Raw genomic sequence first — 72,089 nt, forward strand, 5'->3', positions numbered from 1 at the left:
AAAACATCCGTTCGCCTGATGGACGACTGCCCACAAAGTAGTCATACAGGAGAACCTGATGAGCTTCACGCACAATGCGGACCCTTAGAAGCAGCTTAATGTGGTCTTTTGTCATCTCCCCATGAGATGGCGACCGACCACCTTAAGGAGGGAGTGGTGGCCATGGGCTACCTAGTCCGTTCGGTGACCCTAATGAAGTCACCAAGAACCATGCGTGCCATGCCACTATTCCTGGCAGTCCTCACAGGCAACCTGGACAACAGGAATATCTTCCAGATCGAGAGTGTTGCCCCAGTAATGGTGGCTGTCGAGCCACTAAGAGCAAAGCGTAGAAGGGCCCAGTGCTACTCCAGTCAGGGCCTGGACCACGTTGCCTATTACTGCAGCATGCCATCTCATTGCGTGAAGTGCGCCGGCCAGTACCAGAGCCAGGACTGCGAGAAAAAGAGAGAGGAAGTCCCGCAGTGCTGCAACCATGGAGAGTCCCACATGGCGAGCTGCAGGGGCTGCACTGTATTCAAGCACCTAACCAGGCGCCAAGGCAAGATGCATCCCACATGCAAGGCGCAGCTGGGCTAAAACTATGCTGCCGCTGCCAAGGAGACCACTGCCTCTTCCTGACGCCAGCAAGCCCCGCAGTCTCTGCCCCAGCATCAAGCTGTGGAGACCACCGCACCCTCAGCTCCCACTGATTCAGGAACACCGGTCATCTCCCTGACCAATAACACAGGGTGTGAACACCTCCCGGTGCGCCCCGCCCCACCACTCCACTGCAGCGTGCGGAACGCATCACATGGCGACTGGTACCGACGACACAGCCGCAAACTGTTACTGCCACCGCAGCACCCACCGCTCCAGACGCCACCCCTCAGGACCTGACGCAACCGGCTTGGGTGAGCTACTTCGTTCACTCAACTCGCTACTGACTCAACTGCCAGTACTTGTTATGGCAATAACGAAGGCCCTTCAGGCCATTACAATTCCCCCAGTGACACACCATGGATAGACAGCTGATCCATGGCCTCTGTCTGTACAATTCGAGTGCCTTGAAGATGCAAACAGCAGGGTGAGCTTCGCCAATTCATACAGGACGAAGCAATCGACCTGCACCTAGTGTGCGAGACTCACCTTAAACCAGGAGTCAACGTAAAGGTAGCGAAATATATTTGCTACCACTATGACGGCGACCGCTGGAGGAGGAACTGCCATTTACATCACGTCCTCCCTTTGGCACCACCATGTTCCCCTGCCAGACCTGGCTATCCTAGAAGCCGCAGGGGTCAGTTTATCCTCCATGGTGGGACAGGTCACCTTCGTGGCGGCCTACAGGCCACTATGCGGTGATCTCCTGAAGGCAGACTTTGACACGTTCCTGGCGATTGAGGGACAGGTTGTCCTGTAGGCGACTTCAGTGCCAAGCACATGGAGTGAAATTCCCATCTCACTGATGTCATCGGCCGGCGACTCCTCCGTGCCACCCTTCGCAATGGCGCCATCATTCTTCAACCTCATGACCACACCATCTTCCCACACCGAGGGAAGTCGGCTGTTTATCCCGTAGTCTCCTGTTGCATATACTGGAGGCTATTCGGGAGAAGAACAGAATATTTCGCGAGTGGCAACTCAAGAGACAACCCACTACTAAACACCTCCTTTAGAATGAGGAGGGAAATCAAAGTGGCGGTTGAAGAACACAGAAACTGTGAGTGGGCTGACCTGGTCGCCATCCTCGACCCACAGGACGGTGATGCTTGGTGAATCGTCAAGTCCTTCCTAAGCCAGCAACAGCGAGTCACCCTGTGGCAGGCTGGTCAGATGGTCGCTGCAGTGCAGACGGTAAAGGAAGTGTGCTGGCCGACCACTTTTACCCAGTGGATGACGATCTCTAGGTGGCCCACATAAACATAGTGGAGAAAGATCTTCCTGTAGCGAGTGAGGAAAGAGACAGGATCGACCCCATTTCCAAGGAGGAAGTGGCAGTGCAAATACAGACGCTTAACACCAAAAGGATGGGAGACGCCGACAGTGTCGACAATCACCTGCTCAAAAACCTGTCAGAGTGGGCCTATCAGCTCCTGACGGCATTTTTAATAAGGTCCTCCGCTCTGGGACCTACCCCTCCGAGTGGAAACACGCTGAGGTGGTGTCCATACCCCAAGGCAAACAAGAACACCCGACAGGCCAATCAGCCTTCTTTCGTCACTCTCTAAGGTGTTTGAGCGTCTGTACGCCAAGCAGCTTCTCTGGCATGTGATGGTCGAGGGCATCATCCTGGGTGAGCAGCTCGGATTCAGGAGCGGACATTCCACCACTCACCAGCTTCTGCAGCTGGTGGAAGAGGCCATGCACACTATGGAGACTAGGGAATACCTTGGAGCGGTGTCCCTTGATGTCTCCAGTGCCTTCGACTCCTTGTGGCATGATGGCCTCATGCACAAACTATTTGTGCACATCTGACTAGAAGATGGCACCTCGGCCCACAGACTGATATGAGCAGGAGTGCCACAGGGTTCGGTCCTTGGCCCTTTGGTGTACTCCATTTTCACTTCAGATGGCCCACGAGTAGCGCCAGTGAAGTTAGCACTCTAAGTCGACAACACTGCGTTATTCGTGCGGAGCATTAACGCAAGGAAAATGAGACGCCTCCTCCAGAATGGCTGTGACACCCTGGGCGCGTGGTCGACTAAGTGGCGGTTCAAGCAGAACGCTGCAGAGCCAGGCAGTAGTCTTCACCAGAAGTCTGCTGCCTCCCGATCTGCCGTCGGTTATTGCCATGGGAAGCCCTATTCCGTGGAATAAAACTGGCAAATACCTTGGGGGTCACACTCGACCAGAGGCTAACATGGAGACCAGATGTCCAGGACGTACGGATCAGGGCTATAGGGTGACTACACAATCTGTACCCTCTGATTAACCCCATGTCGACACTAGCCCCCCAACACGGCATGACCCTGCACCTAGCACTGCTTTTTCCAGTGCTGGAGAATGCAGCTGTGGTGTGGGGAATGGCGACCGATACACATATCGGCACACTGCAGAGGGTGCAGAACTGAGCACTGAAGCTCGCACTGCGCCATCCGAGAAGATATCATCCACTCTGTTACATGAGCAGACCAGCATCTTGCGGCTGTGGGACCGCTTCAAACAGTCTGTGCGACTGTTTTACACTAAGGCAGAAGGGTCAACAAATCGATCCAGGATCTGGGTCACACGATACAGCACAGGCCAACCACTCGTTGGCCTGACCTTCTGAGGGAATAACACCCCTCATCAGGAAGGATGCAACTGCATCCCGACAGGCCAAATCGCAAAGTGAGGCTCTATCTTAAACACTCACAGGTATAGCAGGAATAACAAAATGTTGTTCACCCTGCACCCACACAAGCAAAGGACAGCTCGTAAGGAACTAGTGTAACCAGCCCTGCCACTTCAAAAGACAACAAATCCTGCCTAATTTCCAGTTTGGTTTCTGGCGCACACACTCTGTGCCGCAGCAAATAATGTGGGTCATTGAAGCAGCAACCGAGAGCTTTGGTCGAAAAAGCTACTGGGGGATAGTGCTACTTGATGTAGCCGCCGCCTTTGACTCTATCTGGCATCCTGGGCTTCTCTACAAGCTATTCTCATAAGGTTTCCCAGGACCGATAGTCAAGCTACTTGCGAGCTATCTCTCCAAAAGGACTTTCTTTGTTAGTATCAAGCAGTCACTCTCCACAAAGCGTAGCATCAGGGCCGATGTGCCCCAGGGTTCGGTACCAGGCCTTGTGCTGCACAAACTGTACACCGCCGACCTCCTGATCGTACCAATGGTGCACACTGCCCAGTAAGCGGACGACATAGCATTCTTCACACGCAACCCGAACAGAGACAGGGTTATGTGAAGACTACAAACGGTGCTAGATGAGACAGGCCGCTGGGCAAAAAAGTGGCACGTCACCCTCAACGAATGCAAAATGCAAGCGATTATGTTCACTCGCTGCCTAGGTAAACGGGCTCCTGGTAGACAGCCGCTCCTACTCGAGCTGAATGGCTGAGAATTACCACGGTGACGAATTGCCAAATACTGAGCGGTCACCCTAGGCACCAGGCTCACCTGGAGGGCACACATTGAGGACCGGCGCCGTAAAGCCAGTGGCAGGATGCACATGCTGTACCCGATCCTTAACACTCACAGTGCCCTATCAGCAGAAATAGGAGTCATATCCTACTGCTCCCTAATCTGACCCCTAATGGAATATGCTTGTCCTGTCTGGGGATAGGCGGCGCAATGGCACATTCGCACTCCAGTCAGTTCAAAGCAGAGCTCTAAAAATGACATTACACGTACACCTATGGCTGATCTACATGAAGCAGCCGACATACCGATGCTCAACGATCGATTCAAAGAACTGGCCAAACGTTTCTATGTGAACACAGCCAGATCAGATAACTAGCTCATCAAAAACCTTGGACAATACGACACTACATATGATACACATAAGAGACCCGAAAGGATCCTTATTAATTAAATCAGCCTACATGGCCACAGAGAAATAACAACAACACTGCACCAAAAAAACATGACATAACCACAAGCAGAGACAAAACACTCCTACGACATTGAGGAGGAAATGTCCGCTAGGACAACACCCTCCACCACATATGCTCTCCTCCACAGAGAGGAAAGCACAAATGCAGTAGTTGGCCGGCCCGTCAGTCGCACGGTGACAGTCGTACTGTGCGGATTGCGTGTGGAGCTGAGGGAGTAAGAAAGATACTGCCTTGAGCCATAGGGACCTGCTTGCAGGTTACATCTCGAGGGTGTGCAAAGCTTTTGAACTTTGTCATACCAAGGACGCAGGAGCGACCAACTGCGTTTTTATTAAAACACAGTTTGGTGCTCAGGAAGATCACCTGAGGGCAATTCACCCTTAGGAAATATTAGAGAAGTGTTGTGTTTTTGCCGCTGCGGGATGTCTTGCGCTAGAGGTACCGTAGGGTCGCAGCGGACTATCGCTGTCGACAGAAGGTGCATCTTCTTGTTGTTTTGGACCGTGTCGCCAGCCATTTCGGTCACCCTAGTTGCCACAGAGCCAGGCTCTGGTCCCCACAAGGCTACGAAAATTGTGGGCCAAGACCTGGAAACCGGCTGTGGAACCAACAAGAAGGTTTCCACCATCCAGACCTCCACATCCACCAGTGTAATAGGGTCAGCAATGCAGCCAGGTAACCTAACGGTGACAACGATGGCTGTGACTGGCACTCCCCTGGCAGCAGCCTCCTTTTCTCCTCCGGACATTGCGACAAACAAATCAAATGCAGTATTACACAAAATACCAACAGCATTGTATGTAGTCAGTACTTGCGATCCCACCCCTCCTCCCCTTGTCCTAAGTCCATTCCTGCTTGCTTTCCAATGCTACTAACAACCTCCCAAGCTACATAGCGTCCGTGAATGAAAGCAAGCAGTTGACCCATCAGCCAACTGAAATCCTCCCCAAACCCACCGCCTCGACCCAGGCCCCACCCGATCCAAATTCCTAAAATCTCCCCCATACAAGTTCTCTTCATGTCTGGCGTGCAGAGAAGGACCACAAGGACATGCATCCCAAGAGCAAGAAATGGTCCACCACCACTACCCCAACTACTCCTTCGCCCTCTGAGGCACCTGCGCCCCCAACAGCACCTGTAGTCGCCCTGGGAGGTAATTAGGAAACCATCGCCTTGGAAGGGAACCACGTAACTGGGCAGGGTTCGGATGGTTTCATCTTGGCGAAGAAAACCTTTTGCCATCCGAAGCTCACGGCAGCCCGGGGGCTGGAACCCACCCCAAACAGGTTTCAGGCAGTAGCTGATGAGCCAGAGACACACCACCATGCGACCACACACACACACACACACACACACACACACACGCGCGCATCGTCGCGGAATTTCCTCATAACTATGAGGAACTCTACAACTTAATAAAAACCGCTATTAAAGTGACAACTTTAAAGCCAAGCCAGCCAGAGGAGACAAGATTAAAATAACACTAAACACTATTGAGCACTACAACACCATTGAGGGACTTCTCGCAAACAGACATACGTCACTACACATTCCACACCACAAAAACCAGAACCAGAAACAAAAACAAAGCCGTCAGTGACCTCCCGAGATGGCTGTCCCCACAGGCAATCAAAACAGACTTTAATGGCTTTGACAACATACCCTTGGGTAGTTAACAGATGGGCAAACTTGGGGCGGAAAGCAAGTGGCCATTGTATCAGGTGACACTCCCTGATATACGCCAGAGCAAAAGGGAAATCAAAGAGTTTATGGCCGTTCCTGTCACCACAGAGCCCCTGCGCCACAGAAATAAGACGGTGCAGTGCTTCAGGTGTCATGGAATAATCCATATAGCCGCAGACTGCAATATGGCGGTGCGATGCAGAAAGTGCGCCGAGCCCCACGGCACCAGAGTATGCACAATCAAACTTACGGACCCACAAATAAGGTTCGCGCAGTGTGGCAAAAACCAAACAGCGGATTACCAAAGATGCGAGGTCCACAAAAGACACTCACAGTAGGCAAAGGGCACAAAGGTCGCCCCCCTCCCCCCACACGCAAACAAGACACCACCACCCCATCTAGTCACACAAAGAAACACAACACGTCAACACACACAGACAAGGCTTGGGTAAAACCAAGACCAGACACTCCAAGGGCAACATACGTGGAAGTGGTTTCTCCTTCGAAAAGCCATGAAAACGTAGCCCTGTCACCACAACACGAAACACAATCACAAGTAGATCTCTGCATTTCGATGAAAACAACCGCTGGAGCATTTCCCATTTCGTGCCGCTGCGATACGGCTGTGGCCGTCTAATGCACCATGTGGCCGGTTGTCCTCCACCTCTGGGTTATTGGTGTGACTGACGAGCACTGCCGGGCGCTCGAGCGTACTCACAATCTCGGCCGGTGACAGTACAACCGCCGCACGCTCTACAGTCCCGAATCGCATTAGAAACCGTGTGTAAACGCAGTTGATGACCTGGCTTTGGCCGGCCGAAGTGGCCGTGCCGTTCTAGGCGCTGCAGTCTGGAACCGCGAGACCGCTACGGTCGCAGGTTCGAATCCTGCCTCGGGCATGGATGTGTGTGATGTCCTTAGGTTACTTAGGTTTAATTAGTTCTAAGTTCTAGAGGACTAATGACCTCAGAAGTTGAGTCCGATAGTGCTCAGAGCCATTTTTTTGAACCTGGCTTTGAGCAGCGCAGACAGCGTTATGGATAAACCGAATATAGGTCGTAAACGTTCCATTCATGAAACGAAGTATTATGGAGAGAATTAGGAGCGGCTCGTTAGTCGTGAAGAAGAAAGACATGTCGGAAGAGGAGGCGAAAAGTGAAGCTTGGAAAACGTTTGCACTTGTAGTGGATCCTGCCACGCAGGCTTCTGCTGGTTTCGTGCAATGTACCACATGTGATACCATACTTTCGTACCAGTCAAGCACAACAGGTATGATTCGGCACTGCAAAAGTAAATGCGGAGCAGAAGTCCACGGGCCACTTGCAGTACCAAGTAGCATAAAGAAAGTTGTTGTTGATAGGTTGGTCGATATGAGTGGAATAGCTTTGCTACCTTTAAATACTTGTAGTAAGATTGGCTTCAAGAATTATTCGCAGGAGCTCATCAATGTTGGCGCCACTTACGGCAAAGTCAGTATAGAAGATGTTCTTCTGCACCCTACCAATGTATCGCGGCATATTAAAGAAAAGGCAGACAAAATACGGGTGACAATGGTGCCCAAGCAAATATGTGCCTTAAAGAACAAAATGTGCGCCTTAGACGCTGATCTGTGGTCTGATAACTACCAGAAGAGAAATTTTTTGACTGTGACGTCGCATTAGGTGAATGATGAGTGGCAGATAGAAACGCTTGTCTTGATAACAACCGAGTTTCCGGACGTACCTAAGACAGGAGAGAACATACGGCACGAAATTGAAGAGCGGATGCTTGAGTTAGGAATTAACAAGAATGATCTTACGAAATGTTACTTTGTCACCGACCAAGGAGCTAAAATGAAGGCACTTGAATCTTACGACCGTTTGCCTTGCTTTGATCACTTCTTGATGACTGCGCTTCGTCACACATTTCAACAGACGTTTTTATAAGACGAAGCCCCTGAAATTCTGTCGTGTCTACTATCAGCAAGAGCTATAGTATGCTATTTGAAGAGGTCGGGTCACTCGGGGTGTCTACGGCACTCTGTGAAACAAGAAGCTGTAACTCGGTGGAACAGTATACTGTTAATGCTCAATTCCATCACAAGTAAAATCGACGATATTCGAGATCTACTAGAATCCCGGGGGCTATCGACACTCTTAGAAACCTTCCAAGAGACGTTGTCGCTTTTTTGACCCCCTTTAAAGAAGCTTGTTTGGATTTGGAAACTGCAAAGATAACAACGCTGGAACGTGTGCGACCGTGGTACAAGAGTCTGTTACATCATTGAGTACCAATAGACAATGACAACGAGGTAAGAACACTTTCTATAGGTTACGATCCTTTATACAACTGTTGAATTATCAGAGTGCAGTTATGTATATTGGGTTTCCTTTTCAGCTCATGGCGAAAATAAAAAGGAGAGCAGCATACTTCATCACAGAGAAGTGCAAAATTGAGGCTATCCATTACGTTGCCACTGTTCTATGGCCAGCACGGTGTCATTTGAAGAAACTCACAGCAGACGAAAAGCAAGCCGCGTATGCGGAAGTTCGACGATTGTACTCGGAACTGCCCGTAAATGGTAAGATTCATTCACTGAAACCAATTAGTAAACGAATGTTTGTCTAATCTGCCCTCTTTCGTTAGATCAACATTTATTACGTCTACAATGCGATATTTGGGAAAGGTTTCGCAGCTTAAACATGCCACAATGCGTTTTGATGTAATTTGTGCGATATATATATATAAAATGTCACCGTAAATATAGTCGTTTAGTAACCAGTAATTCTAACTACGGTGTATACATATTTGAAGGTGACAGGAATATCTTACGGATGTTTTCATTCATGTTTAGAGTCCATTCAAGCAAACAGTGACCAAGTTCTTCCCATGAAAAAGTCCAGGATGGACTGGAGTTCGGATGAGGACGACGAAGATGGACACACAGTTACTACCAATGAACTCGACAGGTACCTTTCGCTCTCCAAATCCGACTGTAGCTGTGCCGAAGGACAAATTTTGCAGTGGTGAAAAATGCACACGGGGTTATTTCCGTGGCTGTCGGTAGTACCCAGAAGAGTTCTCTGTATTCCTGCCATTAATGCTGCCAGCGAGAGAAATTTTAGCCAGGCCGGTCACCTGCTGCCCAGCAGCCTGGTATCAGACAATGTGGATGATCTCTTATTGATCTATCACAATTACGTAAGTATTCACAACGTACCACGTAATCACATGGAAGCAAACAGTCCTCAAACTCTATAAATGTATGATTCCACTTTCATGGACTTCGCAGGAAGAAGTTCAAACCGCCAGCTGTAGTAATAGCTCCAGGAACACAAATGACACCTGTGTATCGGGGAGCACCAATGACGATAAATGAATTGTATAGTCATGATTCACTTGTAACGTTGTTTACAGGTCATAATTTGTTCAGAAATTAACGTTTGTGCAACAAAATTTCGTGAGTATTACTTTTAACTCCGTCATTCCTTCCCAATCCTGCATTCAATATTAGTACAACGTATACGTGGCCGAGTTTGGAGATAGGCTACACATAGTCCATGATTAGACAGACTATTGTGTTCCCGTTTGTCTACCGAACGGAACAAAATACTAAATACAGACATTACAGTTTTTAATGTTACAATTACTGGAATACATGATAACCTCAAAGGCGAAACTCCAATAGTCTGCAACATATTAACAGACATCATATTTAGGTCATAGAACTGGTAGTAAACAACGAAAGACATTTGTAAAAGAAATAAGTGAATGGTTAATGTGAAGCGGTGGCCTCTGATCTCAAGGACTGTAACGAAGCGCCGCTCGCTGGCACTGAGTCCACCGTTTACTGGCGGTCGGCAGAGCATTTGGCGCACTCGGCCGAGCGCTGGCGATCGGCTGCCCACAGCCGGCGGAAGAGGATGCTCGGCCGCATACTCCCGAGAGCCGGTAAAAATCGGAGATAATGCAGACCTCTAATCACAAGAACAACACCAGGAAAGACTCAAAATCGACCAGGTCCACTAAGACAGAGGAAGCTCCAGGGAACTCCACACACAGTCCACCCCCTCAGATCAGATGTTAGGCATTATGGTCCAGACCATGAACCTCATCATGGAAATGATGAAGGAATTCATGGAGGCCCAGAAGCAAAACACTCGGATCCTCGTTGCCCTTGAGGCAGCAGTCCAGCAGTCGCTCCCTTCTGTGACTTCCTCAGTACTTTCAAAACCCCATCGTGGATAGACGACCAAATATCCAAGGCCTGACAATATGCATCTTGAACGCAGATGGCATTGTTAATCAAGAGGTCGAGTTCAGAAAATTCATGAAGAAGTTCTCCATCGATATATGCATGATGGGGGAAACCCACCTAAAACCAGAAATAACTATGTTAGCTACCATAAAGACAGGCCAACCCAAAAGCGGAAGAGTGGCCATATACATAAAAAGAGGGATCTCCATCACCAGGTATTCTTACCAGCTACCAATAAAATCGGAGCAGTGACAGTGGAAGTAACCACTGCCACCGGTCCCCTAACAATTGTTGGAGTCTACTGACCCCCACAAGACAAGGGAGACATAGCTGCTCTAGGGCAAATTGAAGGCATACTCATAATAGGAGGCGACTTCAATGCCAAGCAACCCGACTGGAACTCTAGAGTAACCTCCGGAGCAGCCGCCAAACTGCAACAATTAGCGCGCAACCACCACTTCGAAACGTGGGGTCTGGTCGAGCCCACACATTTTCCAAAAAATGGAGGTAGGCCCGACATGTTAGACATAGCACTCACTAGGAGGATCACGGGGTTTGTGGCCGTAAGGACAATCAACAGAATGTCCTCCAACCACAACCCAGTGATTCTAGAGGTCAATGTGTGAGTATGGGTAGCACTCCCACGATAGTGGGAGCAATACAGAGAAACTGTCGCCTCTGATACGGCTCGCGCTCCGCCACCTACTGCCGAAACAGTAGAACAAGCGCTACATGACCTAACAGGTACCATCTTGCAGGCAGTGGAAGAGGCCAACCTCCCCCCCCCCTCAAAGGGACGTTCCGCCCCCGCAAAATAGTTCCCAGAACACTTGCTAGCTCAAATTCGACATAAGAACAGAGTACCAAACGATTGGAAGATCACCAGAAATCAGGCCACCAGGAGGCTGCTCAATTGTCTACAGAGAGAGCTGAAGGTAGCGCTCAACGAGCACAGAAACCAGTAATGACAAATCCGCCTCACAGCTCTCAAAATAGACGATCACACTCTATGGCAAGCAACCAAGCAATTCACAAAAAGACATGCTAGGATGCCGCCACTGCACAGCGAGCGGGGACTGGCTTACAGCCATGCTGAAAAGCCCAACGCCCTCGCTGACTCTTTCAAGAAGCAGTTTCAAGCGGAACCCCGCGATGAAGAACATGAAGATGTAATCCGTCGTCAACTGGCTGTCTTCCTCAACGCTGAGAAAGACCCAGAGGAGGGACCCACAGGATGGACCCACACGTTTCCGCCCCAAAGACATTGCAAAAGTAATTAGGTCCCTCCCCACAAAAAAGGCGCCAGGACATGACAGTCTCACCAATCAGTTAGTTAAAAACCTCCCACCCTCGGCGATCACACACATTGTGAACGTCTTCAACGAGATTACTCGTTCCACAAGTTCCCAGCTTGCTGGAAGGGGTCGCGATACACAAATCAGGGAAAGACCGTTTATTCCCGCAGCACTACAGGCCGATTAGGCTCTTGCCAACTTTCAGCAAGATCCATGGGCGCCTCCTGCTAATACCCATACCATTATCAGAGAGCAACTTCTGCCGGATTTCCAATTCGGATTTCAGCAGAACCACTCTGCCCTACAACAGATCATGAGAGTGGTTGAAACAGTTCAGAGGGCTTCAACTACAGAGTCTACTTCAGGATAGTGCTACTAGATATAGCCAAAGCCTTCGATTCAGTATGACATAGAGGGCTACTCTACAAGTTGTGCACACATGGGGTTCCCGGCAGCATAGTTAAGCAGATCAAAAGCTGAAACTTCCTGGCAGATTAAAACTGTGTGCCGGACTGAGACTCGAACTCAGGACCTTTGCCTTTCGCGGGCAAGTGCTCTACCAACTGCGCTACCCAAGCACAACTCACGCCCCGTCCTCAGTTGGTAGAACCTGCGAAAGGCAAAGGTTCTGAGTTCGAGTCTTGGTCCAGCACACAGTTTTAATCTGCCAGGAAGTTTCATATCAGCGCACACTCCGCTGCAGAGTGAAAATCTCATTCTGGAGATCAAAAGCTATCTCATGGATAGTACTTTATCTGTCAAAGTAGAAACCGCCACCTCCACCAAAAGTCGTATTCGTTCTGGGGTGCAACAGGGATCGGTCCTGGGGCCCGTTTTGTACGGTCTGTACTGTGAGGACACACCAGCGGTTCCCCTGGTGCACACCAACAGTGCGCAGATGACAGACATAGCCTTCTACACACGAAATGTGAACAAGGTCCTGGTCATCCATAGGCTACAAATGGTATTAAATGACACAGAAACTTGCACCCATCGGTGGCGCATTACCATCAACTCTGAAAAGACACAGGCTATGCTGATCACCCGGAGGCTCGGACCCCCTCAAGGCCCCTCCCCACCACCTTTGCCTCAACAGAACCCAATTCCCCTGGCGCAGAATCGCCAAGTACCTTGGCATGTGGAAACCACACATAGACGAGGTCCACAGGAAGGTCTGTGCCAGAATGTCCATCCTATACCCAGTCCTCAACTCAACCAGCTCCCTTCCCTACTCTGTGGGTGTGAATGTATATCAGGCCCTGATACGGCCAGTAATACAATATAAATGCCCTGTCTGGGGATACGCGGCTAAGCAGCACCTGGACAAACCCCAGTGGCTACAGAACAATGCCCTCAGGAGGGCACTGTGTCTACCCCTCAGATTCCATACCGATGATCTGCACGCCGCAGCTGAAATCCCACTCCTAAAGACCGTTTCCAAGATCTGGCAAGGGCCTTCTGTGAAAGCTCTCCATATCAGGAAACATCCTCATCCACTCCCTAGGTCGGTATGACATGTCCAGCGAAAAGCACAAACGCCCAACGACGATCGTCGACGACTACGTCGAAAGCAAATCCCTATATCCAATTCCTAATCCTCCACCCTCCCTCGTAATATCAATCATCTCGCCAACCTCAGGCAAGCACCAGACACACACAGAATAATCATCACATCATGCAGACACCCAAAAATCACAGAAATAACCATACCCACAAGTACACAGTCTGCCACAAAACTGCAAACTCCCCCACACACTTCCCCAAAGAGGGGAAAGTATTACATGAGAGAGAGAGAGAGAGAGAGAGTGTGTGTGTGTGTGTGTGTGTGTGTGTGTGTGTGTGTGTGTGTGTGTGTGCGCGCGCTGATGGAGGATGTCATTGACCCTGACCATGTCCGACATGTGGAGGAGAAACTGCCTATTTTTCTGGCGGCCAGGGCCGAGTACGACATCATCGACCCCTTTTCAGAGGAGGGGGTAGCATCGAAACTTAAAATGCTCGCTCCAAAGAAGGCGGGAGGCGGCGATTGTGTCGATAATACTCTGCTACTTCTGCTACCACCAGCGGTGCACTAGCCGCTAGGCAATATATTTAATACAATACTGAGCTCGGGGGTCTACCCTTCTATGTGGAAACATGCGGAAGAGGTAGGATACCGAAAGCAAACAAAGACCCCTGACTAACAGAAAACCATCGACCCTTCAGCCTACTGCCATCACTATCCGAAGTCTTTGAGAGACTGTACGTCCGGCGCCTTCTATGGCATGTAGCAGAGGAAAACCTCCTTCCAGAAGAGCAGTTTGGGTTTAGGCAAGGGCACTCCACTAAACAACAGCTCCTAAGGATCGTTGAAGAGGCCGTGAGAGCCCTGGAGACTCGAGAGTACCTTGAGGCGGTGCTTCTCAATTTCTCAAAGGCCTTCGACTGCGTGTGGCACAACAGCCTTGTCTACCAACTCTTTGTACACGGGGGCCCAACATGACATGTAGCTCTACTGAAGTCGTACCTGGCTGGGAACCTTCCATGTTAGGATCAGCAACAGTGTATCAGCCAATGGACAGATACGTGCGGGAGTGCCACAGGGATTGGTCCTCAGCCCCCTGCTTTATTCTCTGTACACAGCAGACGCCCTGCGAGGGGAGTGCGTATCTTTAGCACTATATGCCGATGGTACTGCACTCTTCACTCGCAGTATGAACGCGAGGCTGATGCACTGTCGTCTCCTGTCAGGATGCAAAGCCTTACGAACATGGTCAACGAAGTGGCGATTAAAATTTAACGCCGCTAAAAGCCAGGCAGTGTTTTTTACCAAAAAGCTTCTGCCCCCAGACCTCCTACCCGTCTCCATAATTGGACGCCCCATCCCACAGAGCAACACGGGGAAATATCTAAGGGTGACACTCGATGATAGGCTCTCCTGACTCCCCCTCATCAAAGACATCAGGAACAGAGCATTGGGGCGCATTTGCGCATTATACCCACTCCTTAATCCGACCTCAATGCTGCCCCCATGCCACGGCATCACGGTTTACCTGCAGTGATCAAACCTCTGCCAGAGTACGCGGCTGTGGTTTGGGGCAACCATGCCCCTTCCCATATCAAACTGCTCCAGCAGATGCAAAACCGAGTGCTCAAGCTCACTCTGCACCTACCCTGTGACTATCCCACAAACCAACTGTACCACGACACTGGCATTCCTCTGCTGCATGTCCGTTTCTGCCAGTCTGCTAAGAACTTTTACTAGAGTGCCACTACATCTGTCAGCAGGCTAATTAGGGACATCAGACACCAAGTCCACCACAGGCCAACAACAAGGTGGCCTGGCCTGCTAAGGGAGTGAAACACCAGCAGTAAGGACAATAGTATCCACACCACCATAAACCAACCCAAAGCAATCATGCTACCCCATCAAACATGGCAGAGAGAGTGGGATGCATCTGATAAGGGTTACAAAGTACACTCTTTCTTTCTTGATGTACACGAAAGACTACAACTGAAACATTTCGACCCAAGCCAGGGGATGGTCCATTTCCTGACAGGCCAAAGGGGCCATATCCAGTACATTTAAACTGTATGGGACTAACTAACGATGAAATATGTGTATGCGGAGAAACTGTCACACTGCTGTGCAACACACTAGCACAAGTGAGACCTATACAGAATGGCAATGACATTGCAAGAACAATATGTAATCCCGATGACTGGAACACAATAAATAGTGTAGCCAATATTGTATCGAATACTCTGCGCGAAGAATACAAGCGCCAAAACCCATATTGAAGGAGGTGTAGACAAGCAGAAACAACACAACAAACCGCATGGGAGGACGTGAAGACGACTACAGATTCCTAAACCGAGGAAGGAACACTAAGTGAACATGACTCAGAAGGGATTGACATGTAAGGGACCAAATCCAACAATGAATGACACTGCATGCCACAACACAGTCATGAACAATGCAACAATCATAAAACAAATAAACACCGGCACCACAGAATAAGACTGTAGTAATAAGGTAATGTCACTTCGGAGGAGAAGGTTCGAAGAACTTTTATTCAGAGATTCCTCCTCCCCAATGGCATCCTGCATAGAGTTTAAAGTATACTGCACACAAGCAGTAATGTATTGCTCATCTTATTGTGTGCAGACAAAAGTATATTCTCTTCTCTGCTCAAAGCTATAATCAATGAATTTCATATATCAGAAATGTATTAAGTTATTTAAGGAACAATGCATTCAAGTAGCAATGAACTATATTCTATTTCAACTAACAAGTTACAAACATAAGTGTATTTCTCATGTGAAGCTAACATTCATGTATTCCATGTATGAAGTGCTCAATCAGCATTTAATCTATATAATCTGTGTAAACCTACATTAGTGCAAACCATTTCAGATGAGAACAACTCGAGGTTGTACCGAGACTTTCTCATCTGAAATAGATAGAAATAGGACATTACTAACCAACATGCTACTTAGATTCTATTACTCATCCAAATACAGCATATCACTTCCCTCTATATTACAAATTATTCTTAACCACGCTCATTGTGTTACGTTTTCTTTTTTTGTTTTTTCTTTGACATTTGCATTGTATAGATTATATTCTCATCAACTATGTACTAACAAATTATATGGAACAATTTTAACAATTGTTGAGCATTCAATTCGCTGTAACCTCAGAGAAATCTTTATATATTATGTTCTTTATATTATTTTAAAAAAAACATTAACAACTGTATACCAATAAGACTTTAACAATGAGAAGTCTTTGCTATTAGATTCAAAAGCATATGACCCACTTTACATGTCAAGGCGATGCGTTACGCTGTACTGTTAATGAAATAAATAAATAAATACCCCATCTACCAATATGCAGAGGCTATTGCAGGAACAGCTTCCAAATAGCTTAGTCTGCACCCCACCAAGCCATGGAAAGGCTTGTCATTTTAGCAAGCGCGCGGACGCTCTATGATGACGCTGCCGAGGCTAACCCTTTGCTTGTAATTTCGTTGCACAGGTTCACACAGTTGGCTACTCGCCTTGTGTGTCGTCGCTCACCAGTGTTCTTCCGGAATTGACATCAGCCTGCTAGGGCCTTTAGGGACTCAGGTGGCAAAATACACATGGCGTGACCCCCTAGCAAAGAAAGCAAAATTGTCGTGGCTTTCTTAAACAGCAAAGTTGTCGTATCTGGGGCCACGACATGGAGGAGGAGGAGCCAAAACGAGAAGATCGCTTTGGCGTGAAGCAGGGGGTGGCAGATGACCGTCCAAGGGAGGTTTCCTGGATGACGGCAGCCTCTGACCCCTCACTACCGACGAAGAGGACGAGCAAGAGTGAACTGCACAGCCCCCGGATGGACGTGGAAATTTCCGCAAATGTTTGGCGCCGCACCCGCAGACTCTCAGGACAGAGACTACGCACAGACCCGCCGGGCCGTCTGACAAGGGAGGAAATTGCCGCCGCCATCGTGAGGCTGACCCCTTAGGAGAGTTGCAGCTACATGCAACGTTTGGCCATGGGTAGAGAAGAGGACAAGGAGGAGGTACTTACGGGACTCCAGTCCTTGGTACCCCTGGGTCACGACAGCCAAACACACATCGCAGCCTCCACGACAGCTGCTGCTCCATAAGTCGCACCCGCACCAGCCACGCCAGAGACAGAAGCCGCCACGCCCTGGCCAGCGTCCAGTCCCGACAAGCCTGCAGAGGCCGAGCAAACCTCGCGGAAGCGGCCAGCCACAGCCGTAGAGGACATTCCCTCCCCCCAGGCAAGTTCCGATCGGAAGAAGAGGGGGGTGCGTCGCAGGACGACAGCATCACCTAGGAAACCCAAATAAAGAAGGCTTCATCGCGCCCTCCCAGCGCCAAACAGTGAGAGCCAGGGCATTCGAACTGGTGACGCCGGAACAGATCCAGGACACAAACCGCTATGCAGATCTGCTGGAAGCAGCCGAGAGTGACGGGGACGAGACTATGCCGACCACGGCGACGAAACCGTCCCGCTGCCCGCAACCGATCACCATCCATTGGCGCGAGGGCTATGGTGAGCTGGGAGAGAAGCTCTACTCGGTCGTAAAACCACGAAAGATGATCGCAGGAACCGACATCTACAAGGCTAGAGCTGAATGTATTGAGGACCACGCGAAACTCGTGCAGCTCTGTGAAATTGACAAGTGGCACTGCTTCATGCAGAGTACTGAACAGCTGAAGTAACTGAAGGTCGTTTTTCGTCACCTGCCGCTGAAGATGGAACCGGCGTTCGTACAGCGGCAGCTGGAGGAGATCGGCTTCCAGACCCGCCACGTCGGCCTGATGCGGTCGCCCAGGACCCACAGGGACATGACCCTGTTCCTTGTGGTATTTGTTGACAACTGGAAAGTTTTTTCAGGTTGACAACATTGCCGACTTCGACGTAAAAGTCGAATCACACCATGTGAAAGGCAGGCGAGCTCAGTGCTTCAACTGCCAGATCATGGATCATGTGGCAAAATATTGCAGGATGTCTGAGCGCTGCTGCAAGTGCGCCGAAGAGCACGAGTCGCGGGACTGCACAAAGAAGAAGGAAGACTGGCCGAAGTGCTACAACTGCAACGGTACCACGTCGCCTGCTACAGAGGATACACTGCATTCAAGCACGGGAAGTGCGCCAGCCGCATAAACCCGAGTCGCAGCTTCGTGGACGTCGCTAAGTGGAAGCTGGCCTGCTCTGAGAGGCCAGAGACGCTCGCAGGGGAGGCGCACGAGCATCGCAGCCGCCTTCGCCGGTGGCACCGCCTGCAGTCCAGGGAGCCAGCTTGCCGGTGCCCGTGGCTGCGAGTAGTGTTGCCGCCTCGCTGCAAACTACGGGAAACATCCCAATGGAGTCGAACCTTTCCAAAACAGCAAAGGAAGACACCTCTAAGCTGACCGCACTTATGCGGTCGCTCAACTTGCTCATGACCCAGCTACTGGTGCTCGTGAGAGCAGTGACGGCGGCCCTCCAGGCCACTGCCAGGAGAAGCCAGCCTTAAAATGGATAACGTCCATATTTATGGGTTAACCATTTGCACATTCTTCGCTAGGGTCTCCACCCCCAGCAGGGCAAATTTCACCAGTTCCTACAGGACGAGGTGGTAGACATCTGCATTGCACAGGAGACCTTCCTCAAACCTGGGGTCGACGTGTGAGCAGCAAATTTTTGCTGCCACCGAGATGACAGAGCCACCACAGGAGTGGCACTGCTGTCTACATGAAGAAGTCACTGCGCCACCACCGGGTCCACCTGCCGAGCTTAATGCACTGGAGGCCATAGGCGTGGCTGTCAACACCACCACTGGAAAGATTCTTTTCGTGTCGGTGTACCGCCAGCCCAGCTGAACGCTAGGTGGCCGACGTCCTCGACATGAAACACGTATGCCAGGTCCACGAGCAACTACCAACCTTCCACGCCGCAAGGGAGGAAGACGACGTTATCGAGCCGATAACGGAGGAAGAAGTTGCTGTACAGCTTCACTTAATGAACTCAAATAAGTCTGGAGGCAGCAATTGCGTCACAAACCACCTGCTGAAGAACCTACCTCCACGATTACACCGGCAACTTGCCAATGGTTTCAACGATATCCTCCGATCAGGTGTCTACCCCTTGTGGAAACATGCAGAGGTTGTGGCCATCCTGAAATCCGGCAAGGGCCCACGCCAGGTATCCAGCTACCGACCCATCAGCCTGCTCCTGTCCCTCTCGAAGGTTTTCGAGAGGCTCTACACAAGAAAACTGATGCAGCACGTCACCCAGGAGGGCATATCCCGGATGAGCAGTTCGGGTTTGGAGAAGAACATGCCACTTCCCACCAGCTCCAGCGGGTGAGAGCACTAGAAACAAGGGGATACCTTGGGGCAGTGTTCCCCCAAGCGTTTGAACTCGAGACCGTCATGCCACAAGGGATACCAACGTCCCACAAGACGCTACTGCGGTTGTACATGTCTAAACGAATCTTCCACTTGAGGGCCGGCGACGGTACATCCACAGACCGGCAGATACGTGCAGGGGTGCTGCAGGGGTCGGTACTCAGTGTACTCTCTGTACACTGCCGACGCCCCGAAAGTGGCAGGAGTTGAACTGGCACTGTACGTGGATGTTACAGCCCTGTTCACTCGCAGCATGAACGCCGAAATACTGCCGCCTCCAGCGCGGATGCGACGTCTTGGGTTCATGGGCAACAAAATGGCTGCTGAAATTCAATGTCACGAAGAGCCAGGCAGTTGTCTTCACCCGAAGACTCCTGCCGCCAGGTCTTACGCCAGTCAAAATCCTGGGAGAACCTATCCCATTGAGTGAGACGGCGAAATGCCTATGGATTATCCTAGACTGCAAGCTCACCTGAAAGCTTCACATCTGTGATGTGAAAGGGACAGTAATAGAACACCTTAGCACCTTGTATCTGCTGCTAAACCCGCAGTTGTCATCGCCACCGCAACACGGCATACCTAACATTGGTCCGCCCACTGTTAAGAGTATGAGGCCATAGTCTGGGGGAAAGCCGCAGATGCTCACATTGTGACTCTGCAGCGGATACAGAATCGCGCCCTGAAGACTGCCACGTGTCTTGTGAGGCGCTACTTGATGTGCCAACTCGACAAGGACACCTGGATCCTGCCGCTCCGAGGCAGGATCCGCGTGATCGCCAGGAATTTCTACGAGAAAGCGGGCCACTCCTGTGAGGACTGGGCAACAACCTCACCATAGGCCAACCACGCATTGGCCTGACCTGCTGAGGGATTAAGTTTTACTAATCCCCCAGCAGAGTGTGTTTACTTCTTTTATAGGTATCCACCAACAAGGGCGAATCTATTCTCTCTCCCTTTGAACCGCAGGAATGTGACTATTTCTGCCTAAACTGCACCATCTCGAGCCAAGAACAGGCTCGTCTTTTTCAGCATCAGCATCCGGGCCATTCCGAGTCGTGCTTTCAAAGAGAGCAGGCACTATTCTTCCTGTGCTCTGCCGCCTTTGTGTTGTCACGACTGGGAAATTCCGACCGCCGCTTCAGTCTGGAAGTGGCCATCTCCGCTGCTTGGAGCACACATGCGTTATCACTGCCTTCAGGCCGCAAGGCGTTTCGAATGCACAAAATTGTCCGTGTCGCGTCTTTGTTCCTGATGCTCATCGCCGCGTAGGTATGATTCTGGACTAGCAAGACTCTAGGTTGTTAGCTTGGGTATTTGAGTGCCAGGGCCCCCTTCACGTGGGACCAGCCCGCGTACTCGGACGCAAAGGTCAGATCAAAATTATTGAACAAGCATCAGAACATGTTTCCGCTGTGGAATCCTTCAGGATTCCCACGGCCGCTAGGGCCAACCCAAACCTCTCAGACCATCCCTCCACCCCCCCCCCCCCCCCCCCACACACACACGCGCGCAGACGGTAGGATGATGGGGGAAAATGAGACCCAAAAGTACAAGAAATGCGTCCGCACATAGTCAGGCTGCGGGCGACTCCAGCACTTCAGATGGTACTGCAGCAGCGAAACGGAAAGTTTCAGATTTTTCGATGACTGACCACCCAGATCAGGAAATCCAAGACTCGACACTCCCAGACGATTCCAGCATAGAAGCTGAACCTGTGGCCAACATATGACATACGTTTTGCAGCAGTGCATCAAACCTATTGTATCAGGTAGTGATGGGCTAAACTGCGATTTTTCGATATCAGTGATGTATGTGAATGCTACTTTTCAGTATCTGTTATTCTTAACTGTGATTTGTCGCAGTTAAGAATCGCAGTTAAGGAGTCCAGCTCCTGTATCCCTTCGCACTCTACCACTGCGATTTCTGCGACTTATCTCCGAATGAAAAAGTTACATGTGTTCACACAGAAAATCGCATCTCCACAAAACTGTCATTAGTGTGTTTTACAGTTGTTATTCCGTTGGCTTTACTTTTGTATTAAAGAAACAATTATGAAAATATTAATAGTGTAATTAATATGTAAGCAGCCAAACAGTACTTTAATAGTTCGTGTTTAGAAAAAGAATTCCAACGTGTTATGTTCACAGGTACCCGAACTACATTTCAGTCTTGGCCTTATTTTGTTGTTTTATTGTCCGCAAAATCGATTTTCGGTCACTTAGTGAGCATCCTCAGTGCTGTAATATACAATTAAAATTGGTAGGCACTGGTATCAAGCTATAACCACTAGCTTAGAGCGATCACCTCTAAGCTAGTTGTTATAGCTTGATACTAGTGCCTACCCATTTTAATTGTATATTACAGCACTGAGGATGGTCACTAAGTGACCGAAAGTCGATTTTGCGGACAATAAGACAACAAAATACAGCCAATGCTGATTTTAGTTCCAATTCTATCCACTATTTGGTCGTGGTGCACAGAACACTCCATGGAGTCGCCAATCAATACATTTCAGTCACTCAGTAAAGCGATAATTCGAAATATTATCGTCAACAGATCTGGAGAAATTGCCACCGCGTCTTAAGACTGTCTTCGTCAGACGAGAGGTTAGTTTCTTAAGTGTTTCGATGAACTTAATTACTTAAATGAGATCGTTCTTGCAAATGTAAAACGTCCCCCATTGAGTGGCTCTCATGACAGCAAATATTAGTAATACTACTCTGTCAATTACATTGCTTGTAATTAGTGACAGCAAAAATGTTTAATAATCCTTGTAATTTTGCAGACGCAGTTCTGACCCCGATTACTGGTTTCTGTACATATCTATCCACATCAGGGCTCTTGAGAGAGAATCGTGAAAATTCAAGACAGCTCTTAGAGGATTTGCAGCTTAAAAGTGCCATAATTACGAAATAAGTGTGCATAATGAATGATTGAACTGTGTTTAATTTGAAGTTCTTAAGCGATTTTAAAGGAATGATAAATGTTAAATACAGTGGGTGAATAATGAAAATATCATTTTCCACGTCCTATACCAATAATTAAATAGTAGAAAATTTTTGGGTAAAGACTTGTTGGAGAGTGTGACAAGACACTGCCCCCACCCCCCCACCCCCACCCCCCACCCATCCATCCACCCCCTTTCCCCACAAGCTTGGTGTGACACTGACCTGGAACATAGCCGAAGGTCTAGAGTATGCATTTTCAGCCTGTTACGAAAGTGGGAAGTATAGATCTTCCAGTTAAATCAGGAATCGTTTAAGTGCAGTACTTGAAGGTAAACCAGGAAAAGTTTACTTATAAAGGTGCTTGTAGTGTCAGCAAAATGTTGTTGTGTGCAGTTGCCATGTAGAATGCCAGGTGTAAAATTTTTCTCCATAGTCTTGAACTGTCGGAACAAAAGTGAGGCATTCATATGATTCAATACTATTGTCTTTGTTTCATTACACTTATACAGATGTCAGAGTTTTGGTGTGTTAACATTGCAAAGTCCTGTAGGCATGTGGAATATTTACCACAATTTTCTTATGGGAAGCAGAATCAAACACATTTTTAGGTTACTTGTCTCTAAATGATATTTTCAGGAGAATATGCAATGCTGATTCTTATAGATATATGCTAATACGTTCAGTTACAGCTGTTTGACCAACCATTACTGGTGCTGAATGTGCATGTCCTCATACAGTATGCACACACAGTACTAAGCTGAGGCATATTACCTGTGTTAAAACCACTGAGGCAAATTTCTTTTTTTAATATGTAAAGTAAGTTGCCAATAACTTTGAGTATGAGGTTATTGGAGTTGTTTTTAAAAATAGCGTAGTTAACATAAAGACCAAGTAATACTTCAGTAATCCTGCTGAGATAAATTTTAAGGGCGAACACCTAGATCTTCAGGCCAGTATGAAGTCTCAGTTGCAATTCCTTTTCCAGTACGTAAGTTTAAAATGTATAGGCCCTATGTAACATGTGGCTGGATTGGAGCAAGCAAGTTGAACAATACACAGCAGTTTGTTTTGAAGAAGATGGTGACGCTACAGCTACATTTCGGGAATATATGCATAAAACAAATTTTTCACATTGAAATGGGAGTCTTCACCCAAGTCTATTAGAAAGATGAAATGTTAAACTTGCTCTCCAAATTTTAAACGTGTCTGTAGCCCTTGTTCTTAACTTGGTTCAAAGAAAGACACTGGGTACTGGAAAGGTACATTCTCACGTGGTGAACTTACCTGCAGCTGCAGGAACAAACTTCATTAAATTCTTCACATTTTTAGCTTTGTAAGAGACTTAACATTGCATTAGCAAGTGGTCTCGGGAAATGCTAGCGAGTAGTAACATTGTGAACTTGAGCACATATCTAATGTCATCTGACTGGCTATTGCAAGGAATAAGAGCTATTTCCTACCAGGTAAAATGCAGTATTTCTGTTTAAATTCCAATAGATTTTATTTATCTATGGTTTCACATGTGGTATTGTCAGTAAATATTAAATAATACAATGTTGATGTAAATACAGTTACATTGTTATGTAAACAAGCTGTTTCTTCTACATAATTAATTCAGTTTTACAAGTTACACAGACTGCAAATATTTAGAAAAGTTACAAATTGCATTATGACACATTTTTAATAAAAGATGTTACAGGAAGCAGTTTTCTTTTGGTATTTATCTACAGCATTTTCTGAGCTGGAAACTTCTCATATGTCCTGGCATTTGCCAACAGTGAAGGAAAACCAGCTCCTCAAAACCCCAGTAGGACGTTATCAACTGTGTACATCAACAAATAAAATAAAATAAAATAAAAAAAATCACTGTGCATTTGGAACAAATTTTTCAAACATGGGTGTGTTCCACCACGGGTCGTGGCTCTTTCTGGTTTTTGGGTCTTAAACTTGGTTGGTATTCTTTGCTCATTCCAGTTTTGCTCCACATGTTGTCACCAAGTTCATTATGTAAAAGATAGCACAAAACAGATTATTATTTGTCTACAACATCACACATTATAATCAACTTTTATTAGATATATAGAATTTATTTTCCTTCAACCTAAGCTCATGGATTATCATTGACTCACTGTCCTCACTTGTAATATTCTAGATGGTATTCCTGTTATTTTTCAAGTCGAGGTGCTGAAGATATTTCTGAAACATAACTTAAAGTAGCAAGTTTTAGTATAAAGAAATAAAACTTCCAGTATTTACATGGACTCATCATCTTAATCATTACAAAGCTTATGTGCTTTAATGGTATCAAATCAGTAACTGCTCCATCCAAGTCACAGACTGATACTGCTCCCAGTATGACCTGTTCCTCTGTCACCTTTCTGTGGACAATTGAATGAACAAATAGTTAATGATCTATAAGATTTAAATGTAGTAGTGGATGATGAAATTCTGGATAAATATATGTGGTCTCTGCCTCATTAAATTGTTCATTACTGTGCATATATCAACAAAACTAAATGTGTGTTTTTCAACAAACAGAAACTAGTATGACAAGGAAAACACAGTCTTGGAAGTGATATCAATGGTCTGTGTTACCAATCTTTTAATGCTAGAGATGTAACTCACATTTATGCCAAAGTGAAATACTTGCAGTAAATGAAAAGTATCTGCAACACAAGATAAAAAAATTGAATTTTAGTAAGCCCACAGTGTATGACAAATGACTTGTTTGTGAGCCTTTATTGTGTAAGGATTATGCTCTGTTATACTATATGTTGATCCGTCAAAACAATATTGAAAAATCATATCTTAGTACAATACATTATAACACTTAACTTTGCACAGTTACAAAGTGAATCCGAGCCCAAACATTTCATTTCATGCATGTTCCTAGTTATATCCCATACTTCCTAAATAACTTATTCCGGCAAAATTATTCTTAGCATGAATTATGAAACACCAAAATACTCACATATTTTACATTTTGCTAATCATCATACAGTTGTGAGGTCTGTTTGGTTGTGTTGAAAGTGCCCAGTTACCTGCATGTAATCAAAATACAAATATGTTCACAATTTTCTTCATGACAACATGTGCTCAAGAAGAGTAAAAGGCTTCACCTATGTATTGGACACAAATACCCACATATTTTACATTTTCCTAGGCATCATACAGTTGTGTGGTCTTGTTCGCTTGTGTTGAAAGTGCCCAGTTACCTGCCTGTGATCAAAATACAAATGAGTTCAGTTTTTTTTTTCATGACAACATATGTACTAGAAGAATAAAATGTTTCATCTACATACTGGACACACACACACACACACACACACACACACACGTTGTAATATTGCTAGGCATCATACAGTTGTTTGGTCTTGTTTGGTTGTGTTGGAAGTGCCTAGTTACCTCCATGGAAGCAAACCTCACACGGGTCCACAATTTTCTGCAAGAGAGTGTATGCATGTAAGAAACATATTGAAGATGAAAATTATTCTTGTTCATAAACAACTATTCTGGTTATGAGCAGTTTAACAATGTACTGTGTTCTAATGATGTATCACTTACCAGCTTCTGTTCAATGGCTTGAGGCGGGTTCTTCTGTCATTTATTAAATGTCCACTTTTAGTGAACACCCTCTCACAAGGCACAGAAGTTGCTACAACATTGAATCTCTCTTGCACTTCTTTTGCAATGGTTGGGTATATGTACTGATTTTGTCTCCACCATGCCAGAGGATCCTCATTTCTACTGATGACTGAGCTGTCAACATACCTTTGAACCTCTACAATAGCACGTGACTGTACTGTGCCCTGTGGCTGTGCATGTTTCACTAGCTTATCAAATATGCCCCACAGAGAGGACTCAGTTGCCAAATTATTTGGCTCAGCAGGTTTTTGTGAAGGCTGAATACCTACTGGCCTACATTTTTCCAGTCTCTGGGCAACAATATTAATTAACTGTTTCTTCGTGTTGTCTGCTGCTGTCTGGTTCTGAAATGTCAGCAATTTGAATCGTGGATCCAGCAGGGTAGCAAGGGCTACGGATTTGCTCTGCTCAAGATTCGAAAACCGGTTTGTAAGCCCCTCTTTCAATGCATCAACAACTTTCATTGAAACTTCATGTAACCGCATTTCGGCTATTTCATCACACACTGCCAGAAGGCCATGTGTCAGGACTATAACCTGAAAATTGAGACAAATATGCTAACAACTACACAACACATAAGAAAAGTATACATAAAATGACACTGAACTTACATGAGCCAAATAAAGTAAATTATTAACTTACCAAGCTGTCAGTTGGGTACTCCTCTGCACTGAGCTACCTCGAAACCTGCTCAAACGGTTTCGGAATCGAACAGAGTTCGGAGCAGATTTCCCACTCATCATTTGACAGTGATGGAAGTTCTGTGGGCCTGTTACAAAGGGCAACTGTAATTTTTACTGCCTCTGATAATTCAACAATACGTTCCAACAAACAGGGTTGAATTCCACCTTGTGGGCAAGTCCTGTATCAATTTCTTGATGTTAACTTTGCCACTGTTCTGTTGGCATGTTAAGAGCCACTCTGTTGCACTGCTGCTTCTTTTAAAAAACCTACAATTGTCTTGACTTTCTGGTGAACTTCCAGGACATTTTTAAGTTCATCCTGCACAACTAAATCAAGAGTATGGGCATAACAACCAAAATGTTTCCACTTGAGAATGGTGGAAACTCCATTTTTTATATTTGGTGCATTGTCCGAGACCACCATTAAAATTTTGCCACCAAGACTAAATTTTTCTGTAATTTTTATCAAAGCTGTGGACAAATTTGAGCTGGTATGGAAACCACTGAAATGATTGTATTCCAGCAGTAGAGACTGTAATCTGAATTGTTCATTTATGAAGTGTCCACTCACAGCCATACAACTTTCATTGGAAGTTGATGTCCAGCAATCTGGTGTTATAGAGATTGTCTTTATGCCTTGCAGCTTTTGTTGTACTTTCTCATTTGCTTCTGCATATGCTGCTGGCAACATTACATTTGTCACAGTCCTACTCAGGATTTCATATGCAGGATTCAGTGCATGTACAAAATTACAAAATCCCGAGTCATTTACAATAGAGAAAGGTTGATAGCCTTTTGTGAACAGACCCATTAATTTGCTATCCACCTTCTTTTGAAGCAGTCCCATCTTTTTGGGAACGTATTCCATGATGGCTATCTGATGCTCTGATGTGGAGGGAACTGCTTCCCCCTGTGTGCTGCTGGCTGTAGTGCCTTCTGGCAACTCCACTGCAAGAGAGGCTTCACCTATAAAACAATAAGTTTAACATCAACATACAGATTGTGTCAGCAACAGAGGCAGGATATACATTTAGAGTACAATTTACTTTCCAAGTGCTATATGCTGATGACATGACACTCATCACTGATGGAGAAAATCACAAATATGTTAGAATACAACAAAGTTTTAACTGAAATGAGCAGTGACTGGTGAAGGGCCGATCAATTATCAATAAATAAAATGAAAATGGAGGTAGTTTACTTCACCCTAAAGACATTTAAACAAGACAAAATTTGTTAAATTACTGGAATTGCATTTACATCAAAAACTCACACGACATAAGCATATAAATCATCTATGTGGCAAACTTGCTACTGCACAACATGAAATGCAATATTAGCAAACATTTATTAATTTCTGCATATTTTTCTTTCATTCACAATTGCAGTACGGAATACTGTTTTGGGGTAACTGAGTGAATTGAAGTACCATCTTGAAGTGGTAGAAGAAAGACGTATATTGCATCTAGCACCAAGACAAAGCTGGGAAAAATGCTTTAAAGAATTCAAGATAGTGACTGCCTCGTATGTGTACCTACAACTGTTTAACACATGCCAAAGGAAACATCAAGAATTTTAATTTAAGATCCCAAGTCCATGCCCATAACATCCTAAATAATAGTAATCTTTATCTTCATACTCAAGACTGACAATTAACCTATAAGAACAGGAAGCAATCTACCAATGAATAGTTTGAAGCATCTCCTAGAAGTGTGGTTCAAATGTATGCTGTACTTCTCAACTGATGACTTTCTAAACAGTGATAGACATGAAATATGCAGAAGCAGTAAGCAGGCGGTAACTACATAATGAAGTATGACTATAGGTGTGTGAGAGTAAAGTATAAGCATTCACACTTTTTTCCTACAGGGTACTTAAGATACAACAATTATAGACACTTTTGTATACTATGTGATAAATGTAATTAACTACTACTACTGCTGTTATGTTAACACTGTAGTACCACTGTAATTATGATTATTTTATTATTACGATTATTTTAGCATATGTATATTTGTCCTGCACATAAATACTTGCGTAATTATATTTTGCTTTTATGTGTTTAACACACTGTCGACGCCAATTGTATGGATAACATACCAATAGGCAAATAAAGATTCTATTCTGTTCTATTAATTATACTTACAATGTAAACATTTCCTCACGCCACTTCAAGTTTGAAATCTTACAACAGTAATTAAGAGCCACGTGAAATACAATACACCATTCAGATTTTAAATTACAGCGCACTTCACTCGGTGTTAATTTGGCACAATCAAAATCAAATCGCAGCCTTGAGTTACACTATACAGCAACAAAAATGGAAACTGATTTCTAATTACTGTCTGACGTAGAACATAAATTTCAGGGAAGTGAACATCCACGTTCTAGATTAAATAGAGCGGGCTCGCGGTTGCTTTGCAGCCTGTTACACCACGCTACATAGTTTTACTCCAAATTTTATAATTAAAGATGAAATCAGAAGCTGAGATCTTCACTATAATTCGGACAGTTAATGTCATGTAACTATTCTATCAGCAACTGCGCAATTTCCACATGAAATGATAATGTTGGAAAAAATTATAAGTGAGACCTGAGTTTCTCCTGGCGTATATGACTTTCAAATAACTTCCGGGAATTCAGCCAGGTAACACTTTCAGCGACCACCGACATTTCGGCGGCAGAACACGCCGCCATTTTCAAGGCCAACTGCAACAAACAGGCAAGACTCAAGTTTCACACGGAATTTGCAGTCTCCCCTCCACAACGGCCACAGGCTGGTCACGTGATTCCACCTCCACACGGACAGGAGGCGGGGCGTGACTGCCAGCGCTCCTGGTTTTACTTGAGTGTACTATGTTGCCTTTCCCGCCAGAAAACACAGTGCTTCTTGCCTGCTTCGTGTGTGCGTATATGCTTTGTTCGAACTTGTGCTTTTCGCCTGCTTTGAATGTGCGCGTCCGCTTTGTTCGAAGTTGAAAAGAAAATGATATCTTTTGATGACAGCATTCGGGATGAGGACAAGAGAGAAGTGGCTGTAAGTATTTAGAACTAGTTGTACTATCGTTCTCTTACGAATCTCGTGTTTGGCATCGTAGTAATAAACCAATGAATTTTCCTCAACAGATTATTCTTCCACAATGGAAAACGCATGTGCTGCAAATTCAGAGAAGTGCCAGTGATGTGCCACAAGTGGAAAGCATACAATTCCTAATGGCTGCGACATCAAGAGATGAGTTTAAGCAGTGGTTTGTCAACCACTGCTTAAACTCATCTCTTGATGTCGCAGCCATTTGAAGAGAGAACTAAAACAACTTACGGGTCAACAGAAACATCCGATCTCACGCGTCGGCTTTGACCCGTGACGTAAGGGTGTTGTGGTGTGTGACGTCATTACGGCGCGGAGTTTGGTTTGTGAGTGTGGCGTGTTTGTAGATGTCGTGTTGTTGTTTGTTGTGCCCTTTGGTGGTATGTTCATGGTTTTCGTTTGTTTGGTGTGTTGGGCTCAGTTTGCTGTTGCTTAGTGGTGAGTGCTGCGTGCGTCTTTTTGAAGCGGAATTTGTATCAGTGAGTTAACGGGTTTGTGTGATGGTTAATGTAATGATGATTGCTGTACGTCGGGTGAGTTTGTTATTAAGTGTATTCGGTTGTGGTTTTTTGTTCAGGAATGGATATGAAAGACCAGATTAATAGTTCTCGATTGAGGGCTATGATGGGAGAGACAGCTTTAGAGCTGATTAAATTCCTTCAGCTATTTGGCTTAATTGCCGAAGTCGTGAAGTGCGGTGTGTGCCGTGAACCAATGAAATTGGTTAAAGTTCCGGCCTGTCGGAATTGAGATGTTTTTTGGGTTGCATTTGGTTTTTGTTTGTGGGTTTTTTATTTTGGGGTTGTGGGGGGGGGGGGGTTGAGGTGTGGGTGGGTTGGGTTTTTCTTTTGGTTCAGTATTTTTTCGTTGGTTTGTGTGTGTGTTTGCATTTGTGTGTGATTGTGGTGGCCAATCTAGTTTGTGGGGCTGGAACTTTCTTGTGGTAAGTTCCCTTTTTTTTTGTTTTTGGCGTATGTGTTGTGTATTGGGGTATAGGGAAGTGTTTCATTGAAATTTGTGGCTGTGGAAGTTGGTATTGGTATTCGTATTGGGAGATGTTTTTGAGTTACATAGGTCAAAGGTAGTGGTCGATCCTAAGTTATGGGATTGGTAGCTGCTGTTGAGCTATATAGTTGGAGGGAAGTGTTAAATCTCAATGTTTGGTGGAGTATGTTGATTTTTGTAATGGGAGATGGGATCGGGAGTTGCTGTTGAGCTATATAGGTCAAGGGAACTGTTCGATCCCAATTTATGGGATCGGGAGCTGCTGTAGATATATGTAGGTCAAGGGAAGTGTTTGTTAGCAATGTTTTGCGGTGTTTTTTGATTTTTGTATTGGGAGATGGGATCGGGAGATGCTGTTGAGCTATATAGGTCAAGGGAAGTGTTCGATCCCAATTTATGGGATCGGGAGCTACTGTAGACCTATATAGGTCAAGGGAAGTGTCCGATTCCAGATAATAATGTGTTTTGTGGTATTTGGTGAGTTTTGTGGTGTCGATTTTTTTCGTCGTCTTGCGTGGTTTTGTATGGCGGTGGGTGGCTAAATTTGTTTATATTTAGTTTCTCCCCACCCAAAAACCCCCAATTTCCCACGCTTGTCCCGTTAGAGTCATTAGGCTTTTTGTGAAACCTGTGTGTGTGTTGTTTTTCTATGTATTTTCGTCTTTATGATACGTATGCAACGTTTTTATATCCGCCATATTGGAATTGTCGTTTATGGTCGTTTCCGCCATATTTGTGACGTCATGGGTCAAAGCCGACGGGTTGGATCGGACGCTTCCGTATTTCCCAACTTACAGTATCAGGTCATCTGAAACACAGTCAATGAAACACCTCATTTTGAGGCATTTGATGTTCTGCCATCATAACACAGTTTCGGAAAGAGTTCATGATTCTGCAGTGCATCCTGTCACAAAAAACACAAACTGTCCATCGAAAATGATAATAAAAATTCATGTTGTGCACGAAAGAACCCCCTCCTAAAAGTATCGAGGAAAATTTGCAGGAATAATTGATATTTATAGACAAATGCCATGTGAAGTGAAACTGACACTGAATCATAATCACAGCATTGACAGTGCTGCTTCATTAAAGTATAGGAAGCCGTCACATGAAGTTCAGGAAACATTGATATCTCTGTTTCAAAAGGGTCATTCACCTGCTAGTGCACTTCAATGTATTAAGACTGACATTCAGCTTAATCATTCCGATTACCCATTAGTGCTGGGAGACAGAAGTCAGTGCCCAGATTATAAGTTCTGCTATAATTTATACAGGAAAACACTTGAGAAGGATTATGGACCCATGGATTTTAATGAAGGGAAGGAATTCTTGCAACAGAGATTGCTGAAATACAATACAGAAGTTAGGAATGTGTGTTGCAAGATGGTTATGAAAGATGCCGATTATATAATATGGTAAGAGACCAGTTTCAAATGTTTGTAGTGGTAAGTGGTTTTTCATACATTTTGCCAATTATTATTTTATCAAAATATATTTTATGGCCTCTTAGGACCACTGTAGCTAGCCAATTATGTTTTTTTTTGTGTCCAATATTCCCTCAATCTATCACACTGTGTGTGTGTTTTGCGGTATTCTGGCATTGTCTGTGTTTTTTTAAACCATGTTATGTAATTGGAATTGCCTTAAATCTTCCTGAATTCTGTAATCTATTTAATGTTGCTCTTACTATTCCACAGCTTCTCTATTATTGTCCTACTAATTGTGTTTCCTTTTCATCAGATATCCAGAGAAAGATATTTCTACCCAATTGTTGTTCTTGCTGGTTGTATTTTCTTCTATACTTCAGCATTTAAAGCCCCCTTTACTTGGTATTATTTACTTATGCATCTCCAATTTATTCTACTTTGTAACTTAAGTAGGCCTAAGTTACTGGTATTCTCTAAATATCTGTTGTGTTAGTTGGTTTGAAGATGAATTGAGCTGCAAATGCATTCCACCTCACATAACCCAATGAACCGCTTTTGGTATTTCATAGAAGCCTGGAAAGGCAAATCTCTTAGAATTGCTAGTGGAGTACTCACTGTGTAGAAGTGTTAACTGCATCCACATAAGATGTAGGATGTTGTTCATCTTGAGACTAGTTGATTGAAAGCTATGGCAGTTCTGCAGTGTTATATTATTTTCACTTCATTGTGAATGTAATAAGAGACATACACATTTTACACTACCGAAATTTATACATGCTATAACAACCTACTATACACACATATATTTTTCTTATATAAACTCGTAGGTATTTTTAGCACTTCTTTTTTTATGGATGCCATCCCTTAAAAATGCACACAGTAAACATTGTATTTCACCTGTTTAACGCTTTCAATATCCCCCCCTTTCCCAATTTTGTTCAATCACACGATATACTGTTGCCACTTAATATTTTTTGGGACCAATGAGTTATGGTAATTGTTTCATATTAGCATTTTCAAATTTCTCGAACTTTGATCTCAGAAGAGCTTTGGTCGGCATTTCTGAGAAGTACCTCTGTACAACAATACTTTATCTCAAACTTTCTCTGTACTATTCACTAACTTTGTGAAATTTCACATGTTTCCTTTGTCTAACTAACTGTCCATATTTGATCATTTGGATAATACTTTGATTATTTACTTGAAGAATGATCTTCACTCTGCTTCTGGGTAACTTTTGTAATAGAGTCTTCTGTTTGATTTCTTTGACACATTCTACTGCCGAAACGTATTCTGCTTAATTGAGCAAGTTACTGTTGCCACACTTTGCTTCTTGGAACTTCAAATGATCGGAGCACTATTATAAAGAACAACGTATGCACTTGTACTCTTCCTGTCTATTAAATCTTGTGCATTGTCAGCCTCACAATAGATATGTAGATGAATAGTAAAATGGGCTCTGAGCACTATGGGATTCATCATCTGAGGTCATCAGTCCCCTAGAACTTAGAACTATTTAAACCTTACTAACCTAAGGACATCACACACACCCATGCCCGAGGCAGGATTCGAACCTGCGACCGTAGCAGTCGCTCGGCTCCGGACTGAGCGCCTAGAACCGGATGAATAGTTTCACCTGCTTTTTTAATATATAAAAGGCCATAATTTTTGGAATTTAGTAGGGATCTGAGGTCTGTTTACAATGTGGTTAACCCTTTTCTAAGGATCTTCTGTGAGGAGGCCCCAATAATTGACTGTAAATCCAAGATCTGGTCTCGTTTTACATGACAAATACCAAAGACTTTTTATGGCTTCATGATATTGAAATTTAAAGTGTTAATCTCTTCATATAGCTTCCCATAGAGAAATGATTTTTACATGAAATCAACATTCACATATAGAAATTTTTCTCTTTCCCTTTAAAGATCCATATCTCTTTTAAGATTGCGGCTATCCTGCATGATGTGTTACTAAATGAAGTAACAATTGCTTTTTAGTGCCAAAAAACATAACAAGATCTCTTCTTCTTCTTCTATTGCTTTTAACCAATATTCTTTGTCTGAACCATTAATACATTCTTCAAATGTAACTAATGCTGATTCCTAATCATATTTGAAATGTTTCCAATTGGTTGTGTGCCTAAGGATTGTAGTTTGTCATCATTGCATTCCGTGATTAACCATGCTGTTATGAATTTCTGCAAGTTGTGTAAAAGCTGTCGACACCATAACTAGACTCTCATTGCTATTTCAGTTGTATTGAGGGAGGATGTTTCTGGTATTCAGTTTACCTGTGTAGGTGCACTGGAGTTTTAAGATGCCAGTAACATTATTTTTTTGGTGTTGGGTTGATATAATTGTTAGAGTATTGGCTATTGCAGTTGGGTTGGGTGGTGGGGGGTTGGAGGTTTTAGAGGGGGAGCTAGGTTTCTGGTACCCTGGATTTCAGTTGACCTATATAGTTCTATTGTAGTTTGGGATACCGGTGGATTTTGTTGAGGATTTGCATCTCATATTGTGCTAACATTTGTAGTTTCTGGTTCGATTGTGGTGTTTCAAGTTGAGGTTTTGTGTTTGCTGGGTGTTTTTTAAGATTGTCCCCACCCAAAACCCCCCTGATTACCGCAGTTGTCCCACTAGTTTCATGATTCGTGGGAATGTTGTTGTGATCGATAAAGGTGGTTTCATCATGTTGTTGATGATGTTGGTCAAAGCAGGCCCCCTGGGGGGGGGGGGGGGGGGTGTATCCCAGTCTTCAGTAATCCCAAGTGTCATTTATTTATAAATTGGGAAGCAGTTCTCCATCAAAGGAGACAAAGATTGTTTTACTGTTCTGGTAGTTTATCTTTTAGTTTGTGTTTAAGATACTTGTTTGTAACAGCAATATGCTGATTGTATTTTGCCCTGGGGAACTGAGTAGTTTTCTGCAGAATCTATCTGCAGAACACATTATGTTTCACTGGTATTAAGCTTTTTTTTTTTTTCTTAATTCAGCAGCTTGAACATTGTTTATAATAGAAATTTCTGGAATACTGGAACCTGATCTTCATTTTCAGAAACTTACATTTAAAAGGACTAGGTTTTTATTTTCCCTCTTCGATTTGACAGACTGATTCTTGTCAACACCTTCCCTTCAGGAAGAAATTGAAAAAATCACAGATTTCACCACAAGTATCACAGTGTCCTAAGATACAGGACACTTTCTCCATGTCACAAGAAATTAGATGAAACAAGTGCTAGCTAGTACTAGGAAAGTTTAAGCACACACTACTTACACCAACAGGTAATTAAAGTTAGCATGCGCCTTGCTTTCCTGCTGATTGTAAAATAATATTAAAGAAAAATCACCAATCATCTGTTTTATTTCTTCAGTTATCCTGGGCATGCTGTGTTTAATTTCTTTGACAGTTGGCTCTGAAAAAAATGTAGCTGCTATTTCTGGCCTGTGATTTCAGTGTACTTTTTAAGAATTATTCTCTTTTTGTGGGTATCACTGACAACTGTGATTATATCCATTTTTACAGCCTTTCCCAGGCTTTAAAGACACTTATGGGATCCTAAACTTGAAGTGAATGAGGAACTACTTCCAATGGACTTTCCTTTCTTTTTCAACCAGTATTTTTGCTTTCTTAGCCTTTTTTTCCTCGTTTTTCATTTTCAAAGCTACAGTGTTCCTTAAGAGAGCCTGTTTTTCCTTAATACTTGTTGCTTTCTTCCTTTCTGTCCTCCTCCTATTACTTCACTGACCTCATCAGATTTCAGACCATTATGATATTACTTTCATCTCCCTTTGTCATCCATTTTCTTAACATTCTTCAAAGATAGTAAAGCAGAAAGGACATGATCTGCTTTGATGCTTTAGGGGATAAGTTTTACCTTAATTGTCTCATATAAATTGCACAATTCATTGCAAGCAATATGTCCCGCCTGTCAGCGTTTTTTCATATACAAACAATTTTCATTAAAATATAATTTACAGAGTTCAGTAGTTCTTAAACATTATTCAGTGAAATTAAAGAATTTCTTTACTATTGAATAAATTAAGCATACAAACGAAACTAATAAACAATTTTGGTGATAGATGGTACAGATTGCATTCTCAAAGAGAAATGTAATGCGATACAGCTTATAAATTCTTACCAGCTTTCAGACTTTATAGAGGTTTAGTACAAAGACTGCTCTATTGACAACAAACCCAAAAGTGAACTGTTTGTCAATAATCTTTGGAAATTCATTGACAGTTTGACAGTCATTTTCTACTGGATACCACCCATGAGCATACCTATTCTAAGGTTCACTAACTCCATTCTTCTCAAAGTGCCTTTTAGCTATGCATACCTAGATGATATCCTGATTTTCTCCACCTCTCCCAAGGAGCACAATAAACATTTGACCGTGCTGCACACCAGCTTTAGATTTGCACAATGTGGAAATCAACCATGAGAAATCTCGGATTGTGCAACACCATTTTCTTGGGCTGTGCAACATCCATCATGAGCACATCCCCCTGGCATCGGATATTCAGGCACCCCGTACAGACACTTTCGCAGGAAAATACACCGCAGGGAAGAAGGTTGCGTGGACAAAACTCGTGCACCAGTCCTTTTCTGCCCCCAAAAAGGTATCGGCTAATGCTGTCACATTAGCACATCCTGTTTCATGCTCACCTATCCATCATGTCTGAAGCTAGTGACTCTTGCATTGGGGTGCTGTCCTTCAGCAACACATTGGTGACATTCTCAGTCCCTTCACTTCTTTACACAAAAATTATTCGTCTCACAAAGGCAAGTGATCAGCATTTGAAACAAAGCTCCTCACTGGGTATGAGGCTACCCATCGGTTTTGTGACAACATTGAAGTTTGGGCTTTCACTATTTATACTGATAACAGACCACTCACAGATTCTATCCACAACCCCTCACTCCACTTATCACTGAAATATTCTGAGAGCCAGCTAATCACAAGATGAACACCAGCGGGGAAGTTGCAATTGAAAGAAAATTAATTATATTTGTTCAACAATGGTGAGAAATGTTTTGGCTGTGTTATCAATAATGCCAAGAAAAATCTTTTTGGGCTCATTACATCCAGAAGCACGCATTTGTCTTTTTGGGCTCATTACATCCAGAAGCACGCATTTGATCTAAAATTAAACTTTATAGCTTCCAAAGCTTAAAGAATACTCTTCCTAAATACAGCAAGATCAAAACGATTAAACAAAATGGACCCAAAAAATCCCTAAACATGATCATCAGTTTTCCAGGTGCGTGCATAGAGGTATGATTTATGGCTGTTATGGGCTCTCCAAGTAGCACAATGAATTTTCTGCCATTTTTGAGGAAGTGCAGCTGTCACCAGATGTATTTAGAAATCTAATCGCTAAACTATTCTTCCTCAGTACAAAATGTTATTTCATTATACGAAAGCACAGGCATGTAACTTACCAGAACCTTTCATAAAAGTTATTCCTTACACGTTGTAAATTCCACCCAAGACATTGTGGAAACCTCCCATGAAATTGCATTACATTTTGAAATGGTACAGTGGGGACCACTGGTCCACTTGGTGTGGAATGATCCACTTGCAATACTTAATATTGTTTGGGTTATGCTTGTACCATTCTCACACTTTATATTCCAGTGCACAGTTGAATATTAATGGTGATAGGCAGTCACTTTGCCGTAAGACAATCTGTATGATAAATGGTTCATTAATCTCTTCTGTAAACTTTACTTTTGATGTTTCTTAGAGTAAATGATGTTAGTTTAATTAGTTTTGTATGTAGTCTGAGATTCCTTTAATTGTTAATACTGAACATCTATGGAGACAGACACATGCTTTCTTAAAGTCTTCCAATGTTATTGACTGAGGTTTTTTCAGTTTCCTATAGTATCCCATTAAAGTTTTGAAACCAGTTATCTGCTCTTCATGGCTTATCCATGGTCTGAAACCTCCCCGGTAATCCCCTAACTCCAGTTGTAGTTGTTCCTTAATACTTCCACACCCTTTTAGAAATTTTTGTCTGTACAAACATGGCATAGCTGCCGTTATCCATTCCTCCAATCTGCACATATCCTTATTTTAGGCTCATTTACCTTCCCCTTTAAATATGTTGATTTGGATATAAGCTTATGCTCTCTGCAGAGTTTTAAAATCTGTCAGTATTAATGTTAATGTATTTTATTTTCAGCATTTGCTCATCATTGATGAAGAAAGTACATATGTGTGAAGAAATGGCACCAGAAATGGTCTTCATTGATTCAACAGGATCTTTAGACCACAATGGCAGTAGAGTTTTTGTGTTACTCACACCCAGTGCATGTGGAGGTTTACCGCTGGGAATTATAGTAACTTCATCAGAAAGCTGTGAAGTTTTGCAAATAGGCTTCCAGCTATTGAAAGAGATAGTAGGAAAAGATATTTTGGGGGGGGGGGGGGGGGGGAACATTGATGGACCACATGTCTTTTTTTACTGACGACTGCAAATCAGAACAAAATGCCATTATAAGATCATTTTCCATGTGATGCAGGCAGTGTGGCGGTGGCTTATAAAAACCAAACATGGAATACCGCAGGACAAGCAAATGCAGTACTTTAAAGACTTTAAAAAAATCATGTATTCAAAAACCAAAGATGAAGCTACAGATAATTATAACGCAGCTAAAGCAAATATATGTGACGAACACAACAGTTATCAAACATACTTAGATGGGTATTGGGAAAGGCGACACCTATGGGCACTTCCTTATCGAACCCGTATGTTGATACAGGGGCACCACACTAATAACTACAGTGAAGCGTTCATGAGGATTTTGAAAGACTACATTTTTGAGAGAAGAAAAGCGGTCAATGTAGTGCACATGGTCGACATCATACTCACAAGGGTGAATTCTTATTTTGAGATGAAGCTGCTTGATGCTGCTAACAGAGCAAGCCTGAAATCTTTCCACGAGACCATTAGGGTACCTACACCGGAAATTCTGAGTAAGATAATGATGATTCAAGAAGGCTTTCTGTTGGTTCCAAGTGAGAGTATAGAGAATCGCTTCTATGTAGTCAACATGGCTGTGCTTGTTTGTAATTGTCTTGAGGGCAATACGGGCAAGAGATGTAAACACATTGATTGGGCTAGTATTGTTTACCGATCAGAAAAGTATGAAAAAGCTGTAAACAGTGAAGAAATTCGTCGAAAGTATTATTTTATAGCGACGGGTAAGCAGCCCCCCCAAAATTGGCTGGAGCCTCTTCATGGACCCCAAAATACTGCAACATTAAATGATGCTGATGTGGAGCACATTGATACAGAGGAAGAGAGAGATAATGTGCTCCAGATCAGCATAGATAATACAGAAGAGAGACTTGATGCTGATGTGGGGCAAATGGATGCACAAGAAGAAAAACGTGATGTTGAAGAAGAAATACCAGACACAACACATCTCAAAAACATTTCCCACAAAACAAATATAAATCTATTAAACAGAGCAGTAGCTCATCTCACAGAGCTATCTAGTAGGTCACCGGAAGAGATGACGAAGAGCTTTGAGGCTTTCCTCCTCCAAGTTGAAAAGAAGAAAACTCCATCTGCCTGCGCTTCCATGTTGTTGACGCTTGGTGAAGGTACGTGCCGTGCAAATGTACTTCACATATACAGAGAGAGTGTAATTGCTTACTTCTTCAAGTTACCTTTTGTAATTGTTTCAGGCAAAGCGAGACATAATATGAGAAAACGCATTCCGATACAATCAACATCAATTGGAAGAAGAAAGAAGGTAGTGAAAAGAAAAAATGCACACACCCAGAAATTTTGAATATTCTATCAAAGTGTGCTACTCCATACAAAAGCCTTGCATTTCCTATTTAATGGTTGTATCCTATTTTGTCTAAAACATACAAAAATGATTATTAAAAATATTTTCTACTTTTTTAACAAAATTTTCATTGTGTTTGATGGAAATACAGTCTTCCTGTCCTCTTGGTTGCCCTGTTTCCCTTTTAAACAATATTTCAAATTGTTTTAATTTTATTATTAGAGTTACTAATCTCAGACGTAATCCACATACTTCTGGACTCTTTAATAAATTTTCTCAATACAGTGCATTAGTTTTTATAATGTTGGATTATTTCTGGATCATTACTTCTAGCTATAAGATACATTTCCTTTTTCTGTTAACAAGATATTTTTACGCCTTTAGTAAGCCATGGCTTTTTAGATGGTATCTTACAATTATGTCTCACTGTTTTCTTAGGAAAACAGTTTTCAAATTTACTCATAAAAGTACCATGAATTAGATTAAATTTTAAATTAGCATCAGGTTCCCTGTACACCTCATCCCAGTCTGTTGCAAGCTTTCCCTAAAATTTGCAATTGTTAAATCATTAATTGAACACACTATTTTGGAGAACTGTTTTGCCATGCTGTGTAGAGATGTCATATACTGCAACGAGCTGTGCATCATGATCAGGAAGACTGTTCTTAACATGAAAAATTTGTATTTGATTAAATTTATCTTGGTCTATAAAAACATTATCTTTCAGTGTGCTGATTTCTTGAACTACCCAAATAGGAAAATTAATACTTGATGTCAAATTGGAAGAACCTAGCAAAACTTTGAGGTCATTCTTTCAATCAGACTCTTTCAGAAAATCTACATTGAAATTCCCATAAACAAAAGTTTGCTTCCCTCTGTCTGACAGATAGCACAACAAAGAATTCCAAATTTTTCAGAAATGGCTGGAAGTTTTCCAGTGTGACCTACAGACAGCTACAATATTGAAAGTTGTTGTTGTTGTTGTTGTTGTCTTCAGTCCTGAGACTGGTTTGATGCAGCTCTCCATGCTACTCTATCCTGTGCAAGCTTCTTCATCTCCCAGTACCTACTGCAACCTACATCCTTCTGAATCTGCTTAGTGTATTCATCTCTTGGTCTCCCCCTATGATTTTTACCCTCCACGCTGCCCTCCAATACTAAATTGGTGATCCCTTGATGTCTCAGAACATGTCCTACCAACCGATCCCTTCTTCTGGTCAAGTTGTGCCACAAACTCCTCTTCTCCCCAATCCTATTCAGTACCTCCTCATTAGTTATGTGATCCCCCCATCTAATCTTCAGCATTCTTCTGTAGCACCACATTTCGAAAGCTTCTATTCTCTTCTTGTAGAAAGTATTTACCGTCCATGTTTCACTTCCATACATGGCTACACTCCATACAAATACTTTCAGAAATGACTTCCTGACATTTAAATCTATACTCGATGTTAACAAATTCCTCTTCTTCAGAAACGCTTTCCTTGCCATTGCCAGTCTACATTTTATATCCTCTCTACTTCGACCATCATCAGTTATTTTGCTCCCCAAATAGCAAAACTCCTTTACTACTTTAAGTGTCTCATTTCCTAATCTAATACCATCAAATCACCCGACTTAATTCGACTACATTCCATTATCCTCGTTTTGCTTTTGTTGATGTTCATCTTATATCCTCCCTTCAAGACACCATCCATTCCGTTCAACTGCTCTTCCAAGTCCTTTGCTGTCTCTGACAGAATTACAATGTCATCGGCGAACCTCAAAGTTTTTATTTCTTCTCCATGGATTTTAATACCTACTCCGAATTTTTCTTTTGTTTCCTTTACTGCTTGCTCAATATACAGATTGAACAACATCGGGGAGAGGCTACAACCCTGTCTTACTCCCTTCCCAACCACTGCTTCCCTTTCATGTCCCTCGACTCTTATAACTGCCATCTGGTTTCTGTACAAATTGTAAATAGCCTTTCGCTCCCTGTATTTTACCCCTGCCACCTTTAGAATTTGAAAGAGAGTATTCCAGTCAACATTGTCAAAAGCTTTCTCTAAGTCTACAAATGCTAGAAACGTAGGTTTGCCTTTCCTTAATCTTTCTTCTAAGATAAGTCGTAAGGTCAGTATTGCCTCACGTGTTCCAGTATTTCTACGGAATCCAAACTGATCTACCCCGAGGTCGGCTTCTACTAGTTTTTCCATTCGTCTGTAAAGAATTCGTGTTAGTATTTTGCAGCTGTGACTTATTAAACTGATTTTTCGGTAATTCTCACATCTGTCAACACCTGCTTTCTTTGGGATTGGAATTATTATATTCTTCTTGAAGTCTGAGGGTATTTCGCCTGTTTCATACATCTTGCTCACCAGATGGTAGAGTTTTGTCAGGACTGGCTCTCCCAAGGCCGTCAGTAGTTCCAATGGAATGTTGTCTACTCCGGGGGCCTTGTTTCGACTCAGGTCTTTCAGTGCTCTGTCAAACTCTTCACGCAGTATCGTATCTCCCATTTCATCTTCATCTACATCCTCTTCCATTTCCATAATATTGTCCTCAAGTACATCGCCCTTGTATAGACCCTCTATATACTCCTTCCACCTTTCTGCCTTCCCTTCTTTGCTTAGAACTGGGTTTCCATCTGAGCTCTTGATGTTCATACAAGTGGTTCTCTTATCTCGAAAGGTCTCTTTAATTTTCCTGTAAGCAGTATCTATCTTACCCCTAGTGAGATAAGCCTCTACATCCTTACATTTGTCCTCTCTATCCATCCCTGCTTAGCCATTTTGGACTTCCTGTCGATCTCATTTTTGAGACGTTTGTATCTCTTTTTGCCTGCTTCATTTACTGCATTTTTATATTTTCTCCTTTCATCAATTAAATTTAATATTTCTTCTGTTACCCAAGGATTTCTACTAGCCCTCGTCTTTTTACCTACTTGATCCTCTGCTGCCTTCACTACTTCATCCCTCAAAGCTACCCATTCTTCTTCTACTGTATTTCTTTCCCCCATTCCTGTCAATTGTTCCCTTATGCTCTCCCTGAAACTCTGAACAACCTCTGGTTCTTTCAGTTTATCCAGGTCCCATCTCCTTAAATTCCCACCTTTTTGCAGTTTCTTCAGTTTCAATCTGCAGGTCATAACCAATAGATTGTGGTCAGAGTCCACATCTGCCCCTGGAAATGTCTTGCAATTTAAAACCTGGTTCCTAAATCTCTGTCTTACCATTATATAATCTATCTGATACCTTTTAGTATCTCCAGGGTTCTTCCATGTATACAACCTTCTATTATAATTCTTAAACCAAGTGTTAGCTATGATTAAGTTGTGCTCTGTGCAAAATTCTACCAGGCGGCTTCCTCTTTCATTTCTTAGCCCCAGTCCATATTCACCTACTACGTTTCCTTCTCTCCCTTTTCCTACACTTGAATTCCAGTCACCCATGACTATTAAATTTTCGTCTCCCTTCACAATCTGAATAATTTCTTTTATTTCATCATACATTTCTTCAATTTCTTCGTCATCTGCAGAGCTAGTTGGCATATAAACTTGTACTACTGTAGTAGGTGTGGGCTTCGTATCTATATATTGAAAGTACCATTATTTAATTTAAGATGCTTCTATATGTTGCTCTACACAAAAATTTTTTAGTTTCTAAATTTTTTAGACTATGATGAATTTTGAGATACATGGCAACTCCTCCTCTCTCCATAGTATCTCTACTTATGTGTGCAGAAAGTTTATATCCATTTATATTTACTTTTTCCGTATCTGTGACTATGTGCTGCTTAGACAGGCATAGTGCGTCTATTGCACTCTCAATTACTAGATCTTCTAAACAAACAAGAAGCTCATCTACTGTGTTTTTTAATCCCCTTATATTCTGGTGTAATATACTAACATTATTTTTCACTGTTTTTCTGAGAATCTTGTGATACTTTAACATCTCTAGTACCTGCCTGCCTGAACTTCTGATTAAGTTTAATTTCATTTAATATTGTGTCACTGGATCCTTATCTTAACATAAAAAAAGAGGTACTCCCATGAGTTCCAGTGACCCCCCCCCCCCCCTTAATTTACCCTTCCCTTTCCTATTGAGGTGCATGCCATGCCTAGTGAAGCCTCACCTACCAATAGTATCAACAGGAACCAAACCTATGCCTGACAAAGTAAGTGCCCGAAGCAGCTGACCTAACTCCATATTGACCCTCCTGACAGCTGTTCAATTAGGGCCGATCATACCGCAAGAAAGCCAACATTTGTGAAAAACTCTTACTGTTGTGTTTGTGGAATTATGTGACTAGAGATTAATGTAGTATTACATACAGAACAAAAAAAAAAGTTCAGTACTGTTCATATTCACCCTGGTAATGGGGTCAAGATTAACACTCAGATATTTCCATATACTGCCAATTATTTACTTAGTGATGTTCATGTTGACCCCATCATTGAAATCTGGAGAAAAAGTTGAACAGCTGGACATACTTTTTTGTGTTGTTGCTATTTTTCCTTGGGAAATTGATCATAAATAGAAAACTATGAGCTCTATTTGTGACATATTTGATAATAATTGTAATGTGGTTTCAACTTGTAGTATGAGTAATGTGTATTCACTTGAAAAATGCTGTGTTTTTAACAGAAAAAGAATATGTATATGTCTTCGTTTTACTATACAAGCAAAACATTTTTATAACAAAAATAATGAAAATTTTGCATTTTTGTAAAATTAAATGAAGGCATAAGATGAATTTGTCTTATCACGTGTGTTACCCATTCATACAAACTGTTAGGTACTATGTTAAAAAAACTAGGAAATTTTGAATCCATTATTAAGCAGTCAAAGGAGATAGAAAACACAAGATGTAGTCTCCTGTCTACAGTGGGTTGGGTAGTTTCCTTCTGATGTCTTGGTTTGAAGCAAGTGCAATACCTTCATTGTCAGGCCAAGAAAATTTTGCTACCTTCTTCTCGTTTCATAAATTTAACAAGGTACTCGTTTTTTGGAGCCCGATTCTTTTGCATTTACATGTAAGCTAATCCTTTTGGTATGTTGTATTTGACATGTGCAGCATTTAAGTAAATTTTCTTTTCTCTTATCTGATCCACTGCTTGATTAATAGTTTCTGGTAAGTAATCTTTTTCAAGTTTAATCGTTCTTACCAGGAGTGCACAAGTTTCTGTTCTGCAGAAATGTCTTTGTGATACTGAGGAAGTTTGTACCTCTAAAATTATTATTAACAAGATCAAATGTTTTAGATAAGTTTATAAGACTCTAGCAGGGAACTGGCCTTGATCTAGGTCTTCAGAGATTATATTAATCAGTTCAAATGCAGGTGACAATGTAGATTTTCCCCGTCGCTTACAAACTGCCTGCAATTTATGGCACAGTTTTTATCAAAAAATGCAGTTAACCAAACAAATATTAGGCATTCTAGGATCTGGAACAAAATGGGCAATAGCCTAACTGGTCTGAAATTATCTTGGCACTTGGGATCACCTTTTCTGAAGGGTAATACTCTAAGAATTTTCATTATATCTGGGGACAGTCCCATTTTCCACACATGAATTTATTAGGTAATAGTGGGGTTTGCTTCATGGCATACAGTTGGAGCTAGTAAATAATATTACTTCAATTATTATATTTTTGTGGCATCTTCAAATAGTGGAACAGTCCATAGAAAAAGTTCCTATTCTCCTACTTTGATAAGACTCTGATCACACAGATAATAGAGGTCATGATGTAATCCTGATAAAAGGGCTTAACAACATGAAAGCTGTACTGGGTTCAAGTTTTGTTTGACTTTGTGAGGAAGACAGTGTATGTTCACTTTACATTTACCAATTAGTTAGCCTATATTAATCACTTGTACAGAGCTGCAGTCATAATCTTACAACTCTACATGTACACTACCCTAATTCTCTTAAACTTTAGAATGGATTATCTATTAACCAGCTATCCAACTTATTTGTAAAATTATTGAGAGATGTATTCAGTGCAGAAGATGGTAATTTGTTAAATGATAAAGTTCTTCTGAATGCCAAAGTGTTGTATTCAGTCTGTGCGTATTTGGCATGTCTGCCTTGCCTTGTTTCACACAAATTCACAGTGCCAGAACAGTTGTTGTTCCATGTAAATAAAGTTCAGCCTGAGAGTGCAATGTAAGTATGAAGAAAAAATCTAGGCCCAACTAGGGGTCAAAAACTAGATCTATTTCATAGGATGACGAACAATAGGACAACCACCACAAATAGTAAAATACAGCCAACCACAGTTAATGATGTATCAATCCTAAGACTTTGACCTGGTCACCCCTAGCTGCATCTTGCAAAACTTGGGAAATTTTGAATCAGAGGTGCTGCTGACAGCTGCATCTATACGTATATAAATGAAAAGGGACAATATGTGGATATCCGAAATCCCAAGGAATTTGCCTACAGCAGGTCAGATACAAATATTTTAACAACAAACAGAGAACACGTACTTTAAGGCACAGTCGATGAAACTACCAGTCACATAAAATCTTAGTTTGAGGCAAAGAGACCAGTAATAAACACTCGGAAAACTGTAAGCATGAACTCATTACCTTTTTAACACCAGTAGAAGCATTAATGATCATACACTGAATGAAGCCAAGTATGTAAAATGCCTTGGGGTGAAGCTCAATAAGATGTTATAAAAAGTGTCAACAGACAGATAAACTAATACAGACATTGAGTTCAGGATGTTATGCCCTTAGAAGGACCTCCCATTGTGTAGACCCAAAGACAAGGTAACTGGATGTTTTCACGCCCTATTGTTATGGGGAATTATCTTCTGGGGCAGAGCACCTAAAGTTAATAAAGTGTTTGTTCAGCAGAAATGAGGAGTAACAATATGATGTAAAGTAAATAATCACACATCATACAGAATACTTTTTAATGATCTTTAAAATATTACTATCACTTCACAATATATTTACTCCTTAATGGTTTCTCTTGCCGATAACAAACCAGATTCAACTGAACTGTGATATACACAGGCACAACCCTAGCACAAAAATAATTTTCATATAGATGTTCCTTCCTTGTCCAGGGGTTCTGAATGGAGTTACGTATTCTGGTGGTAATATATTCAAGAAGCTGCCACCTAACATGAAACAAGGTATTGGGAATCCAAACCAATTCATAAGGAAAGTATAAGTAATTAGCCACTCTGTCTACAAATTATTCGAATTTCTGGATGCGAGGATTTAAAATGTCTGCCAGCTATGTGGCAAGTTGTAGAATTTCTTATAAAGTTGCAAAACAAGTAATAATGTACTGGTGCCATAAATAGAACTTAGTATTTGTAGATCACAAATATTTCTTTGAAAAAATGCAATTATAATCAAATCAATGTTAAGGTACTAATAGCAGATAGACAGTGGGTATATAAAAAAAACTAAGGAGGCAGCACCTGTTTTTAAAGTAGCAGCTTTTTTATTAATTTATGTGATTAAACTTAGATGGCATATTTATGAATAGCTTCAAGCAATGTTGTGATAGTTTACTGTCAGTACGGTTTACAGATTAAGTTTCTCTGATGTCTGATGTTAATGCATATCTTCACACATTCCACATCCCTGAAGAGTGTCGTCCTTGATAGAAAGTACGTAACACAAAGAAAGAATGAGTGAGCTATACCCACTTTTGAGCTAGGTGAGCAGTATATATCCAGCACAGGTTTTTTTTTCCCTAGGAGCTGTATTTGAAAGGCTGCTGCTTTAGTAAGAAGTTGTAGACAGTTAAGTATGTGATATGCTGTACAGCCAGTCACTTCACTTCACTATTAACATATACATGATCACACCACCATGTATTCCACTTCTACAATAATGTGCCATTTTTATCTCTTTTTAGATTATACACCATTTTTTATTTTCAAAATACATTCTATTATATCTTGTACACACCAACCTTGCAGTATTCTGGCTAGCATTTCAACATACAATTTTCTCCTGATAATGAATCAAGGGCCCCAAAAAGTTGTCTTCACTAGGATATGTTACTCAACAAGTTTGTAAAGTAGATTAATCCTGTAAGGTTGTAAAACAGAGCAAAGTGAGAGAGCTGCAGCGAGTTTAAGCAACGATGTCCAACCCTGCAGCAAATGCAACTATGGGTTGCACATGTATTCAGAAAAACTGTGGCTCTAACTCCAAAAGGTGGCAAAATGTTCACAATAGCACTCTGGTTACTTAGTCAAGTTACAGTAGAATGTTTGCGTGATGTGACAGAGTATCACTACCACCTTCTTTCCACAGGTAATATAGGGGTGAATATTGAAGCTGTGACAATTTTACCAAATTGTCATGATCAAAATAAAAAAAAAAACACCACAGTGGAATAGTATCAATTAGCATCGCGCTACTGTTAGCACTTTCAGAATTTTTTTTCTAAATGTATAGTGCTTTGACACAGTAATGTTGCATTGTTGATCCCTCCAAACCTATATCTGAAGCTACACAATTTTGTGAATGATTTTTAAGAACTTTGTGTGTCAGTAAATATTTCCAGGAGTGAGTCTATTGGCAAATTCAAATAATCTGTGTTGAAACATTAAATCAGATTAGATGTGGTGTACCCCAGACCGACAAAGTTTGTTTTCCCTGTTGACATATTTCAATTCCCAGTGTCAGTTAATGTCTATATTTGCTTTGTGTCTTAATTCAGATATTCCTTTAACTTGACTCTTACTGGAATATCAGAGAATGCAATATTACGATTTAAAATTAAAAAAAAAAAACCTCTGTTTCCAATTCAACAGATAGATGAGTGTAAGATTAGGTATATAAATATAGGGAAACTGTACAAATAAAAAATTGCTGAGTGACTATCTTTATCACTCTGAAAGTGACTGCAAAGCAGCTTAGAATCCCACAGAAAAGTTATGGGGAATTTGTTCAGGTGCTCAGTGTGGTGAAATATCAAATCCACTTACAGATTACCACCCATGCAGATCTGTAGAAACCAAAAACACAATGACAGCATCTAATTTGCAAATAGAGTTGTTTTATATAGACTAAAGGAAAATTTAGATGTATAACATGACATGTTATGTGCAAGTGCATGTTCACAGTAGACCTACTGCAAACAGATGTTATTTGCCTTCTTCACGATTTTACCTGGGCTTTAATAACAAATTAAAATTGTCAAAGTCTACAATTTTTGAACATGTTGCTTACAAGGCATTTTCAATGTCTTTAGATAAATGTAAGAACAAGTTTCCGAAACTAATAACACACACATATTTTGGATATGCAATAGATACATAAGGTAATTCATAATAATTGCAACAGAGTTTGTCATGGCAGCAAATATATGTGGTTATGGTACAAAGCTATAAAAACATTCGGCAGTTTGTTGAGCACGTCTGTATGGAAAATATTGACAGTTCAATAATTATTGTATCCTATTTGAGCAGCAAATGGACAAAATGTTGGAAACTCATTCTTCAGCCGACTGTAAAACTCTGAAAAGTCATATCCCATATATTGCCAAACTATGCATTAAATGTTATATCAGCCTAAGACACGGATATATTCTGAACATAATGCTGATGTATGCGGAATAAAATCTCACAAGAACACCAGCAGACAGCAACTTTAATAAAGAAACGAACAATGAACTGTTTGCGTCTGCTAAATGTTTATGTACAAAGAATAGCCGTTACAGCACGTTAAAGTGAAATTTCAAGAACTTAAGCATTTTTAATTGCTGTACACGAAATTAAAGCCGACTCCTTCGGCAATTTTGTCACAGACATTTTATTTTGAGCAATAAAAACATCGCAGTAGAAACTCATGTTCGCTACACACGAAGTTAATAAGAAAAATATTTATTTTGAGAAACAAAACGAAAAAAGAGTGCAAACTTTTGTTAAGTCAATTAATCTTCTAGGCTCTTTTTGGGCTGTACGTTTTTAAACAACTCTTAGTAAAAACCTGAAAAGAAGTTCATTTTGCTGGTTTCGCTTACACACACAAAGCAGGCGGGAAAGGCGCTGGCAGTCACGCCCCGCCTCCTGCCCGTGTGGAGGTGGAATCACGTGACCAGCCTGTGGCCTTTGTGGAGGAGAGTGCAAATTCCGTGTGAAACTTGAATCTTGCCAACAAACAGGCGGCGTACATGCAAATTTAAAACTTCGGTCCTCGGACTGAAGCAGGAAAGATAACAAACACACTGAACACTAGTGCCACCAAAGATGACCAAAGTCAGAGCTATCGATAGTGAGACTATAGGCCCGTCTACACGTTACGATCTGTCTGCGCAAATGTCTGCGCACATCACATCTGCGCAGACAGATCGTTGCGTGTGGACAGAAGATTTGCACCAACCTGAGGTGTGTGCAAACCTGGAAGTTGGAGTTGGAGGTTTGAGCGAAACCTCTCAAATCTGTGGGTTCAAACCACATCTGCGCAGACAAGTTGGAGCGTGTGGACAGGAGATCGCCGCAAATCTGGCGCGAAACAGCTGTTTGCTCAGTCTAGTGTTTGTATTTGTGCACACCGGGCATTAAATTGGCTGATACTCGTCAGTGTTCTCGAGAGTTTGTAAGTGAATTCATTGAAATATGTAGAAACCACCCATGTTTGTGGAAGATTAAAAGTAAAGAATATAGCGACCGAGACAAAAAGACTGCAGCATACAATGCTCTAATTGAGTTATCCAAAGTTCAGAAATCTAGATCTGGTGTAGGAGTAGATCAAGTATACCAGCCAACGTTATGGTATTTTGATCTGCTTGGCTTTCTTAGTGATCAAGAAACACCAAGACCAAGCAGGAGTACAATTGAAGATGAAATTGGAGTGTCAATGTTACCGCCAGCCGTTCATGAGCAGAAATTGCCCTTCCCATACAAGTATTTTTTCTCATAATATGAAGGGTTACAAGCTTTAAGAGATAATTATTAGTTTCGACATCCATCCGCAAATAATTTCGCCAGTCGTTAGGTTCGTCCTGCAACTCTCTCAGTAAATTTACGTGAGAAAACTGCTTTCGCTTTAGCAGCCACTGTCTACACCATTTTGCCCGCTTTCTCTGTTTCCTGCGGTTGGTCTGAATGTTTTTTGCAACACAAGTTGCGAACACAGACCACAACAGAACTTCCTCCATTTCTATATTTCAAAATAACTGAATTAAATGTTTGACGTTTACGGGGAGCGTAGTCGCTTGCCACTGATATTTCTTTTCTACACCGACAGATGGCGGGCGAGTAGTAGATTGGGGTTTGTGTCGTGTGAACACACCACATTTGCAGCGATCTTTTGCATGTACAGACATCTGCACCGATGTCTGCGCAGACAGATCGTTGCGTGTGGACCGGGCTTATGAATTCGCACAGGTGAGGTAGCATTGACTCTGTCCCTCTATTTTTTGACAAGGGAGAGAGCCGGATTCCAAACAGAGTTTAAACAGAAACCTCCATCCCTGTTAACGAGGTTGCTCGCTGATTTAATCTCAACTGCCTCCATAATAACACTGTTCCAGTAGCTGGACGTGCATGCCAATATCTCGGTGTTATTATATAACATGGGGTGACCAGTATCCAAGCAATGTTCGGCAATAGCAGATCTACTTGGCTGTTGTACTTGTGTGTGCCGTTTATGCTCAGTACATCGGTCCTCCACGCTCTTGATAGTTTGACCAATATATGCCATGCCGCAGCTACAAGAAATACGATATAGCCTACACCCGCCTTACGCAGGCCAAGATCATCCTTAACGGAACTCAAAAGTGCTGTAATTTTAGATGGAGGTCGGAAAACACATTTCACATCGTATTTCCGTAAAATACGACCGATCTTGTTGGACGTGTTTCCTACGTAAGGCAAAAAGGCAGTAGATTTAGGTGTTGACTCAGAATTATCATCAATCACCCGATGTACAGTTGGCCGATAGCGCAACGCACGTTTAATCTGTCCATCACTATAACCATTTTGACGAAATGTAACTTCAAGATTGGACAGTTTAGCTGGCAAAGTCTCAGCGTCAGAAATGACATGTGCCCTGTGTATAAAGGTACGAAGTACCCCTTCACGCTGAGCCGGATGGAGACAACTATTAGCCTGTAAGTACAAGTCGGGGTGAGTACGTTTCCTGTAGACTGCATGTCCCAATGATCCATCATCCTTCCTCCTAACCAACATGTCAAGAAAGGGAAGGCAACTATTCTCTTCCACCTCCATCATAAAACGAATGTTTGGGTGGATCGAGTTCAGATGTTCTAGAAAGATATTCAAATTCTCCCTACCACGAGGCCAAACAACGAAGGTATCATCAACGTATCTAAAGAAACAGCCGGGTTTCAAAGGCGGCGACTCCAATGCACGCTCCCCGGAGTCTTCCATAAACAAATTTGCGATCACAGGAGACAACGGACTACTCATCGCAAATCCATCTGTCTGCTCGTAATACTGTCCATTAAATAAAAAGTAAGTGGATGACAACACATGCCGAAAGAGATTAGTTAATTCAGCACCAAACCTGGCCTCAATTAACCGCAACGAATCAGACAGAGGAACACGAGTGAAGAGAGAGACCACATCGAAACTCACTAAAATATCAGAGTCATTCAACCGCAGTCCCCCCAAACGACGTAAAAAATCAGCGGAGTTCCTGATATGATGTTCACATCGACCTACTTGTGGACTCAACAGAGAAGCAAGATGCTTGGCTACACGATATGTCGGAGCGCCGATATTAGCCTACTCACTATAGGACGGAAAGGAACCCCTTCCTTGTGAACCTTCGGAAGGCCATAGAACCTAGGGGGAACAGCACTATAGGTGTTAAGACTCTTGATAGTGTCCTGCGACAAATGGCTTTTCTTCAGCAGGCTGTTTGTCTTTCTCTCAACACTTTTTGTGGGGTCAGCATCGATTCTGCGATACGCTGAATCAGATAGTAAACGTTGCATCTTTTGTACGTAATCATGTTTATTTAAAACAACGGTGGCATTGCCCTTGTCCGCAGGTAAAATAACAATGTCAGGATCAACTTTGAGAGAGCGTAAAGCAGCCCTCTCTGCTGCTGTTACATTACTCTTGGGTGGACGAGCCGTAGTGAAAACACGGCATGCCTCCCTCCTAACCTCCTCTGGAAAGTCAGGAGGTAGTTTACAAACACACTGTTCAATTGAACTAATAAAATCAATTACCGGCAAACTCTGCGGAGTGGGTACAAAATTTAAACCCTTCCCTAGCGCGGATAAGGTTGCGTCGTCAAAAGATTTCTCTGTGAGATTTATCACAGAACGTCGAGATATAACATCCGACTCCGCACGATGAAAACGTTCAAACTTTGCCAAATTCTGGGCAGTGACGGAGTTGTATTCACAGTCAGCTTGAGTCCATGGACTTCCGTTGGGAGGGATGGTTTTGAAGGAAAACATCGTGGCTTGTGTTTTATCTGAATTAATTGTTATTTTCCATCGGAGGTCCCAACAGTATATTTCTTCCAAGTGTTCTTCCAGTTTCCTAGCGATGTAGGTGAGGTTCAAATTGCTCCTATATATGGCAGTGTCGTCTGCGAAGAGGGCTAGTTGCCCTCCCGTCTTGTGTGGGATATCATTCATACACTACTGGCCATAAAAATTGCTGCACCAACAAGAAATGCAGATGATAAACGGGTATTCATTGGACAAATATATTCTACTACCACTGACATGTGATTACATTTTCACGCAATTTGGGTGCATAGATCCTGAGAAATCAGTACCCAGAACAACCACCTCTGGCCATAAAACGGCCTTGATACGCCTGGGCATTGAGTAAAACAGAGCTTGGATGGAGTGTACAGGTACAGCTGCCCATGCAGTTTCAACACAATACCACAGTTCATCAAGAGTAGTGACTGGCGTATTGTGACGTTTTCAATTGGTGAGAGATCTGGAGAATGTGCTGGCGAGGGCAGCAGTCGAACATTTTCTGTATCCAGAAAGGCCCGTATAGAACCTGCAACATGCGTCGTGCATAATCCTGCTGTCATGTAGGGTTTCGCAGGGATCGAATGAAGGGTAGAGCCACGGGTCATAAAACATCTGAAATGTAACGTCCACTGTTCAAAGTGCCGTCAATGCGAACAAGAGGTGACCGAGACGTGTAACCAAGGCACCCCATACCATCACGCCGGTGATACGCCAATGTGGGGATGACGAATACACACTTCCAATGTGCGTTGACTGCGATGTCGCCAAACACAGATGCGACTATCATAATGCTGTAAACAGAATTGGATTCGTCTGAAAAAATGACGTTTTGCCATTCGTGCACCCAGGTTCGTCGTTGAGTACACCATCGCAGGTGCTCCTGTCTGTGATGCAGCATCAAGGGTAACCGCAGCCATGGTCTCTGAGCTGATAGTCCATGCTGCTGCAAACGTCGTCGGACTGTTCGTGCAGATGGTTGTTGTCTTGCAAACGACCCCATCTGTTGACTCAGGGATCGAGACGTAGGTGTACGATTCGTTACAGCTATGTGGATAAGATGCCTGTCATCTCGACTGCTAGTGATACGAGGCCATTGGGATCCAGCACGGCGTTCTGTATTACCCTCCTGAACCCACCGATTCCATATTCCGCTAATAGTCATTGGATCTCGACCAACGCGAGCAGCAGTGTCGCGATACGATAAACCGCAAATCGCGATAGGCTACAATCCGACCTTTATCAAAATTGGAAACGTGATGGTACGCATTTCTCCTCCTTACACGAGGCATCACAACAACGTTTCACCAAGCATCGCCGGTCAACTGCTGTTTGTGTATGTGAAATCGGTTGGAAACTTTTCTCATGTCAGCACATTGTAGGTGTCGCCACCGGCTCCAACTTTGTGTGAATGCTCTGAAAAGCTAATCATTTGCATATCACAGCATCTTCTTCCTGTCGGTTAAATTTCGCGCCTGTAGCACGTCATCTTCGTGGTGTAGCAATTTTAATGGCCAGTAGTGTATATATGGAATATAGGGTGGGACCCGTGATGGAGCCTTGCGGGACCCCTGCAGATATCTCCCTGAGTTCACCGTAGCAGTTTTGTAGTGCTACTAAGAACTGCCTGTTGCATAAGAAGGAGTGCATGATTTTGGCAATGTGCAGAGGACAATGGTAATTTAGGAGTTTATTAAGGAGGCCCTGGTGCCACATCTTGTCAAACACCTTTTGAATATCCAAGAATACGGCACCAGTGCTATGTCGGATTTTTCGGGCGTTGCAGACATGTTCAGCCAGACTCATCGTTTGATGGATGGTGCTGTGCTGTTCATGGAAACCTAACTGCTGCGGGATTATGATGTTACGCTCGGAAAGGAAAAGCTTGAGGTGTGAAAGGATTGTACCATCCAGAATCTTCCCAGCACAGCTGAGAAGGGAGATATGGCGATAATTCTGCGGGAATAACAAGTCTGTTCCAAGTTTTCGTAGCGTGATCACTATTTCTTTTTTCCATTGTTTAGGGAAATAGAGCATTCTCAGGCAAACATTAAAGATATTCGTCAGAAGTTCCAATGAATTTGGTGGCAGGTGTTTGAGGTGCAGAAGGGATATTCTCTCGGGGCCAGGAGATTAAATAGACAGGCACTGCAGAGGCGACTTTAAAATTTAATCACCTATACTCTAGGCGAATGATCGTATCCCACAGGCTATACTAAGTCGCAAAAGACGCTCCCTCTGGTCTTGATTAGTTGTTTGAAACACTGTTTTCTAACACACTTTTGTACAATTCCAAACATTTCGTTTTTCTGCCACGACTTCGAGGCCTGTGCCAGGTTCTAAACTGACATCAAGAAGTTCTGATCCACGGCCCTTCGCAGGAAATTAGATGTCGCACAGTTTAAATCATGCTTTTATGGTGGACAGCATAACACACCACACATTGGCTGATTTTAAATAAAAGACAGTTACAACATAAGCAAAGTGGAAGAGTTTTAAGGCGTTGGCGTAGGTCTCCAGTCCGAAAGTGAATGACAAGCTCTACATTTAGACTCGTCTCCCACACTGATGGAATAGCTGATGGCTCTACGTCCCCTCACAACTGATTCCTCATGTTGCACTCATGTACGCAATCAGTGTTTCAGTGTTATCCACCCCAGAAGGTGCTGTCCATCCACCAAAACTCTTCCCCCACTCAAACAAACGATATCAGTCAATCAGTATGTGGTAACCAACAGCGTGCCAGTGCACGGCTGGGACGGAAAAGACACCATTGATGTACTCTAATAATAAGCATCACAGTTGATAGCACGAACAATTTTAGCAATTTTACAGTAACTTCAACACCGGCCAATGGTGTGACAGCATGTTTCCCCAATTTCAGTATCATAGCTAAACCACCCCTTCTCCACTTTGCGAGTACCATTGCGAACATGGATAGATGACTGTGCAGTACTTCCATTCAGTGTTAATTCTCGAACACATAAATTATGAAAGTATACCAGACAGCGCTCCACATATTTCTATCACCTCGAGCATAGTGCTTAATTTACGATCTATCGCTCCACATATGGGAGTCACAGAGCATTCTCGCTGTCTTAAGGTAAAATTAGAGAGTGAAAGACCCTCCTCACACTGCCATTGACCAACCTGCCATGCAGCACCATTACAAAATTAATCTGCAACCGACCAGAAAAAGACCAGTACACTCCACGCCTCATGAATGAATGGAGCTTTCTGAGTCCTCACCCATCTCGAGATGCGCCCATGTCGAGGAAATTAGCACTCCTTATCGATGTATAGTAACAGATTTCAAAGTGCTGTGATGTAACAGAAGATAGTTAAGAACAGGAAATAAATGATTTTTATGACAATGGAGCTCCAGACGGATGGAGTTCGACACATTTTTACGTAAGTCAACCAAGTTTTCAACTCGATTGTTCTAGAGTCTAGGGTCAGTACCTGGAAGGTATTCGTAACAGATAACATAAATACATGCACCCCTAAGGCTACAACGTTCTGCACTTAAAACAGGCTATAATGTTAGATCGCCTGCTTTTCTGACCTATCAGTCGTATGGAATGTAGCGCTGTTAATATTCCAATGTGAGAAACATATTTCAAGCGCATGACATACATCCTCCTTCCTGGATTCTCTACGATAAACTATGTTATCGAACCGTAAAACGAAAAAACTACTTCCGTAAAACATTTGCTCTGCATAATACGAGCACAATATAACTTCCTGGAGACATATAGTGTCCACTGTTCACATCCAATCACGGTTTAGAAATTATATGAAGCCTGCATCAGGCCTATATAAAATGATCGTTAGTAGCGGGGGAAACCTCCTACAAGGAAACAGATAAATGTATAGCAGCAGCGCCCGACATGTGAAAATTACAAGTCATTCCATCACTAATTCTGTAAACAGCACATCTGTCGGGCAAATGTGTACACAGGGATTGCAGTGCCTCACAAGCTCCTATCGCTGACTTAGTTATGATGCTTAAGTCTCGATTTTACACCCAAGATGTGACAGGGGGGCTGGAGTACATCGCATAAATCAAAGTTCTTTTAAAGGAATGTGTCAAGTTTCATCACACATGAGATGGAAGTCCTCTGATGACCGACGGGTTTACCATTAACGATCGCAAGTTGACAGTGATTTAAACCACATGCAGAACACGTGGCTGTATACGAGTAGAACGCAGGTTATGTCACGCGACTGATGCATCCGGACAGAACACTGAAAAAATTGACCTGCAGTAACTTCTCTTTCCCTAGAATGCATCAGTCAACCATTAAATCGTACCTCGTTACAGCTCCCTCTCAATCGATCACCACATCCACTTGCTGTTAGCCTTTAAGGCAGATGCAAGTAAGGTTAGAGGTGGAAGGTTCTCTGTCCTCCTGAAAAGCATCAAATAAAGTGGTTAACTCTCGTGTATCACTGGTGCCCCAATACACATACAGTATGATGCTGCCTCGACAGAAAAAAATTGACTGCTGCCCTGATTCCCTTCGTTTCGATGTCGACGTTTTCTCGGATTCCTCTTGTTGCCGCATACTTGTTCCCATGTACAAATTGTTCTGCGCGAACCAGAAGATACGCAAGTATTTCCTCAATTTCCCCACGTTTCGGTGTATATTTGGTCAATTTATACTTATTCACTCGTCATTTTTTCGCAATTCTATCGATTTTATGTCAGATCTATCCATGCAATCAGGACATAACCTCTCGTTCTGTGTTCTAAAATTGCCTATAAATGTAGGACAGCTACCAACACGTAGCCCAAATGCACTAATCGGAATGTGTAATATAGCACTGTACTCAACTGGACTTTCGTGATCAAGTAGAAATTTGAGAAGATTGTGTATGGATGTGCGTTTGCGCTGGACCATTATTCCCTACTATGTAAATTGCTCGGTTGACTGCTTCTGCACATTCCGCGCCGTTATTTCGTTGAAAGAAGATAGATTGTGGAGTGTGTATTCAGCATGTGGAAGACACGTTTGCTGGCTCTCTAGATATGAGAAACACCTTAGTTGACCTTGTAAATTATATGGATGATTTCGAATCTGTTACATCACCGAGATCGGAATTCTCTGGTGAAAATATCATTTTTCGTCTGTTTGTTTGTAGTTACTCAGCAATCTAGAGCACGCTGCACCTAGCTAAAATTTCGCATTTGTATAGAAATAATTCCCAGTCTATACCTTCGGTATTATGTTGCGTGAGTGATCAGAAGGATGCTGCCTAATGCTTGATATCGAGAAGTACTGCGAAAATGGTGTAATATTACGGCGAACCGTGCGAAAATACGTGTGTTCTTGTACTCTGTCTGGAGTGTACAAAGCGGGCAAACAAGGAAGCAGGTTTGGAGCAGAAACATTAACGTGTTTGTGCCGAGGGGAAACGATTCCAAATTTGTAGAACACTTCTGAGAGCGACTTCGGTCGCCGAGGGTGCTCTAATCGCGCGTTGGGGGTGGATCACTTGTGATCGTCGGCTGTGGGAAACATCTAGTGCTGTGAGGAGTGTATATACGGTACTGTACGTCTTCACGGTATATGTGCAAATGATGTAAGAGGGATGATTTTCTTAGCTGCAGGATACGAATTGTATGTGTACTTCATCGGCACGGTATGCAGTGATATATTGCTGGGTTGGAGATCGGTTTCATGCACTAATATTCAGGTTACTGTCCTCGGTGGGAGAGCACTGTAATTGAGTAGGAGTCTTTCCGTATTTGACTATATGTATGTTTGTTTGTAAGATTTAGTTGCCAGTGCAATATAGCGACCAGTGTAAAATAGTGTTTTGCCATTGAAAGTCACATCTGCAGAAAGAAAGAAAATGTAGACGTTGCTCCCACACCAGCAGCATCAGTAATTCGATAAGAGCCAATGGTAGTGCACGATTCATCCTTTGTGATGGGATATAAGAGTCTCTAAATAGTGGCTAGAACGTTTGTGTATGTTGAAAGCATGAAGAGTAATGCGTGATGGATGAGTGTCTCATTAGAACCTCAAGGAAGAACGAATTCGCTTTTTCCTTGTTTATAGTGATGATGATTACAGCATTATGTCCACAGGTGCGGTATTCATTATCACACATAGCACCTGACGCCTGTTCATCATAAGCCTTGTGTGAGTTATGTTGCAGCATGACTATAGAAGATGAGTGTGTGTCCAATATGACGGATGTATGGATTCAGCACATAGATAACCGTGAGGGTTTGAGAGAAATTTTTTACGTGGAAAATTATTGGCGCTATAGATATGAATATTCATTCCCAAACCACAACCGTCAAGAGCAGGAATTACGTGTACATCAACTGGTGTCAGACTGTTGTAGCAATCGTGATAATATTTAATTGTAGTTAGACTGGTAAATATATTCCTGGCTTCCGATATTCCTGTGAGTCTAGTATGTATGTATTTGATGATCAGTAGCCAACTTTTGTGGGCTTAATTGTCAATGCCGTTTAACGATCTGTGGGAAATAATTTTATTGCTGAAAGTCTCCTCTGCAGAAAACAATGGTGAATGGTGCTCCCACTGGACCTGTACTGCAGTTATAGTGTGATCGCGCCAGCAACATTAAAGAAACACACTAGCATGCTGTCCAGACTCGGAGTGAGCACGCTCTGAAAAAATAGGTCTTCACTCTCGTCCGGTCAAGTCAGCAACTGTGCCCACGTGAAGACGTATTTTGAGATTAATTTCTCAGGTATGGAGTATGAATGGGATTATCACTGGCTCATGATTGCGGGCAGCTGTGCGTGACTTGGCAGCTGACGGTCGCATCACTTTGCTGGTAGCCTCCAGTGCAGTGCAGTGGACAGGGGGCTGTGAGCGGTGCTTGCGCTTTGGATTACTTTGTGAGCAGGTCTGCAGACCATGCTATGTGTTATTTGGACAGTTTACGAGTTGATTTCATGTCCACACATCAGTGTACTGAATTATTTAGGAGTGGTGCAACAGTTTTTGTATAGCACCATCTGTGACGTCCGTATGCGCATCACACACACACACACACAGATGTCTCGAACGGTGGAACAGCACGACCTGTGATGTCAGTATGGGCATCACAAACATGTCACGAGCGGTAGAACAGTACCATCTGTGATGTTGGTATCTGCACGTCAGAGGTGTCCCGTTAAAATGACGATAGAGAGAAAAAAAATGGCTCTGAGCACTATGGGGCTCAACATCTTAGGTCATAAGTCCCCTAGGACTTAGAACTACTTAAACCTAACTAACCTAAGGACATCACACACACCCATGCCCGAGGCAGGATTCGAACGTGCGACCGTAGCAGTCCCGCGGTTCCGGACTGCAGCGCCAGAACCGCACGGCCACCGCGGCCGGCGATAGAGAGAAAGCAATCGAACACGAGAGAGGGATTATAGCACACTCTGGTGGCGGTGCTGTGCACTAGGTCACTTGGGTCTCTGGACCTCATGGAAAACACACCGGATGGTGGTAGTGGCTCAAATTGTTTAAATAAATACTGGTGCATTATTTCGGCAGTTGACGATTAGCAAGCATGTTTGCAGAGTCTTTTAGTGGTTTGCAAGTTTGTTGGCTGTGTGACGTGACCCCAAGCATGTCAGAGCATGTGTTTTGTATCAGTGTAATAAATATACTCCATCCCTAAATAAATTTTTCCAAAATAAATAAAGCACACTCCTTTCTCCCTCCAACAGCCCAGTGCAGGCTGAGTCCCTCTCCCACGAATCCCTAGAAGGAGGTGGCGGTCAGGTGACTTAGCCTAGTGGAGGTAGTCCAAGTGTCCTTTCTTTAGCACCATTTTCTTAGGGTTGCAGAGGTAGACCAGTTGACCTATCTTCCCGCCAAATTCAAACTTGGCGCCAGTTCCTAGGAGGAAGTGTCAGTCGGGTGACAGGTTAGTGGAGGTAGTCCAAGTGTTCTTTCTTTTGCGCCATTTTCTTAGCTTAGTAGAGATACGCAAATTGACCTTTCTTTACCACCAAAATTCAAAGTTGGCGCCAGTTCCTAGGAACAGGTGGCGATCCAATGACTTAGGTTAGTGGGGGTAGCCCAAGTGACATATTTTCCCTCGATTTTCTTAGGTTAGTAGAGATGTTGGAATCTGAACTTCCCACCGTTTTTCTGGGGGAGGGGAGGGGTTAGGTTAGTGGAGGTAGCCCAGTTGACCTATCTTCCCCCCAAAATTCAAACTTCCCGCCAGAGGTGTGTGGCATTCCCATCATCAGCTGACGTCACGGCCGCCATTTTGGATGACGTCATGCGCTGTGCCCTTTAGTACACATTTGTGCACGTTAGTGAATGTTAGCTCGCCAACATCGGTTGGCAAGGGGATGTGGCGGTCGGTTGAGGATCGTCGTAGAGACATTAAATATCCCTTCCAAGTCCAGGTGGGTGTGGCATTCGCGAAAATCTGTCAAAAATTGTATTTCCCACCTGGGAGGGGGCGTGGCACTTTTTGGTTCAAATGGCTCTGAGCACTATGGGACTTAACTGCTGAGGTCATCAGTCCCCTAGAACTTAGAACCACTTAAACCTAACTAACCTAAGGACATCACACACAGCCATGCCCGAGGCAGGATTCGAACCTGCGACCGCGGAAATCGCGTGGTTCCAGACTGTAGCGCCAAGAACCGCTCGGCCACCCCGGCCCGCGTCAATTTTTGAATTTGCCGCCGTCGCCAATTTGGATTTGGTGCAGTAACCCTGTCAGGGTGTCTGTGATGTCACGGGTCTAATAGTACTTGCATCATAATGTGCCGTCACAGTCGCCATCTTGGGGGTGTCTCTGCGACATCACAAGTCCAACAGTACTTGCGTCATCATGTGACGTCACGGACGCCATGTTGGGGGATGTCTGTGACGTCACATGATTACGTCACGGCCGCCATGTGGGATTTGTGGTGGTAGCCCCGTTATTCATCTACTGCCATTCTCTGTATTTTCTCCCGGTTGCCACCAGCTGGTTGCGACGTGTAGATTTCGTCGCCCATAAAGGCAGCTCACAGACAGCTGCCCCTCCCCCCCCCCCCCCCCCTCCGCACCAGGACGAGTTGCTCGGCACCGGCAGCTACCTCCACCTCCAGGACGCGACGAGTTGACGTCGGCTCCTCCCGGCTGCTGATACCCAGGATTCTAAACTCCTCTGGCGACAGCACCCTGCTTCCACTCCCGGAACCAGCTGCGCCTCGTGACCGTCGCCCGCGACGTCGCCTGGCACCACCAGGAAGTGCTGTTCGATCGTCGACAGCGCTCGGCTGCCACACCAGCACACGGCGCCTCGTATTCGTTGTTCACTGGTCAAAAAGTCTGTCTCTCTCTTCTAGTGAGCAGCACTTCCGCGAATCTAGGCTCATATCTCACTGAATCCGTCTCCACACCCATTTTCAAATAGGCTACAACACCAGTACGTGCTATAGTAATGAGAACTTTCGATGATACACGGAAAGTGCTGAATCTTGAGCGTAACAGACTTCTTTTCCAGAGCGATGCCACAACGAAAATTTGAATTAACTCAAAGAATTGTTTTGATTAAAAGTTCAGAGACGACGATTCGGTTATGTGTGTCTCAAACGTTCAGAAAACTCCTAGGATTTTACCAAATTGCACCAGTTGCCTATTACTTCTGCTGGCAAGAGTCAGTGTATCGATCGGAACCTCACTTAAATTTTTAATGACCTTCCAAAATTCATCAACGACATTCGGTCCTCAAAGTAATCATCACATGACGACGATAGCCTAAAAAAAATCATACACGTTTTTATCATATTCCAGCATCTCAATACTCTTGATTGAGAAACACGATAACTTTCACAGTTATTTATGTATATTTTCATATCCGAAGTCATACAGTACACGTATGTTCTTAATATCAAGTTTAAACAAGATCTGATCTTAAACACGGCAATCTTTTATTTCCAACACAGATTTCCATTACTACAAGATATTTTGACAATTATTTTCGTTAATTAATTTGATTTAAGTCAATGGCGACAGATAACACTTGGCTACAATATCTCTCGCACGCCGGCCTTCGCGCGGAGTGTAATAGCGCCCAGCTCACCGTCATTGGCGGCGGCGTCGAGGGCTCTAACGCAAGTGATGGCGCCTTTGCTCGACATGGAATGAACACAAAAGGAACATTCAGTATACAATTTAAACATTCTTAGTTACAACAATAACATTTAAAACTAATGCTATTCAACGTAGATCATCATATCAGCATAATATTGACTCAGCTGCCAACTTAGCGGTAGGACATGTTCTGGACCTTCTTTCCACCCTACAGATCCCATTATGAGGATTATAAGTAGTGGTGGCAGGTCCCTTATTAAAGCTGTATTGAAGAATGGGAGTCTCGTTACCAGCAAGTGACACACTGTACAGACCATGGCAAAGCTTTTCACTCAAATCACATCCTATGGCAGCTGCTCGATGAGAAGGGCAGTCGGGATTTTAGTTCAGCCAGCAATTAGAAACCTTCCCTCTACATGTTGGCGGCTGGTTCATCGAATTTAGTCCAGCGATCAGCCAGCCACAGCTATCTCCTACACTGTTTTAACTCTTTCCATTGCCTTTTCCATACTAAGTTTTAGAGCTGAGAAAAAAAAAAATGTTCGTATGATGTGCACGTGTTTTTAGGTACTGTAACTTTTGTGTTTCAAATTTAGTTCCAGTTTCATTATTTTTTTATTTTTTTCTTCAGTCGTCTCGTAAAAGTTTAGTTCGAGCACTAAGTTAGCGGCCGGCCGCTGTGGCCGTGCGGTTCTAGGCGCTTCAATCCGGAATCGCGCGACTGCTACAGTCGCAGGTCCGAATCCTGCCTCGGGCATGGTTGTGTGTGGTGTCCTTAGGTTAGTTAGGTTTAAGTAGTTCTAGGGAACTGATGACCTCATATGTTAAGTCCCATAGTGCTCAGAGCCATTTGAACCATTTGACCTAAGTTAGAGAGTACCAAAACTAAAATATTACCGTCACCACTCCATGTGATAGATGGGTTTAGCGTTGACTGCAACATGCGACATGGCACCAGGTCACAAAAATCGGTTACTGCGTGTTTCGGCACCTGACTGGGAATGCTAAGGAAATTCTCGTCCAACGTTTCAACTTAGTATGGCAAACTGGACAATTTTCTGACTGATGGAAGAAAACTATTTTCTTCTCTTTGTCTGGGAATTTGAGTCCAGGCAGGTCTTTCGTCGCTGTCCGCGTGGGTTCCTGAGGTGCCACCTCGCCGCTGATAATCTGACACTGCTAGAGACGGCTACACAACGGGCTTTGCTACAGAACCAGCACTTGGCATGTGTTCTTGTTTTTTACCTTGCGAAGGTCTGTGATACCAACTGGAGGCATGATATCGTCCGACAACTGCATGCAGGTGTCTTCTGGGGACATCTTTACGTCTCCTCTCTTCATCGTATTTTAGATCTCGAACGGGGATGTTTATTGGATTGTTTTATACCAAAGAAACATGTCGCTCAAGGCAGTTTTTTAAGTGTGGCTCTATTTTTAATAGCTACGTGTAGCGCTGTGTCCACAGTAAGAAGACCTGTTAAGTATCCTTTATTTGTAGACGACTTTTCAGTATTTTGTTCATCTTCCTACCTTGCGGGAAATACGCACCAATTGCAGATAATGATTGAGAGACTGGAGGAATGGGCACTAAACACTGGTTTTAGCTTTTCATCAGTAAACTCTTCGTCTATTATTTTTAACCGTTCTCGTCGTCCTTTTGATGCTCCAGAACTTAAATTAAGTGACATTATTTTAAAAACTAAAGAGTCGGTGAGATATCTGTGCCTCCGTTTCAGACAAAATCTTCCATGGTTGCCACACCTGAGGGACTTTAGAACTCGATCCCTGAGATGTCGTGACGTATTGAATTATGTTGCACGTTTGGTATGGGTCACAGACCGAGTGCGTCTGCGCCAGTTTTATAGAGCTCCTGTTCGGTCCTGGCTTGATCACGGATGCGCAGTGTGAGGGTCTGCTATAGCATTGCATGGAGTCCACGATGAGGTCATTAAATTGGCAACAGATGTGTTCAGGGAGAGGCCCGTTCCCAGCATCTGCGCCGAAGCTGGCGAGCTACTACTTCCTGTCAGAGGCGACTACTCGTGGTCTGACGAGTGTAGAAAACCTATTATGTACCCCAGGCGCCAGCACACCATGTTGTTGCTTTCCCACCCATGGAGCGACTTTCCAGTAGCCATGTGCAAGCAGTAAGGGCATTTGGGATCCGAGCAAAGAGCTATGTCTCAGAATGGCTGTGGCGAATATTAATGTTTTACTAGTATCGCCTGTGGTCGAAATTCAACAAATTGCATCAGTGGACATGCTCTGTAATAGCAGATGTCGTGTGTATTAAAGTGTCTGAAATTTTAGCCGCAGAACTGACCCGTGGCGAATGCTACATTGTAGCTACGTGTATTCTCGAAATAATTCTTCGATTTCTCTTTAATTAGTCGGTCATTTGAAGGGAGCCGTTATTTGGTTTGGCATTGATTGTCAGAGTTGTTGAATGTCCTCCTGAGGGATACTGTGCCAAATTCTGTACAATTGGCGCACTAAATCGTCCAAATCCCGAGCTGATTGGAGCGCCAAGCCCATAATGCTCCAAAAGTTCTCAGTTGAGGAGAGATCGAGTGACCTTGCTGGTCAAGACAAAGTTTGCAAGCATGAAGGGAAGCAGTGGAAACTCTCGCACTTTGTGGGCGAACATGATTTTGCTGAACTGTAAGTGCAGAATGGCTTGCCGTGAAGGGCACCAAAACGGGACGTAGAACATCAATAACATACACTGTGCTGTAAAGTTGCTGTGGATGACAATCAAAGGGGTCCTGCCGTGACATGAAATGGCACCCCAGACCACCACTCCTGTTTGTACAGGCATGTCCAGATACATCTTCACTGGTCATCGGGTCCTAGAATACCATTAGCTGGAAGTGGGACTCATCAGTGAAAACAATTCTACTCCAGTCAGAGTCCTGACGACCAGCGAAGGCATTTCTGGAGATGCCCCAGACAGCAGTGGGATACCAGCCTGACTTTGGCCTGACCTATGGCCCAACAACTAGGAGTGATGGTCTGGGATGTCATTTCTGTCCATAGGACCCCTTTGGTTGTCATTCACAGCACTGTTACAGCACATTGGTACACAGATGATGTTCTACACCCTATTCTGGTACCCTTCATGGTAAGCCACACTGGGCTTACATTTCAGCGAGATAATGTTGTGCAACATGCGATGAGAGTTTCTACGGCTTTTCTCCGTGTTTACCAAACCCTACCTTGGCCAGCAAGATCGCCAGATCTCTCCCCAATTGAGAACGTTTGGAGCATTATGGGCAAGAGCCTCCAGCCATCTCGGATTCTGACGGTCTAAGGCGCCAGTTGGACAGAATTTGGCGCAATATCCCTCAGTAGGATATCCAACAACTCTGACAATCAATGCCAACCCGAATAACGGCTTGGAACAAAGTGTTACTGACTTACTTAATTGGTTAAGCTCTTTCTCTTGAATAAATCATCCAATTTTTCTGAAATTGTAATCACTTGTTTGTCTGTACATGTGTTTCGCATCTACCAACTTCCATCCCTTTCAGATAATTTCTTTGTAATGCATCGTTCTTTTTTGTGTTAGAATGTAGACCTGGCACAAAAAGGTATACAGAATATACAAGGTAGTAGGAGAGAGATGACGGTGATGCTGCAGTTTTCATATCAAATTGATATGCAAATTAATTAAATTGATCAATTAACTACCTTGCACCATGCCCAAGCTCACCCCTGGATTACGTCATGTGTTTTCATCACCCTGCACGTGGGTCCCCACACCCTCACCTCTCCCCACCCCTCCTCCTCCGCCTCACCCTCCCACACCACTGGTGGGAATATCGACTTTTAGCAGGAATTTATTTGTCCCAGGTTTGTGCTGATGTCCTACCCCATACCCACCCGGCAACTGATGAGAAATTGAAAGTGGTGATGCCCTCTCCAGCACTCAAACCCTGGTCCTCCTCAGTGGAGAGCCCAAGTGCACCCCTAACACTATTGTCCCACCAGCATCGCTCTGGAACTGGCGGGAAATTAAAAATGGCAGTGCCCTCTATGGGATTCGAACCTTGGTCCTTCTGGAAGGTAAGCACAAGTGCACCCACAATAACATGGAAACTGCACTGATGCAGGAGATGAAGATCAGGTTAGTGTACTTTGTTTATTTTGGTGGGGAAACTGAGGTAAAGACCGGTCATAATTACGTTTTTAGTAATACAGATCAGTCCTACTTACACAATCTTTGGTGTGACATCATAAGCGAGTGACTGCGTGTGAGATCGCTCTCCAAGTTTTTATATATTTTTAGGTTTCAGATACATATTTAACGGTTTTTGTGATAATATTTACTATATAAGTGACTTATTAGTGGTTTCTTCATTCAACTATGCCTTTCTTGTGTTGTGACCTGATACTTGTGAGTGTTTCGTATCGAGCAACGTAACCTCTTACCTGTGTTTACATTCCGCGCTGACCAGTTGCAGCTGTAGCGACGCATCGAAAGCTAAGTACTAATTAATTGTTTGTGTATAGTGGTTTATTTAGGAACTTTAGTAGTCTTCAACCGGAGTTTTTTGTGTTTTCTGGTGAAATAATTTCAGAAGAACCTTTTGGGAACGGTTTTCAGCTTCGTTACTGTGTCACTAGACGTTTGATTCTCTTTTTGTATTAGTCTTTTGATATATTCACATTTGTTGTTTATTAATACTGTTAATAATAGTAGTTACTTCCCTTGTAGAGTAAGTTTGTGATTATTGTAGTCAGGTTTTTAACGCCTTCCTATTGTAGTAGCGGAACTTAGGAAAAGTAAAATTTTACCATGAGTGAGAAGTGTGGGCTTTGCCGCAGGTTAGTGACTAGTGGATTGCGGTGTGAGACTTGTTTGAAGTATTTTCACTGGGGGGAATGCAGTGGGAAAGCCAGTGGGCATTCTGGTGATATCCTCTCCTGGAACTGCAGGTTATGTAGGAAGAGTAAGTTGATAGAGGAGCAGGAGTGTAAGATCTCAGGTGCAGTTGAAAAACGCACAGGAGGAGCTAGATAGGATGAGGAGGGAGAAGAAGGTTGGGGAATGGGAGCTGGCTGTTGGCAAGAGATCTGTTAGGAGAAGAAGATTTTCAGATAGTTTTACTATTGGTGTTTGCAATAGATATGACCAACTGTCAGAGTCTAGTGGAGAGGAATCTCTAGTAGCTGTAGATGTAGGAAGTATGCAGCAGACCTCAGTAGTTACGGTGGCTAGAACAGTTGCAAAGTCGAAGAGGAAGAAGAAGGTTCTGCTGTTAGGTAGTTCTCATGGCAGAGGTGTAGGCCAGCAGTTGCAGGAAGTGCTGGGGAGTGAGTACCAGGTCACCAGCAATGTGAAGCCTAATGCAGGATTGGCTCAGGTGACTGTTAACAGCCGGCCAAAGTGGCCGTGCGGTTAAAGGCGCTGCAGTCTGGAACCGCAAGACCGCTACGGACGCAGGTTCGAATCCTGCCTCGGGCATGGATGTTTGTGATGTCCTTAGGTTAGTTAGGTTTAACTAGTTCTAAGTTCTAGGGGACTAATGACCTCAGCAGTTGAGTCCCATAGTGCTCAGAGCCATTTGAACCATTTTGACTGTTAACATAGGGGGGTTATGTAGGAATTTTACTAAAGAGGATCAGGTAGTGATTGTGGGTGGGGCTAGTAATAGTATTGATAGGGATGGGGAGTATGACATAGATGGTGACCTGGAAAAGATAGCCACTCAGACTGGCAACACGAATGTGCATTTCGTGGAACTGTTTCAGCGTCACGATCGGCCTCATCTTAATACAGCCATCAGGCGTAATAACATGAGATTTGGGGGTGCGCTGATGACAGAAAGCATGGGTCACATTTCAGTGGTGTCGGTGGAGTCTATCAGCAGGACGGGTTTCACTAGACATGGCCTGCACCTCAACAGGTATGGGAAGGGGAGGTTGGCAAAGCTTATAGGTGACAGCATAGGTGGGATCACTCATGGGAAAATTCCTGCAGTAGTGGGTGTTAGAGTTGCACCTTTTTTTAGATTAAAGTCAGCTGATAGGTATTCCTGCTTAAGGGAAGTCTCTCTAACAAAGGAACCACTTTTGACAAAGCTTAGGTATCCGAGTAATGAGGGAATTAGTATATTTCATCAAAATATGCAAGGTATTAGAGATAAAGTTAGTGAACTGCTTATAGATGTTGACTCTGAAATTATTGGTATATCTGAACACTTCTTAAATAAGGAGATAATTCAGAGGCTTCCTTTACCAGGATACAGGTTGGCTGGCAGCTTTTCGAGGAGCTCTTTGCGGTGTGGGGGAGTAGCCATGTATGTGAAAAACGGCATCCCATTTGAGTCAATTGATGTTTCAAAGTACTGCACTGAAAAGGTGTTTGAATGTTGTGCAGGTGTGGTTAAATTTAACGGAGCTAAACTTCTAACTGTTGTTATTTATAGATCCCCAGACTCCGATTTCACAACATTTTTGCTAAAGCTAGAGGAGGTTCTTGGTTCACTTTATAGTAAATACAAAAAGTTAGTTATATGTGGTGACTTCAATATTAATTGTATAAGTGATTGTGCAAGGAAGAGGACGCTGGTAGACCTCTTTAATTCATATAATCTTATGCAAACCGTATTCTTTCCAACGAGAGTGCAAGGGAACAGTAGAACAACCATAGACAACTTTTTTGTTCATTCCTCATTACTAGAAGGGCATTCTGTTAGCAAAAAGGTGAATGGCCTTTCAGATCATGATGCACAAATTTTAACTCTCAAAGATTTTTGTGCTGCAACACGTGTTAAATATAGTCATCAGCTGTTTAGGAAAGCTGATCCAGCTGCTGTAGAGACCTTTGTAAACCTAATCAAGGAACAAGAGTGGCAAGATGTTTATAGTGCTGATACAGTAGACGATAAATATAATGCTTTTCTCAAGACTTTTCTCGTGCTCTTTGAAAGTTGCTTTCCATTAGAACGTTCAAAACAGGGTACTAGCACGAACAGGCAGCCTGGGTGGCTGACTAGAGGGATAAGAATATCTTGTAGAATAAAGTGGCAATTATATCAAAACGTTAGAAACAGTCAAAATCTAAAAGCAGCAGCCCATTACAAACAGTATTGTAAGGTGCTTAAAATGTTATTAGGAAGGCAAAGAGTATGTGGTATGCACGTAGAATAGCTAAGTCTCAGGATAAAATTAAAACCATATGGTCAGTCGTAAATATATATATATATATATATATATATATATATATATATATATATATATATATATATATATGTATATATGTAACCTTTACTACTGTATAGTGTACTTTTGTAAGTCTTTTTTCTTTAATTTTCCGTTTGTTCTTCTTGCTGTAGGCCTTAAAGGCCCGATAAGGCAATAAATGATGATGATGATGATGATGGTCAGTCGTAAAGGAAGTGGCTGGTCTGCAGAGACAGGTCGAGGATATAGAATCAGTGCGTAGTGGGAATGTCTGTGTTACTGATAAGTTGCATATACATACAGTATTTAATAAACAGTTTCTGAATATAGCAAGTGAACTAAATAGAAACCTAGTCCCAACAGGGAATCATACAACGCTCTTAGAAAAAAGTGTTCCGAGACTGTTACCTGAAATGCTCCTCCATGATACTGACAAGAGGGAGATTGAGTTAATAATTAAATCACTAAAGACCAAGAAATCTCATGGATATGACGGGGTATCTAGCAGAATACTGAAGTATTGTTCTATGTATGTTAGCCCAGTACTTAGCCATATCTGTAATTTTTCCTTTAGGAGTGGTCGGTTTCCTGACCGATTAAAGTACTCAGTAGTGAAGCCACTTTATAAAAAGGGAGACATTGATAATGTTGACAATTTTAAACGTATTTCTATGCCATCGGTGTTTGCTAAAGTTATCGAGAAGGTTGTATATACAAGGTTACTGGAGCATTTAAATTCACATAATTTGCTGCCAAATGTTCAGTTTGGTTTTAGAAATGGTTTAACAACTGAAAATGCTATATTCTCTTTTCTCTGTGAGGTTTTGGACGGATTAAATAAAAGGTTGCGAACGCTAGGTGTTTTCTTTGATTTAACGAAGGCTTTTGACTGTGTTGACCACAAAGTATTACTGCAGAAGTTGGACCATTATGGAGTAAGGGGAGTAGCTTACAATTGGTTCGCCTCTTACTTTAAGAACAGAAAGCAGAAGGTAATTCTCCGCAATATTGAGAGTGGTAGTGATGTTCAGTCCCAATGGGGCACTGTTAAGTGGGGCGTTCCCCAAGGGTCGGTGCTGGGGCCACTGCTGTTTCTTATTTATATAAATGATATGCCTTCTAGTATTAGAAGTGATTCAAAAAT

General features: G+C 43.2%; 2 protein-coding genes and 1 long non-coding RNA gene across 4 annotated transcripts; 2 read left to right on the plus strand and 1 right to left on the minus strand.

Annotated features, from left to right (window-relative positions):
• Positions 1–24,193: 24,193 nt before the first annotated feature.
• LOC126203198 (uncharacterized) lies at positions 24,194–27,870 on the minus strand. Of its 2 annotated transcripts, XR_007540238.1 has the most exons (5): positions 26,870–27,870; positions 26,147–26,763; positions 25,945–26,024; positions 25,727–25,801; positions 24,194–25,623 (listed from the first exon to the last, which is right to left on the minus strand). It is a non-coding gene; the product is annotated as an uncharacterized LOC126203198 (long non-coding RNA). The 2 variants fall into 2 exon arrangements; XR_007540237.1 differs by having other exon boundaries at positions 25,727–26,024.
• A 4,128-nt stretch (positions 27,871–31,998) lies between these two features.
• Positions 31,999–38,905, plus strand: LOC126204325 (uncharacterized). Its single transcript, XM_049938708.1, has 2 exons — positions 31,999–32,418; positions 38,620–38,905. Exons 1-2 carry the CDS (start codon positions 32,030–32,032, stop codon positions 38,903–38,905), a joined length of 675 nt encoding a protein of 224 aa, XP_049794665.1. The 5' UTR covers positions 31,999–32,029.
• Positions 38,906–38,983: 78 nt separating this feature from the next.
• Positions 38,984–40,319, plus strand: LOC126203197 (uncharacterized). The gene is made up of 2 exons (XM_049937441.1): positions 38,984–40,046; positions 40,131–40,319. Exons 1-2 carry the CDS (start codon positions 39,014–39,016, stop codon positions 40,235–40,237), a joined length of 1,140 nt encoding a protein of 379 aa, XP_049793398.1. The 5' UTR covers positions 38,984–39,013; the 3' UTR covers positions 40,238–40,319.
• The last annotated feature ends 31,770 nt before the right edge of the window (positions 40,320–72,089 follow it).

Source organism: Schistocerca nitens, chromosome 9, assembly GCF_023898315.1.
Source record: "Schistocerca nitens isolate TAMUIC-IGC-003100 chromosome 9, iqSchNite1.1, whole genome shotgun sequence".
NCBI classification, from domain to species: Eukaryota; Metazoa; Arthropoda; class Insecta; order Orthoptera; family Acrididae; genus Schistocerca; species Schistocerca nitens.

Excerpts from the sequence above, each read along its gene's own strand:
- LOC126204325 (XM_049938708.1), top strand. The coding sequence starts at position 32,030 with ATGCCATGTGAAGTGAAACTGACACTGAATCATAATCACAGCATTGAC. Across the intron at positions 32,419-38,619 it reads GATGCCGATTATATAATATG|CATTTGCTCATCATTGATGA; the intron begins GTAAGAGACCAG and ends TTTTATTTTCAG.
- LOC126203197 (XM_049937441.1), top strand. The coding sequence starts at position 39,014 with ATGCAGTACTTTAAAGACTTTAAAAAAATCATGTATTCAAAAACCAAA. Across the intron at positions 40,047-40,130 it reads GTTGTTGACGCTTGGTGAAG|GCAAAGCGAGACATAATATG; the intron begins GTACGTGCCGTG and ends TAATTGTTTCAG.